Consider the following 72,089-nt stretch of genomic DNA (forward strand, 5'->3'; position numbering starts at 1 on the left):
CCACACCCTCTATAGCATTTGTTATTTGTAGCCTTTTTATTGATGGCCATTCTGACCAGTGTGAGCTGGTACCTCATGGTAGTTTTGACTTGCATTTCTCTAATAATCAGTGATGTTGAACATCTTCTCATGTGCCTATTGGTCATTTGCACGTCGTCTTTGGAGACATGCCTATTTAGATCCGCCTATCTTTTGATTGGGTTGTTTGTTTTTTTGTTACTGAGTTGTATGAACTGTTTGTGTATGTTGGATATTACACCCTTGTCAGTCACAAATATTTTCTCGCATTCTGTAGGTTGTATTTTCATTTTGTTTATGGTTTCCTTTGCTGTGCAAAAGCTTATTAGTTTGATTAGGTCCCATTTGTCTATTTTTGATTTTACTTCTATTGCCTTGGTAGACTGACCTTAGAAAACATTGGTAAGATTTATGTCAGAATGTTTTAGCTATGTTCTCGTCTAGGAGTTTTATGGTGTCTTGTCTTATGTTTAAGTCTTTAAGCCATTTTTGAGTTTATTTTTGTGTATGGTGTGAGGGGGTGTTCTAACTTTATTGATTTACACGTGGCTGTCCAGCTTTCCCAACACTGCTTGAAGAGACTGTCTTTTCCCCGTTGTATATTTTTGCCTCCTTTGCGAAGGTTAATTGACCATAGGTGTCCAGTATCACTCTTGATTTGTTGCTCTTTCTTCCCACACCCAAGTACTGTACATTCTACTTTTGGCTGGAGTTTGCCACGGTCATAATCTTGGCCAACAACCAATTCTCAGTGTTACTGCTGGAAAAGTCTAAACCTTAGTGCCCACGTCCAATTTGTCCTCCTGAAATAAGATCTTAATTCTAAGTAACATTTTCAATGCATTTCATGCAAATGGACTTGCCATTTCTTTTAGAACAAATGGATGAATCCATAACATTGTGTATAAAACTCAGCCACTGCGTCCCCTGCCTGCTTCTGCAGCCATGCTCTACGTCTATGATACATTTCTCTTTCTTACCCCGAGAAGGTAATGCTCTTCTTTCTGTAGTGTTTTCTCCCCATCACATCTCCCCATCTAATTCTGCTCATCACCTAACTCACTCCCACTCACCCTCAGAGCCAGCAGTGGACAGTCACGGTGAAACCGCGGGGGGGGGGGTCCACATATTTATTTCATGGTTTAAGTTAGTGGCACCTCTTGGAGTTGAGAACTAAACGGCAGTGGTGCAGTATCGACAACTCTGCTTCGCCCTTCAGGTTTCTGCCTCAGCGGCAGCGGCCGGGAAAGCTTTCTGTCCACCCCTCTCCCCTCTCTTGCACGTACATTTACACACACCTGCGAGGTCTTCCATTTCACTTCTCCACAGCAGCCTGGGCTTCTCCTCTACAGCCCTTGACATCTGCAATTATTTGTTTAATGCCTTTCTTCCCCGTTATTACTGAAAGCCCCATAAAGTCGGAATCCCAGCTGTCTTGTCTGCTGTGTTCCCAGAGCCTTCGAAGGTACCTGGAACTTGTGGGTGCTCAGTAAATAAATGCCTAAAGTTCACTCCCTACGTGTAAGCTCATGATTTAAAACGTAATCTCACGGGGTCTTTAACGTGCTCCCTTCTGAAAGACATGCCGCTTAGGACAGGAAGCGCATAGGGCCAGTCACACCAGCAGAAACAGACTCTGGGACACGTATGCATACATCTCTAGACATGTGTCACAGCACCAGGCTGAGCCAAAAACTGAGGGAGACGGAAGCTTCCTCTGGCTCCCGTGTCTTTTTGGAAGTACCTCCTGCACCTACCCTTTCTTTCCCTTCTCAGATGATCACTGTAAGTCTCTATTTTCCCCTTTCTTTTCTCTATAATTCAGACCACTTCTCTTCTATGGGTCAGTTCAATTAAAGTCACTCTGGTTCTGATTACTTTCTAATCTGCAAGGCAGTACATAACCACATGACATTTAAACATTTAATTGAAGGAAAAATTGATGGTTATTTTGAATGTAATAAAAATTGATGCTAATCGTCATTCACTACGGATAAAAAGGCATGATACACTCTAAAAGTCACTGGAATGGTATCAGAGTAAGACCTGAACAATTAGGGTTGACATTTAAAAAAAAAAAAAGGGAACTACTTCTAAAAATGACTTCTAATTTGTGAAACACAGAACTGGCATGGTGACTATAGGCCTTATGAGGAATTAGAACTTTTTAGACCAGTAACAGATTCACATACATGCACATGCATGTGGGCACACACGCAAATTCACTTCTCCAAAGCATATAACACGTGCAGAGGCAATATCTTTGTTGTTGAATCAACAGCCATTAAAGGTCAGTTTTGCTTTCATGGTTATGTCTGTTTTGAGGATTAAATTTTTCACAGAATTCGACAGAGAAGACGTATTGTTTTCCAGGTTGTGCATTAAGTGTCCCCTTTCAACTCGTGACCAGTTGCTTGAATTCACCAATTCTATGCTTGGTAGCAATGGAAAAAATAAGGCTTTTTATGTTCCGTCAGCAAGATCTACCTTAGGATCAGTTTGGCTTGTTAAAGTGGATATGGGTTACCTGTAAAATAGTCTTAAGAGAAATAGAATTCAGCTTTGCCACTTTATGCAGTACAGACTGGTCGCCTCTATTCACTGACAGCTACTAAGGAGAGATCGCTTCCTAAGATCATTACTGGAAATAAGTTCCCTTGTAAAAATTAATCTATTGGTGCCACAAAATGCAAAATTTCAATTATTCATTCATCTTATTTATTACCCTATACGTAGGACTTTTAAGCCTCTAGCTGCCCTGATTTCAGAATGCATGTTTTTATGATCACTGCGAAAGAAATAATAGCTTAATATGCCTTTTCTCTGACACTTAAAATGCTACTTTTAAAAGTATTTATTTTTGGCTGCGTTGTGTCATCTTTGCTGTGCGCGGGCTTTCTCTAGTTGCGGCGAGCGGGGGCTCCTCTTCGTTATGGCGCACGGGCTTCCCATTGCGGTGGCTTCTCTTGTTGCAGAGCACGGGCTCTAGGTGCACGGGCTTCAGGAGTTGTGGCTCGTGGGCTCAGTAGTTGCGACTCGTGTGCTTCAGTAGTTGTGGCTCGTGGGCTCTAGAGCGCAGGTTCAGTAGTTGTGGTGCACAGGCTTGGTTGCTCCGTGGCATGTGGGACCTTCTCGGACCAGCGCTCGAACCTGTGTCCCCTGCATTGGCAGACGGATTCTTAACCACTGCGCCACCGGGGAAGTACCAAAATGCTACTTTTTAAAGGGTACTTTTTCATTTGGAGAATAAAAATGTAATTGTACATAGTTATTATTCTAGTTTACTAAGACTGTAGTATTAAGAGAAGAACAAGCCTTTATGGTATTAACATGTGTGTGTGTGTGTGTGTGTGTGTGTGTGTGTGTGTGTGTGTGTGTGTCCCATTTATAATTATTATTTGTTCTTAGTTTCAAGACCAATTTGGAGTAACTTTGGTCTTAAGGCCGTGTAGGAACGTTGTATTTTGGAGAAAGAGAACTTCTGTGCATGGACAACCTCATCAAAGGGTTCAGTCCAATCCTACTTAATTCAGAAAATATTTTTCCAGCACCTACTATGTCCATGGCACTGTGCCCACTGAACTCTGTCCCAAGTACTGGGCTCACAAGTGTTTGCCCTTGGCCACAGGGGCGGTTAAATGGGCCAGGGAATGACTCAGTGTAAACGCAATGCTTGTGGCCTCATGTTATCTGGGCTGTAAGCAGTATCTTCATTTCCAAGTGAAGTATCATCATCACAGCACCTGTTTACCTGGTGTCATTAGAAATAATTTATGTTATATTGAGACTAATCACAATTATCCCACCACCAAATGTGATTATATGTATCTTAGGCTGTCATTTGTAAGTTCTCCTGTTTCTCGAAAGGATTTATGCCTTTAGTATTTACTTTCCCACTTCCATCTTCTCTCGGTTTTCAGTTTGAAGTTAATCCTTCTTACTGAAGAGAAGGGCAGCAAAAATTGAAGTGAGTGATTGTTCCTTCTTTGTTGTCTGTTCACACATTACGTTATCATCTTCGGGGAGCAGTTCTGCCATTCCCTTCTCTTTTCTAAAAATTTCTAGATCTAAACATATACAGAGGCAGATCCTTTTTCCTTTTCCTTACTAGTTCTCATTAGTTTCTACTCACGCCTTCAGATACTTCACAAGAGGTGCTATTGGTGACATATAAGGTGGGTAGAGGCAGCTCTGGACTGGTAGTCAAAACATCTGGGTTCTAATTCCCACTTCGCCTCTCCCAGCTGTAGGGCGCTGGGTAAGACATTTTAGCCTGAGACTGTCTTCTCACCTGTACAATGGGTTCAGTAATCTCTACCGTGCCTTCCCTATTGGGGGGAGAATGTAAGTTAAAGCTCCTCAAACATATCAAATAATTATAGATATAAAATATTTCTTACGTATTTATACTACTTATATATAGTCAAATGTATACATATATTTATATCATCTATATATGCACACATACATATATATGTGTGTGTGTATCTGTATGTGCATGTGTGTTTGGCTACAAGCCCTTGGTTATATCATAAAATACAAGACCTTTCAAAGTCACATCTTTGTGAAGGAGCAGTCCCCGATCACATGAACATTTGTTACACACACACACACACACACACACGCACTGGGGTGCAGCATTGTGTAGTGGTGAAAGCACAGGGGCTGTGAAGTTAGACTTCCTCCGGTCAAAAACCACTCCTCCAAACACTGCTGGGTATCTTTGAGAAAGTTACTTAACCTCCCTGAGCCCCACCTTCCTTATTGTAAAATGGGCTTAAAATTCAATCTACCTCATCGGACTGTTACGAGGATTCAATGATTTAATGCACTTAAGCACTTCAAACAGCGCCTGATGCTTGAAAGAATTCAGTAAGTACGAGCTATTATTAGTGTTGCTACGCGGTGAAAAGTCAGGTATTTAGAATTTCCTGTGCTTTGCGAGCCGCATTTATACAAGAAGGTCATGACTCTCATCTCTAAGTCTTTTGAATTTTGTTTGTTTAAAGTCTAGTACTCTGCTAGAGGTTACCTTTTCTAGTTATCAAGATAGAACTTATTTATTTCTAGTGAAGACAAGAATTATTTCTTTAGGCTTAAGAAGAATGATTTTATACCAATACTTATTATGATGAGTACGCTGTACAAATTAAATGGCTTTAGTTTTAATTACCACATTAGGCAAGACATACACCAAAAATGTTCAACATAAAAGTGCAGATATTAAATATCTATCTTGTGAAAACAGTAGATATGAAATCACAGGTTGTTTTCATTTGACAGAATAATTCCATTTTCAATTTTTTCCTAAAAAAAGTTAATTGGAAATGTGTATAAGGATTTATATACCGGGTCTTCAGTTTAAACCTGTGTACAAAAGTAATTTTTCAGTTACACAACAGAATATTGTTCAGACATTAAAATCGTATTTTTGAACATAACTCAGAATTATTTATGATATAAGGCTAAATAAAAAGAAAGTAACCTACAAACTGCTTTATAGATTAAAATACCAAGTGTATGTACATATATTACATTACAAAAGACTGCAGGCAGCTGTACCATAACACAAAATATAATTTTCTTGGGAGAATTATGAATGTTTTTAATATTTCCTTCTGAGTATGTATAAACATATATATATATATATATTCATGTTTTCCAAATTTTCAATGTTATAGTTTTAAAATTTTTTTAAAAATTGCTAGAAAATATTTCAACTTTTTAGCCCATTACATCTTGAGACAGATAAAACAAAATGCTTAACTGGGAATCCATTTTCAGGACATATATTAAGTTAACATTAAAAATGCATTCCAATATACATTAGGTAGGTGCAGACAAATACTGTTGATTCCCCTTACACGAGGTACCTAGAACAGTGAAACTCATAGAGTCAGAAAGTACACTGATTGGTAGATGCCGGCAGGTGGGGAGGGAGAATGGGGAGCTGGTGTTTAAGGGGGACAGAGTTCCAGTTCAGGAAGGTGAAAAATTCAGGAGATGGATGATGGTGAGAGCTGCACGACAATGTGATGTACTTAGTGCCACCGAACTGTACAGTTAAATAGGGTTAAAATAATATATTTCGTATTACGTGACTTTTACCACAGTGAAAAAAGAACATTAAAAAAAAAGTTGGTCACATACTTGTAAAATCACACAATACGAACATTCATGGAGACGGGGAAACATTTCGTAGATTGGAACTTGAAGCAGTTGTGGACCTAGAGAGCCAAGCTTTCTCTGCAGACACAAGAGTACTAGTTCCAGAAGAGGGTCAGAGAAGTGAGTTTCAGCAAGGGTGGTCTCAGGAACCCCTGGCGAAGTCACTGAGCAAAGGAGGACTAGGGTGGAGGGTCTCGGGACCAAGGAGGAGGCAATGCTTGGCCAGGGGCTTAATTTCAGCGCTTATTTCAGAACCAAACTATAGTTACGTTGACATGTGTTTACTGCTACTGGAAAGAGAGACAGATGAACGTATTAGCTCTGAATCTGACAGAGACAGAAGTGCAGGAGAGAAAGTCTGAAAGAGAGTTTCTAAAGAAGACAGGAGGAAAATTAACTACAGTTCCACAGCTCTCTCCACAATACTTGCACAGTTCCTCTCAACCAGTCCTTTGTCATTTATCATTGGGACTTTACAACTAAGCACCACACCATAACAACACAAAGAAACGCAGGACAGTTTTAGGATGAAGCCCTCATGCAAAGAGCGGAAGCAGCTGTGTGCTCCGCGTGCTGGTACCCAGAGAGATGGATAAGAAAAGCCTCTTAATAAATGGCGATGGGACAACACATCGCTGAGCTTTACTTCTGAATCACACTGTGAAACATCCTAATCTCTTCGGGCTACTGGCTGAGCACGTCTGGTGAAGTGGAATTTACACCTGAAGAAAAAAAAGCATGCTGCTTTACCTGTCGAATAAAAATTTGACAGGGTAAAAAATATAGAGCTGGTAGATCTTACACTGTGTGCCCTGTGGGGCCTTTATGACTGATTCACCAGTTTTCTGTTAGAAATCACTTAAAAAAGAAACCTTTCTTTTCCCTCTTGCTTTTAGGTTGTTTTAAAATTATAAAGTAAAAAGGATTAGATTGCACAGAGTTCATTTTCTCAGAAGGTTGAAAGAAAGATCCTGTACGTTCAAGACTATATGCCAACGGTAAATAACAGTGACTCTGTGCTGGGACCTTTGTTTTCTTGGGCTTATTAGAGTAATGCTGCCAGTGAGGATTTTGGTTTAGGACTGTCTGGGAAGGAGGCATTCAGAGGTCCTAGAAAACAGGCCGCTCTTAAGTGTCTTGGACTTGACGTTATTTGGGTAAGACCTATTGTGCTGTCCTCTCCTCCACTAGGAAAAAAAAAAAAAAATCAACCCAGGAGTAGGGCTGACATTTCCTCAGCAGGATGGAGCAGTCCACATTTAATTACCCACTGGGAGGAATGAGGAGTGGCCCTGCGCACAGACCAGTTCTGCCCGAGGGCACTAACCCAGATGCTCCCATCAGTATGTGGTTAAAAAAAAAAAAAAAGACCTGCCAGGCCCCAGCCTTTGCTGCTGCATTTGAGACAAGGGATCCGTATTCAGTAAGCTGGCCAAATGCAATTTGGTTCCAAAATGTCTGTAGAGTTGGGAACATTCAAGTCTTGGAAAAACCAAAAGACAGGGAAGGAGGTAAATAGGCAAAGGGATATTACAAAGAATCAAACTGTCAGAATTTCCTGGCATAAGAGAAAATGAGTGAGTGCTTGGGAAGAATGAGACACAACAGAAGTCGGCCAAGTAAACTTGGCTAGCAGCTCTCCAACCCCGGCAGAAGTCAGGGGCATGCATGTATATGTTTTGAAAGCTTTGTTCTTCGCCCTCTGTTTTTCTGCATTCTTAACTGGCAGTCAAACATGTCAAACTTTTGAATTAAAAACTGTTTAAAGATCTGCATTAAACAATGGGTTAGCATGTAAACCGTATACGTCACAGCCAAGCAACTTCTTCCAGTCATCTGATGTTGGAGAAACACGCATTCAGCCCCAAAGGGGAGTTCTACGCCCCAGGAATCCGTAAAGCTTGGCAAGTCAAAATGAGAACTTCTGAGCCCTCAAGGCTCGCCAGAGCTTCAGGGCTCGGGGTCCGAAGAGAAGGGCTGGCTGAAAGGAACAGTGCAAAATCCTGATGCACAGCCCTGTCTCCCCTCCGCCCCCTCACCCCCAACTACTCCATGTACCCCCTGCCTGGTAAACCAACCTCCGAGCACTGAAAACAAAACAGAACGAACTAATGGCCCCTGTTCTGTTTCATTATTTATGCCCTTCTCATGTACCAAACTAACCAAAGGATGCTCTTTGATGATTATATCTCCAAAGAACACTACTGTGATCGTGGTATGTGCCGGGGAACCATAGATAATTAATCAGTCAAACTGAGCGATATGGATAAGAATAACTTTTGGATTTTGTAAAAGTAAATTTAATGCATAAAACCTGCTAGGAACTGATTAATCAAATAGCCTTTTTTTACTCCTCGTTAAATCAGGGCATATACTGCAGCTGACTGCAGACCTACAGCCTCGTCCCAAAGAAGGGGAAAGCAATCGTGAGTTTATTTTTGCTCCTTTTAAATGTTTCCTCTCCATTCTAACAGCCTGTGTATTTGTTAAAGAGGTTTGCCTGATATGGAAGTTTTTCCTAATAAGCCCAATATGAAGTGAGTCACCAATTTATTTGACGTATTTTCTGCTTGTCTTGTGATAAACTGGTCACTCATTGGCCCATCCAGATTCATACTGGCAAAGTTAGGAGTAAAAAAATTCCATACTCTTGAAACCAGTAACACCTTAGAAATGCCTGTAAGTAAGTACTGTGCCCCTACATTTTCACGGGTGCATCTTGACAAAGGAAATTTTGCATGGTTTTAAGAAGGTTTGTGTTGTGAGTGACAAGGAACCTAGCGACCTTCGTCTTCTACGGCAGCAAACCATGTGGAATTCTGGGAGTATAAAATGGGGAGGAAAAAGAGAAAACTGAACAGCCTTTTGTTTCTTAAAAAAGAGGGGAACCAACAAAGACCTGTTTCCTTTCCCCTTTGGTCAAATGAAAGCTCTTCAGAGATGACTGAGCTCTTGCATGCTACCGTTTGAATCCTGTAGGATGCTATCCCACGTGGCTTTGCTCTAAGTACACCAAAGAACGCTGATGATACTTTTGAAGGTTAAAACTACTTTGTGGTGCCCAGGGGACGTCTGTGAAGATACCCGATCCGTGGGAGAAGAACACCATACTGTCCGCTCAGTTAGAGCTTGCTTTACTGAGACACATTTGGATGCCAATTTATCCATTTATCATAGACAGGGCAGGGCCAGGACATTTGGGAACGGGTAAACCAAGTTCCAGAATTAACTGAAGAGGAAGAATAGGCAGAGAATGTACAATCCCATCTCCTGAGGATGCAGACTTGTTTCTTGCTAGGAGAGCACTGACAACCAAATCAAAGATGGTTCTGATTTCTGGTCCTTTTTCGCTCCCTGTGCCTCCCTCCCTCTGTGCCTGGAAAATAGTTCTGGAAACTGCCCCGGCACTGTAGTCTGAGACCGCCGCAAACTGGACAGTAGAACGCTCCAAAGGTACCAGTTTTCTAACATCAGCTCTCGGTGTTCCAAGAAGATTGAGTCTCATCTCTGTCACTAATGCAAGGTAAACTGAAACCGTTCTTCTAATAATTACCATTGTTAAACGAAAGATGTTTAGCAAAAAGGTTGGAGGCTCTTTCTGGGAGATTAGCTCAACTAATCAGGGTGCAACAGAATAATTTTCCTCAGATTACCCTAATCACATCAGAACATTTAAAAAGCTTGAGAGTAGATAGTAAAAGCAACCTCGCTCTTGGGCTATGCGTGTAAGCACAGGGCATCTTCCAGCTTTCAGGAGTACTGTTAGGGTTTCTGGAAGACCCTCTCAGCCGTGTAAACTCATGTCCATTACGACACGCTGATACCTTAAGTAAGACGATCTATTCATTCCCCTTGGAAATAGCACCCAGCCAAGCAATATACTCTCTACCCACATTCGCTCCTTACGTTACTTTCAGCACATGTGGGATCGAATGGACCATTTCATACTTGCTTGGTGATGGCTTACATGTGGAAGAAGCAGAGGAAATCAGCAAGTGAAGCTGTCAGATGTTGAGGAAGGGACAGCGCAGCTTCTAACGGAGCCGGAGATTAGTTTCGCCCTGGGGACAGGCTGAGTCCAAGTGGTTCCAGTGTTTAAGGAGGCTACTGTGTACAGTAAAATCTTTTGCCATTGAGTTACAATTACGTAGGCCAAGCACCTATATCCTGCAGTAGAGGAAATAACACAAGGCAAAACAGGAAGCTTCTGCACCAAATCTACCTTTCATTACACGGCTCATCAAAACAGCTTCACGTTTTACCTTTCCCTGTGCAAGTAAATTATTTCATTTAACCTAACTGCAAGCAATTTTTATACACCAGACAGCACTTACACAGCTTATGTATTTCACAAGAACGGCAAGAAGCTAATGGCATTCTTAAGAGTTATTTTTTTCTCGGAACAGCTCATTACAAAGGGTAAGAGAAGCACATCTGGAATGAAGAAGCTCTTGTTCTCCTCCACCCAGGGAGCAGGGATGCAATCGGCACTGAGTCTTACAGGACAAGTTCAAGTGCTGCACAAGATGCCCCAGTGACGGAATGCCAGGGCCTCAGACATAAGGACCTGAATCCTGCTTTGGCCCCTGGCTGCTCAAATTGAGCGTTTTGATGTAATCTGAAGCATTCAGAGGAAAAGCCCTGGTGGCACTGGCTTCGCATTTCACAGCGCTATTTTCCTGACCGGCTGGGTGTTCTGGAGAGACAGACGCACGGCACGGAAACACATGTGGCATGCCCTCTGGGATTTTCCCTTTCCTCCACGTTAATGAAGATTAAAGTGTAAGAAAGGGCAGACATCAGTGGAACAGATAATTAACGATGATTGATGATTTACTTTTAATGTAAGCCCCACCATTAATTCAGGTAAAGCACACAGATGCTTGCAACTTCTGGGGTCGAGAAATTGTTTAGTGCTCAACATGGACCGACAGAAGTCTCCGCCTGCATTTGGAGTGGCCGATATTATCCATAAAAGAAGGTTCACTGGGTGGATATTGAAAGCGATAGCTCCATCTGTTAAAGAAAGAAAGACTTTTCTTTCTTTTCCTGGATTTTTTGGTTTTTTAATCTCTCTGCCACTCTTTGCTAAAAGTTTTTGCTGCTTTCTTAGACAAAGATACGTAAGCAATTATCCCTTTTTGTTTTCTTAGAAAAATATGGCTTTGTTCTGTGTTTATACATAGTTGCTTCTGTTACAAAATAATCTTTCTCATATCTCTTTCTCGTTAGATGAGTGTGTGTATCCACACACATAAGCAGGTACCCTTTGACGGTTGCCAAGGTGAAAATGTGACAGTATCGTGTGGGGAGAAGTATTCCAAAATTCAGGCCATAAATCCAGCAGCAGGAAGCACATTAGTACTTTCTCCCTTTTACCAGCACAGCCTGACACAACGTCTCTGGACGCTGGCCGGTGCCGGATTGTGCAGAAGTGGCGGGCTGGTGCCACAGCCAGTGACAAGGCTGTTTCCAAGTGGCACATTCATGGCACTTATGGTTCCTCAGAGTTTACCTCCGTAAAGATGGCAGAGCTCGAAGAGAGTAAGGGATTGGGGTGTTTACCAGCATATTGCAGAAAAGCTTAAAGCTTCACTTGCTGACCCAGACTTAGAAAGAACTTCAGTAACCAGGTGGCCTCCCGGGCCCGAGTTCCTGGTGGGCATTTATCACTACGTGTATTAGTGACGAAGACAGAAATTCTGACCTCAGCAATTCGAATGCTTCCACGTGCCGGATGCGGCAGGGGGGTGCTCTCTGGGTTGGAGTCCTGCAAGGTTTGCTCTCCAAGGGCCTCTGCCCCTTGTGGTATTTCTATTTTTTACACCATGATGGCATGGAGGTATGGGCCCAGGAAATTCAATGGCTAACAAACACACACTCCTTCCCTTTGCAGGAAAAAAAAAATACTCAAGTTATTCAAAAAGCTATTAATATATTACTTATTAATATTAATGACTATCTTCATTTCCATAAGTACAAAAACAATTGAGCGCTGAAGAAAAATGAGGTGACACGATCACCTATAGGCATGAAATCATGAAGAATCACCATCACTATCTCTGAACGGCTTGTCTAACCTAATACAAGAATTGCGTCTCTCTAAAACCTTTACATAATAATGATAGCAGTTTTATTTTTACGTTTGTACATGCGTTTTGTTTTGGAGCACGCAGTAAGGGGAAATAAATAAGACGTTTTTCTTTTGATAGAGGCAACGAGATGAACAAAAGGGACTAAAGGAGACTAATTTTGGTGTAAAACTGATGGGTACCAATTATAAGGAAAGCTACAACAGTGCCTCGATAAGTTGCATTTTCAGAGGAGAAAGAGTAAATATGCATTTAAAAACCCATTGATAATTAAGGTACAGGACGCAGCCTGCACCCCCCAGACACGGATTTTAAAACCCAGAGCACCACACGATCTCTGCCTCACTCAGTTTTCCTTTGACTTTGAGCTTTCACTGTTGTGTTCCCTTCCCGTATCCTGCTGGTACAATAAGTTTCCCAGTAAGGAGGTGGTTTACCACCGGATGTGCCTGCCCAGCTGCAGAGTTCCAGGCTAAATAGCACTGCAAATCTCCTTTGCCAGCGCTAGCAAATATCTGCCTTTCCTCCATGTTAAACATCTTTTTTTTCTTTTTTTTTTTTTTGCTCACCAGTCTTCAGGTTTAATGCAAAACAAACTCTCTTGATTCCCCCCACCACGCCCGCATTGTGTCTTCAAGGATGACTCCATGTGTTTAAGCAGATCGCCGTGGATGCTGTGCGACGGGCAGTTAGAAGCCCAGCACTTCCTTACTCAGCTGGCGCCCTGGATGGGAGGGAGTGAGGCGCACTGTGTAGTGGGCACCGCGGAGCTCTGTAATTCATGGACGTACGGGAATACATTTATCAGCGTGGATTATACGTGGCTAGGAAGGGATTTTCATAAACACGTCAACATTATAAAACCCGAGTCCTGTCTAAACCTGGAAATGGCATTCAGCAAAGAATATATAATGTTTTGTCAAATTCTAAGTCTAATTTTATTTTTAAAGGCTTCAAAAAACCCCACATGCTGACAGTTTCCATATTCGTTAGTAAGGAATACCTGGTCTAAATTTTTTTACCACAAAAGCTAACGACCCTATTAACTCTGATATGTTTACTCACCAGTGTGGAACAACTTTTTCCACAGGTGCCTCTTTGATGATCAAAATTAAGCTTCCTAGAGGCTTGAGAAATGAAATGTTAAAGGAGGTCAACGGTACAACAGTTGCCTAAAAGACAAGGATTGCCACTCCCATGTTGCTTTAAATTGACTGTTTTTTTTTTCCTTGATGAGCAGATGAACACAAATACAAGATTACTACTCAACACATGTTAAACTCTCCTCCTGATTCACTTGGATGTGCTGAATAGCTTTGAATGAGAGCACCTGAGCATGTTGGAAAGGGCTTAATTATAACCGGCAAAATAGTCAACACCTGTTTCTCAGGTAAAATCTGAAATCTACACCAAAGTAATACTCAAACTGGACAAAAAAATCAAAATGAAAAGGCATATTTGATAAAAGTAGAGAATTATTCTATTATCACTTGCAAAGCCCCATGAGGCAGAAAACTGAGTTCCCAGGATACTGTATGCAAACCATGCAGAATTTCCCCTATGGTTCAGACAGCAGCACTATTATGAAATAGTTGTGAAGTGGAAAAAAGCATTCTGGTTATTGGAAGACAAATGAACAAGCCGATTTTAAGACAACTGGAACACGCTAGGGGAATAAACCCTGCAATGGACGTGCGTGCAAAGAGCCTTCTTTGGTAATATCCTGGGTCCTGTAGCATTTCCGTAACAATGGGTAACTGAAGCATTTTGCAGAGATGCAGCCTTGCTCTAAGGGGCCGATGCTAACGTTTATGCTCTCTTTTTGTGCCTAACACAATCTCCGTGTGCCCCCACCCTCTACAGATATGTGTGGATGGGTACCTGTTCTCCGTACTCCGGGGGCATCTCCTTCCCTGATAGGAGTTTTATTTGACTTTAGAAAAGATTAATGATTCAGAAATACATAGTTAGTGTATAAATGATTTCAGGTGCTGAAAACTAAGTAAGATAATACAAATTCCTCATAAAATATGAGGGTCATGAGTTGAAATGGCCTAATCATCTGGTTTGAGAACCATCTTCCCCTCTATCTTTTACTGACCCAAAGGCTTTTTCTTTTTTCCCAATTCTCTCCAATTTCCTAGCTTCCATCCAGTTACATTTGTTAAGAATGTAATTGTAGCTCTCTGCCTGTGGAATACGTTAGCGTGTACAGAGCAGAGGGTGTGCCCCGGGTTTTAAGGAGGCTTCAAATGACTGCATGGGCGATCAGTACCAAACAGGCAGTAGCTGAGAGCAGGACCTCTGGAGTCAGGCTGTGGGGATTTGAATCCCTACACTGTCACTTATTAAGTGGGTCTGGGTCTTAGTTTCCTTACTGGTAAAACAGAGATAACAGTAATACCTACTTTAAGGTGTTAAATTAAATAATCCACATAAAGTGGTCCGTATAACAGCCTCACAAATATTAGTGAGCATTATTATTCAGGGGACCAGGACCAAGCAGTTACCGGTTCAGCCTACACCCCTGTTTCCGGGTGGGATGGGATTCCAGGTCTGCAACGATCGGAAGTAGCACGTGCTACTACTGGAGCCTTAGGGGAAAAACCCGTAATACTGATCCTGTGCTTATTTAAAATCTTTGAAGTTTATTATGCATTTTTGGTATTAATTTTGATTTGAAAACTTTGCTTTAATATGCAGTTTGATTACTGACTTTTTGGGGGTACCCCTTAAATTTTGGACCTGAAATGAATGCCTCACTCAGTTCGCCCTAGTCCTTAGAAGCATATGTGGAGGCTCCCAGCATATGCTTTTAAGAGCGCTTCACGAGTATGGAGAAACCTGGAAGGCTGCACACACGCAGAGACAGCTGGGGAGACGGCATAGCCAGTTTAGGGAGGGTTGGTTATACCTAGCATCCAGGAGCAAATAAGTTTTCTCTAGGCTACAAGCAGAGGGCCCAAGGTTCATGCTGCCTGGTGCCCAGCCTGCCTTGTTTGGCCTAATTAATTGCCCCGAAGATGCCCTAGAATTAATCAAATTTCAGATCTCCTTAAGATCTTCCAGCTCAAGACTGGCATTGGTCGTGGACAGTGGGGGCCTCCGACAACACAGAGGAGGAGCTGGAAGGGTTAACTACGCAATGGTTCCCTTAATCTTAACTCTTTCTTTATAGGGGTCAGAATAATTTCTTCCCACGGTTTATGCAAACAGACAGTGAGAAGGAAATGGAGACGTGTCAAACCACTGATTCACTGGACAGTTTATAGAAGGAGCACCATGCCATTGGTATTTCAAGACTAGTTGGAGACGCCTATCTTCAACCCGAACCCCAAACTGGGAGTGCACTTAAAAGCCCCCTTTTTGGGCACAGAAACTGAGTAGACATTTTTCCAGAGAAGACACACACAGGGCCAACAAGTACACAGAAAGGTGCCCAACATCACTCATCATCAGAGAAATGCAAATCGAAACCCCCAAGGAGATATCATCTCACACCTGTTAGAACGGCTATTATCAAAAAGACAAGACATGACAAGTGCTGCGAGGGTGTGGAGACCAGGGAGACCTCGTGCACTGCTGGCAGGAATGTAAACTGGGTGCACCCGCTAGAGAAAACCGAATGGAGGTTCCTCAAAATATTAAAAATAGAACGACCCTATGATCCAGTGTTTCCGCTTCTGGGTGTTTATCTGAAGGACATGAAATTACTCAAAGACCTGCACCCCCCCTTGTTTGCTGCAGCTCTGCTGACAACAGCACGGCATGGAAACAACCTAAGCTGTTTGTAAGTAGCTCCACAACGGAACATTACTCAGCCAGAAACAGAAGGAAATCCTGCCACCTGCACAACATGGATGGGCCTTGAATGCGATACTCTAAGCGAAAGAAATCAGAGAAAGACACACACAGTATGGTCTCACTCACATGTGGAATCTAAAGAAACTTAACACACACACAGGTTGGTGGCCACCAGAGGCAAAGGGATAACAAGGTGGGCAAGCTGGGTAAAGATGGTTAAAAGGTAATACAAACCTTCAGTTATAAAGCAAGGGTCAAGGGGATGTGATGTACAGCTTGGTGACTAAAGTTAATAATACTGTATCGAAGATCTTAAAAGTTCTCACCACAAGGACATAAAACTTTTTAATTAGGTGATGGATGTTAACTAACCTTCCGTGGTAGTCATTTTTCAATATAACCACATACCGAATCGTCATATTGTACACCTAAAACCAACACACTGTATATGTCAATTATATCTCAAGAAAACTGGGGCAATAGTCCCTTTTCACCATTTCTGCAGGGACTTTACTTTGATAATGGGACAGAACACACAGGTGGAAGTCAGCTGAAGACAGGTCATTCCTAGCTTATTAGTGGCAGATATCTCCAAAGCTTATTGGAGAAGAGCCCCAGAAATACACCTGCAAGGAACTTCCTGCTTCAAGCGTGGGCACTGAGCAAATAAGACAGTGGTGTGCAGTTATTGCTATAAACTTCAACGCAAGAAAGGACAATTCCAGTCCAGCCCAAATCAGTTGGCATGGCTAGGGCAAAAAGAAAACGATGGTGGAATGTGGGCCATGCAAGTAGAAAAATACAGGCCAGGAGAGAACAGGGGCAATTCCCTAATCGCTGTCAGATAACTACCATGTGATCCAGCAATCCCACTCCTGGGCATATATCTGCAGAAAACTCTAATTTGAAAAGACACATGTACCCCAAAGTTCATAGCAGCACTATTTACAATAGCCAGGACATGGAAGCAACCTAAATGTCCATTGACAGAGGAATGGATAAAGAAGATGTGGTATACACACACACACACACACACACACACACACACACACACAATGCAGTATTACTCAGCCATGAAAATCTCAGCAACATGGATGGACCTAGAGATTATCGTACTATGTGAAGTCAGAGAAAGATGAATACCGTATATCACTTATACGTGGAACCTAAAAAAATTGATACAAATGAACTTATTTACAAAACAGAAACAGACTCACAGACTTCAAAAACAAACTTATGGTTACCAAAGGGGAAAGCAGGGGAGAGATAAATTAGGAGTTTGGGATTAACATATACACTCTACTTACATATGTATAAAATAGATAAACAACAAGGACCTACTGTACAGCACAGGCAACTCAATATTCTGTAATAACCTATATGGGAAAAGAATCTGAAAAAGAATGGATACATGTATATGTATAACTGAATCAGTCTGCTGTACACCTGAAACAACATTCTAAATCAACCATACTCTAATAAAAAATTAAAAATTCTCATGCACTGGTATTCTATGAGTTCCACTGCATATTATATATAGTTGCTTGTTTACAGTCATGTTTATGAAAGTGTTGGGCAATTAAGTCTTGGTTTTAACGAAAAACTGACTACCAGGTATTAATGGTGCATGTCCTTGGGGAGTTCCTTGGGGAGTTCACTTAACTTCTTGGCCTCAGTTATCTGATCTGTAAAATGGGAGTAACCAAGACCTGTCTCAGGTCTGTTCCAAGTAGTGCCTTAGTATGTAGGAAATGCCTAGTGTGTTGCCTAGAACTTCCCTTCAGCATCCAATCCTCTTCCCCCTAGTGTCTAGCAGGCATCAGGCTTTGCACTAGTAAACATCAGAATGTATAGTTAATTACCTTAATTCACACTCTGAAGTGTGTTTTAGCCTTTCTAAGCCGATGGTCTTGTTGCTTTCTTAGATTCTGTTACAGTGATGGGACTGAGCCATCAATGGCAGTCATGCCCGACAACCCAGAGGAGACAGATCTGGCCAGAAGCCTACACCTCACCCCAGCACACCTACACATGCCACCTCAGCAAGGTTCATTGCTGTCTAGAAGCGTTACACTATGTGCAACTTCAAAAACATTGTCTTTTCACAAATTTCTGCAAAACCAAGTAATCTAATGCAAACCTACTCCATGGACAGAAAATTTCTTACATTTTGTTGAAATTCAGGGGAACAATATAACCATTTGCAACTAAATGTGTTTCACGTCTTGCTATAAGAAAATTTATAGCAAAAGTACAGATTAGACTGAGCTGAAGAAAGAAGTTAAATGCTTTGACTATATGACCTTCCCTCCAACCTGGAACTTTTAATATGATGCTAATAAGGTAGGCACAGAGTAAGTCAGTGAACCAGAGCTTTAAATTTTTTTTTTTAAACTGCTACAGTTTCAAAAATGGAATTACAAATCCTATATCCTCCCAGGAACATACATCACTGCTGCAGCAAGGGTCTGAGTTGAAACAGAGTCAAATCCTCATTGTCAAGACCCTTATCTGGGTCAGCTTTTTAAAGTAGTAAGAGTGTTTACCGTTTTCCAAAACCTGATTTCTTATTTCATGTTGCAAGTGAAGGGCATAGTATTTACTATGGGTTGACAGGATTACCGCTGGTGTACTTGTGGAGTTTCTTTATTCCTCTTGTTTTTAAATATTTATATAAATCTCCTAGCTGATGCTAAAAATTATTTTCTAGTGAATTGTTTTAAAACATCGTTTTTGCAGAATTCTCTAAAAGGAAAGGGGGGAAAAACAGCTTGTTTTTAATGTTGTGCTCTGCACTACGCTACCCTCTAATCAAGAACTATCCTCCTCATATGGCCAGTTTGCAGGTTATTGTACTTATGTCTAAAGAAGATGAACTTTAAGTAGCAGAGACAAGAAAGTAAGCAACGAGATAATACGCAGGGAGAATGTTCTACTAAAACCTTGTCTTTTTTATAATTATGTGAAGTTTTACTTTGTATGTAAGCGCTTTTTTTTTTTTTTTTTTTTGGTATTTCACTTTGTAGATAGTGTGGAAGCCAAGATTTCAGGTTATTTTTATATTTATTAGGCCAGAAGTTGGCCATGAAAAGCTCTCCTATGCTTACTAGATTTATGAGATTTACCTACCGAAAACTTCTTGGAACTATTTCTTTCGTTTTATTGACATTTTATTGTCACGACCAATCCAAAGGAATTACATTTACTTTGAGTTTTCTCGGTTGTGTTAGTAAAGAAACTGACAGACTCTGAGGGCTCTGGCTCATCTTTTTTTCTGTTTAAGATTTAGTTATAGTTACTCTGCTTCTCGCTGGTAAAGGCAGAATACACACTTTCTACAGAAAGTCTGGAGAACAGTATTATTATTATTTTTTGCGGTACGTGGGCCTCTCTCTGTTGCGGCCTCTCCCGTTGCAGAGCACAGGTTCCGGACGCGCAGGCTCAGTGGCCATGGCTCACGGGCCCAGCCGCTCCGCGGCATGTGGGATCTTCCTGGACCGGGGCACGAACCCGTGTCCCCTGCATTGGCGGGCAGACTCTCAACCACTGCGCCACCAGGGAAGCCCAACAGTAATATTTGTAAAGCCTATAGTATATGCTTATATTTTTCTTGCATGTAATATACTACTCAGTTAAAAAAATGACATGTGGTTGAGAACTTGGCCACAGGATCCCTGCAAACCAAGCTCAGCTCAGCAGGCTGAAGACACTCAGCAACGATTGGGAGAATAACTCCAAATGGTACAAATAACGGCACCGAGAGGTTTAGAGGAACGTCGGCTGTCCACAGCTGTTTGTAAACCCTGAGAATGTCCTCCTGAAACAGGTAAATTGCAGGAAAAATGTAAGGGGACAATTTTTTTTTATCTTTGCAATAGAGATTTAATGTATTCAAATCCCCTGGCCTACCTGTTTCCTTCCATTAGTGCCAGTTCCAAATACAATTATAGTCTCAAAAAAAAAGCACAGTCACTTAATTAGTATCATTCTACAGCTGCTCCTTTAATAAATCAACATGATATATATGTGTCTCATCCACATTCTGGGCAATTTCTAACCTAAATGAGCCTGGACTTGGGCACCTGATGCATTACATAGGACCTGGAGGGCAAATTAATACCATGATGGAGGAGTAAAGTGTACTTCACTATTTATTATTTATGTCTGGTTGTTTCTTATAAGAACACTTTTTTTTTTAAGAACACTTTTAAGTGCAGGAGATAAGCGGGTTCATAGACTCTGCAGGAGAAACGCGTCCTGGTTTCAGATGTCGGTGGAAGGCTATGCGCCTGCCTAACGCACGGGTCAGCCTAGAAGTCAAAGTTAGCTGTCTGTCCGCACTGAGCTCTTCCTATAAAGAAATGAAGTTTCGTGTTTCAAATGTAAGGAAACTGTGGCTGAACCACCAGACAGTACGAAGGTCTGAGTTATAATAATTCACAAATACACACTTTATGTTATAATGATACACCAATTCCACACCTTCCTTCACTCTTGCGTGCCATTTTCTTATTAAGAAAACGAAAAGGTGTCCGTTTCAAGTGCTGACACCTACCGGCTACGGCAGACGTTTCCTCTTGGGGATACCGAGGCAAATTACCGTCCTGAGCTTAAGGGAACGTGCTAGGTCCTTCTCCAAGAGAGACACTAGGCAAACAGATGGCAACAATACAGAATAAAGGCTGCAGTGCAAGTAGAGGGAAGAGAGGGGCGCGGGCGGGCTGACGGCCTGAAGGAGGAAACTGTGTGTAGGGGAGCGAAACCTGCCACCCTGAAGTGTCTCTCTGGCATGTGGATTCTTTCCAGCGGAAAACAATCAAGGCCCCAAGGACTCAGGACCTTTGACCCTTCCACTAACTGCCTGAAGAACAGAGATAGAGGACCTGCTCCAGGAAGGGAGCTGTCCCGTAGATCACTACAGTATGAGCGAGGTGTGCAGACACGGAGGAGCCCAGCAGAGGCTGTGAAAATTCTTCGCTGGGTCCCGCTGCCTCTGCCTGGCCCAGCAAACATTTGTTTACCAAACACACATGCTTTTCCATCTTCCTGTCAACTGCCTTCCTCGCCTTTGAAGTCCCAAACCCCTACCCTGAACATCCTCTGTCTTCAGCTGAAGATGGTGTTTAAGGTGAGAGTTTAGGCCATTTGGACGAGTTACTCAGTTTTCCCAGATCTCACCCATGTACACGTTATCAACTAACTGTTGCTTGATTTTTGCCTGTTAATCTGTCTCCTGTCAGTCAATTTAATCCTTAGACCGGACAGAAGAACCTAGAAGGGTACAGGAAAATGTTTTCCTCCCCAGCAGAACCCACCAGGGGCTGCCACGTACAAAAAGGACTTTTCACGGCTGGGCCCTCAGGGGATAAGCTGTGAGCGGGTTCACAGGACTGGGCAGGTTCACAGCGGCCAGCAGGGCTTCACAGGACTGGGCTGCACATGATGAGCTCTGTCCTGAAGCTGACGGACAGGCCACCGAGGGCTCTGAACCCAGGTGTGCCACTTGGTACCCAAAGCAGGCTCTCGGAGGCAGCGGGTCACTCCGTCGCCGGGTCTGGGCAGTCGTGGACTTTAGGCCAATTTTGTCTCTGCCACGTTCTGGTCTTTCTCTGCTCCTCTCCCCTGGCTGGTCACCACTGCCTGGTGTTTGGACCAACAGGCTGCCCAAAGTCACGCACTTCAGAGCGCCCTGGCTTCCCCCTGCCCGCAGCAGTCCCTGAAAACGCCCTGGACTCATCCATTACCTCTCAGCCCAGAATCAAAGAGAAAACAGCACCTCTGTGGAGCAAACAATCTCCCGGGGCATGGCAGTCCTTCGGCACCAACTCAGCTTCCATCATAAGAACAGCAACTATTTTGATCAGTGCAACTGCGAGATTTACACTGAAATAGCGGTTACTGTTTTCAAAGCATCACAACAGCTAAGCCACAGTGGGAGGCGTTCCGGAATCCCCACATCCTGGACAAGAACAGAAAGGCCCAGAGAACTGACCCAAAGGGGGCCAGAGGGAGCTGGTCTCTGAGGTCTTTGGGTCCCTCCCTGACCCTCACTGGCCCCGGGGAGGGCTGTGGTCAGGGCACACGGCCTGGGAGCCGCTCCGGACGCTGTCCCCCATTTCCGCCCTTTACCCTCTCATCAGCGATACTTTCTGGGGGGGCTAAAAAGCTCTTTAAAAACAGAAATGCTCTCTCCTCACTTCCAGGGTATTATACTGTATCTCACTCTGGGCGATTTTACTCAGACTCTTTTGAACTTTGAAGCTGTTTATACATTGATTTATTTACGTACTGGCTTCTTTACATGTTATTAACTTATCGCTCATTTGAATACTCAGTGAGTATTTAACAAATAACATTTATTGAGTCATTGTAGCTTACCCATCTTTAATAGGTTTTGCTTGTTTGTTTAGTAAAAGTTAAAAGTGCTTTTATATTTTGAAGCCGCCATTACAAAACACTTTCACTCCTCCGGAGAATCGGGGTGAATGAAGCCAAAAGTTACAGGAAGCTCTGGGGGTAGTAGGGGAATCTCTCAAAAGCTTTTTCCCTCCCTGCTGATGGACCTTGGATTATTTTTCCTACATGTTCAAAGGGTCAATGTCCTGTCTTTGGCTTTAAATGGCCTTAAATATCATACCAACTTTTTAAAAGGAGGGAAAAAGTAATTTAAAATATTTTCAGCTGTGAAAGTTAACTACCAATACACAAACGGGGTCTAACTTTGCGGCAATGCCTCCATGTCACTATTTCCACTTCGTGTAATAAGCACTGTACACACTCCCACGTAAGACGCTGATACCACCACTGGACTCCCATATGGAGAAGACGGTGCTGAGCTCCAGAGTGAAATCGACTGTTGACGCAGATAAAGCTTGAAAGGAGGAAAGTGAGCATTTAATTAGGGGGTTTGCTTGCATCTGTTCTCTGGCATTTGGTTTTAGTTTTCTTTTACCGTCTAACTCCGATGCTCTACTCCACCGAAGTCAAGTGTAGGGTTACCAAGGTCCCCAGCCTTCCCCGTCCTCCTGATTTCAAGAGGAGGACTTGGCCTGGGCACCCACCCGTGCTGCTGAGTGAACTACCTGATTGCATCTACTCTTCTCTAATTTACGTCAGCTTTCTCTAGAGATCACTCACTCACCCTTAGCACCTTGGGAAATTCCTTCCCCCTTCTGCACCGTTTTGACCAAAACTGACATCATTTCCGTATGGGCCGAGAGCAGGGCAGCTGTGCAGTTCGGTTTCAGACCTTCTGATTTCTTTTTATTGTGACCTTGATAAGGCTCTCCTGCTGGGTGCCAGCCAACTGCAAGAAGGTCAGTTCTGTGGGTGACACCTATAAACGGCAGTGACCCTGTCCTAAAATGAAACAGAGGAGACATAAAGCTTTCTCTACATGATAAGAACACTTAGCAGGGGACAAGGACGGAGCCGAGTGGGAGGGCGGTGCAAAGCGTTGTTAGCACATCTAAGAGTTACCAAAAGTGGTTTTTTTAAGAAACAGGAAAGGTGCTTCAGCCCTAAAGGCTAAATTCCATAAATTTCAAACTCCACTGGAGAAAGCACTCATTTCTTCAAATTTTCCATCCCACAGAACAAGTCAGACCCCGCCTCAGGAACCGTCGCAGCTAATCCGAGCGTATTCCACTCGCTGAACACCTTCACTGCCCACTCTTGACCTCTATCAAATAGAGAAGGCTGTCGAAAGCTAGTATTTCTTTAGATCGCAAAGCTTACCATTCAGTTTACCCCCTCACACAAGAGGACGTGAAAGTGCTGTGTTCCACGCACGATTTCTTTTCTCCTCTGTTTTTGGGTTGACAGCTTAATTAATTAATTATTTTACCTCTGAAGCAAATTTAACATTCTTCCACAACAGGAAATTCCTAACCAAAGAAGGGCAGGTGGCAGGGGGAGGTCAGAGCCCCTGTGCATGCTGTTCAATTTTGCTATCATTTCTCCCTTCCTAACTTCTTTTTTAATCCTGGCCAAAAAAAGTGAAATAGTCCCAATCATTGCTCTTGATGTCACAGTGCTTTTGGATTCACTGCAAAGAGTAGATTAGCGGCAGTAATGAGAGTGCAAAAAGAGTCTGACCTTCCTGGCATCAATGGGACAGACAACACGGAAACAGACCAAACCGCACGCAACATGGCAAAAGCAGGCGAAATAAGGGATTCAGCCATACTTGGTAGTTTTAGCTTTCTCGCACGCGACAATCAGCAGTTTCACAAAATAATTCACAATGTCCGCCTCCATCCCTGGGTGAACATATCAGCACTTTTCCAACAGTGGACATACAGATTAAGCCTTCTGCCCAAACAATTAGTCAAATCATCAACAGCGAAGTAAACCACGAAAAAGTTAAAGAATTCATTCCTTTCCCCAGCATCCTCTCCAGTCAACCTTAAAATACTGCTTGTAAGGCATAATACCCACTTCAATCACGTCAGCTGTTGACCATTAATTGCTTCAGAAAAAGACAATATTTTATCCATCCTCTTTGGAGTTCGAGTGTGAATGGAGAAGCAAAAGAGAGTGAAACTGAGTGAAACATGAAAAGCTTGATTTGTTAGGACCCCTGCTGTCTGAAAAGAGATCAAAGCTCAGAGGGAGGCTGTGAAACAGCCGAAAGCCCAGCACCGAAACATGGCCTGTGGCAGCTGCTCTGGGCATGGGCTCACAGCCCAGGTGTGCCTCCGACTCCACTCTGCCAGCTGAATCCTGGGAGCCGGCTACCTCTCTGCGCCTTCATTATTTCCGCGGCAGTCACGGAGGAGATGCCGACTCCATCCATCACAATGCACAAATTCGCAGCGCGCGGACTCAGCCCCGGCCTAATTAAAGCTTTTCCTTTCATTTGTGGAGATAATTAGACTTTCATCTCACCAGGAAGCTTCAGAAAGATCTATTTCTTTCTTCAATAAAAGCTACATCAAACAAAAGCAGATTTTAATCGCCTTTTCTTTGGGGCATGAGTCAATAATGAAAGATGTCAGGGGTAACAAAAACTTGTGTGCAGAAAAAAAGAGGCAAAAAAAACGCGTAAGCAATGTTCTTTAATTAACATCATGTTTGCAAACACCATTAATTTCTCTCATTAAAATGATTTTTATCTGCAACTGATTGTTGATAAAACAATCGATTTGCGCATCTCATCTGTTTCACGGCTATGCAAGAACCCCATCTGCTGTGCCGTAAAGCAGTAATCACGCAGCCTATAAAGCAACATGTGTGAACAATAAAAGATGCATGCGTGTGTGTCAGGGATCTGTGAGGTTGACTGCAGGGCAAGGACCACCGTTCCCAGGACGTGTATAAAAAATGACTTGGTGTCAGGCTAGAGGACAAAACGTCACAAAGATCGGAAGTGCATAAATAAAAACACAAATTAATACGTGCAGGCAGAAAAGACTCCATCTGTGTTTAGGAATCGTTTTGTAAACAGATTCTGAAAAGGAAGGCAGGGAATTTAGATGCATTTAATAGTGTGCCGTTGCCTGGCGTGATGTCATTGTAGATGACACACGTGCAGCTCCTTTACTCCTGAAGACTCTGAGTTTTGCAAAAGGAAAATTCTCGTCCTGACCACTTTTTGAGAAGTGTTGACTTCAGCTTTTTCTCTCCCCAGACTTTAGACGTGTGAAAAGAAATACTTCTGTGGGATGTAGATGAATCAGTGTGTGGAATCAGGGTTGGAGGAGTGGAGAGCAAGTGTACTCTGGAAAAGTGTGAGGCTGCACCAGAAGCCACCGGATCAGGAATGGGTACCGAAATGCCTTTGTACACAGAGATGAAGGATGTGCACAGATTCACCTAGAAGAACAGCCTTTTAGGAAGGAACTTCAAGGTGATCTGGTCCGAGCTCTCAGCCCCTCTACACCGATCCCATCACATAGTTCCTGTTGCTACTTCAGAAATTCCTGTAACAGTGACCAGGACTATGGAATGTGGGCGCACACTATTACAAATTACTATTTGTAATTGTCCTAAGAATTAGAAACTTCATTCCTTTACTGGGTTAAAGACTGCCTCTCTCTACATTCTAATCTTTGGTGATAATTCTGTCTTTCTAAGAGCCTTTCCTCCTGACTGGTGCTTCCATCCCTGAAAACCTATTTATTTATGTTGCCTTAACCCCTTGATTTCTCCATGCTAAACTCCTACTTCCCACAGGCATCCTTCAGATAATACTTCTTTCCCAGTTTTTTCGAGATCCCAGTCTATTCCTTTGATATATCCCAGGGTGTCGATTTCCCAACTGAGATGCAGAAATTGAGAAAGAAATGAGCATCGTACTTCACATGTGGGCAGAGCAGTGCTTCCCCATGCAAGTCATCAAGTAAAGATGCCAATGATTTAAAACAGGCTTTTCTAGGAAATAAGAATGGCTTTGTGATAAATCAAAACAGTGTTTTGCACCCAGAAGTCCCTAAATGTTTATGGCATGTTCAGAGCTCAGAGCTCTCAGGAGAAATATTACCCTCCATTGATCCTGCCAGTAATCTAAAACTCTTGCTGTTAGGTCATTATTTACATAACAAGTTTGCCTTTAAGACGCTAAAGTTTCTGCTGATGATAAAATCTTGTCTTCCTGTTATCAACCCAAGTCATTAAAAAGTAAAAATCTTTATCACCTCATCAAGAATTCTGTTCTCAAGATTGGAAATAATTGTTTGACCTATTAAATAAGTGCTTGACAACCAATAAAAGAATGTGGTTTTAGTATCTTATAAATCCAGACAGAGAAATGAGCTTCTTCTTTTGCTAGGTTTAGGACATAAGAGTGTAATTTTGCCTGATAATATCTGATTTTTTTTTTTCAGCAAAATATAGAAGTGTACTAAAATCAACTTGGGAAAGTTGGTAGAGTTTCCTAAGTAAATGCCTGTCTTTGCAAAATCCTTTGTCGTTTTGGATTATGAAACTTAGGAAGTTCAAGCCTCTGGGTCCCTCAATTTTCTGACTAAAAGAAAAACAGACACCTTTCTCATATAACCTATCCTATTAGAAGTCGCAGAAGGCTCACTAGAAATAAATGCAAAGGTCATTATTATTATTGTTCATGACCAGATCATGATAATGTGGCATATCTCTGCAACATTTTCATTAAGTTTTTTCAAGGTTTAACAGTGAAAAATAAGAAACAGCTTTTTTGAAAGAAGAGGAAGAAAGAAAGAAAAGAGAGGAAGGAAGGAAGGAAAAATGGGTATCAACAGTTCGAATAAAAATTAAACTCAATCCTTGTGCACTGTAGGAGCTCCAAATGGTACTATTTATTTGCTGTTGGGTGCCAAAGTTAACGACTAAAAGAAAAGTTCTCTTCAATTATCTATTCAGGACGCACTGCCACACCTGCTGCCTGCTAATGCTACCAGCATTTTAACACGTTCTTCCTGTTCGAAGAGCAAACAGTGCCGTTTCCAATGAGAGCGCTGTCCATCAGTGCACAGACGAGAAGCGCTGGAAAGCGGGGCCCGTGCTCCCCAGAGGCTGGGCCCCTCGCCGCACACCTGATAGCGAGTGGAGCAAATTGGTGTCTCGAGGTCATTTCAGAAAATCAGATTACGTGCGTGGCAACACAAGGCACCGCTGCTATGCCATCTGCCTGGCCCACACCTGGCACGTTTAACCCCAAACGCTTTCTCCACTGTCGAATCAGTGTGTTATCTCGAGCCAGTGTTTCTGGTTCTGTCAGACAAAGATCAATTACACATCATCGCTAGGGCTGGCCAGGCTAAATAAACAAATTTATGGTGTTATTAGGGATTAACAGGATTTTGCAAACTATACAACTGTTTGTGACTTCTAGACTTGGGGGATTATCTTGATGTCGTAACTCTAGAAGATGGTGGTCCAAAACACACACAGCGCCGTAAGGTGTCCCCGACTTAAGAGTGGGTTGAGCTCCTAACATGTTAAATGGGTTGTTTGGAATGTAGAGTGTATAAAAGGTGGCTTGTTTCCTAGTGTGGCCCGCCCGAAGCCAATTTAGCCCATTGGATTGTAGCTGAACTACACAACTACTAGAATTATCCTGAATTCTGTGTCTTGAGAATGGGAGGGGGGTCACACAGTAGGAGTGGAGGAAGAGGTGGAAGATACGGAAGAAGTGGAGGAGAGGAAAGGAGAAAGCTGAAGAGGGTGGGAGGAAATGCAGGAGAGAGAAGAAAGGGGGACAAGCCTGAGCGTGGCTGCATGGCAGGCCTCCTGTCATCCATAGCCGGGAGCTGACAGCGGCCGGTGCAGATCATCTGAAACTTGGGTGTTTCCAAGTCAAGGGGTTGCTTTTATCCAGAATGGCTGCCTGGGGACTTCCCTGGTCGTCCAGTGGTTAAGAATCTGTCTTGCAAGGCAGGGGACACCGGTTTGATCCCTGGTTGGGGAACTAAGATCCCACATTCCACGGGGCAACTGAGCCCACGTGCCACAACTAGAGAGCCCACGTGCCAAAACTAGAGAACTCACGTGCCACAACTAGAGAGCTCACGTGCCACAACTACAGAGCCCGTGTGCTCTGGAGCCTGTGCGCCAAAACTAGAGAGAAGCCCGCGCCCCGCCACGAAAGATCCCACATGCCGCAGCTAAGACCCGACACAGCCAAAAAAAAAAAAAAAAAGAATGGCTGCCTGGGTTTCACGGCACTTGGCAGTGAAGGCCACAAGGACAAAGGGTGAAAACGCCTAGTTAACAAGTTCCGACTTTGCTTAAGTGCAACTCAAGTGTGAATCAGGTAACCTAAAGCATGACGGAGGCGCAGTGCCTGTCTTGTCACTAAAACCATAACTTAAACCGCAGGAAAAGCGGGAAAGCTGCTGGCTCTCAGGGAAGAAGAGGATACACAGTGTACTCCACGACTTGAGAACATTTTCAGCCAAGGAAGGGCTGGTTTCTAAGGAGCCCGACAGCTTCCTTCCAGGCAGGGGCTGTGAAGCAAATGCAGCTGCTACCCTCAGAAAGGAAGGGGCGGAAAGGATTCGCATGCTGAAATCTCAGCTGAGAACTCCTGGTAGGGGAGAAGCTTCTGTCCCCACCGGGACAGACATCATTTGAGTGGAGAAAGTTTTCTGGATGAAACAAGATAAGAGGGGAACCTCAACATCAGATGCCCTTTGTCCTCTGCTGGAGGAACCCCACTCTCCCTTTGGTCCAGAAGAATTTCTTGAAAAAGGAAAACACCTTGATAATCTGCCTCACATGAAATCAACTTTAAAGATAGCACCCGATCCCTTTCATCTTGGCAGATAATTCTTTCTGAGGGTAATCTGAGTCACTTCCTTTTGCAGTCTACAGATAAAAATGGAGAAAACATAAAGAAATTTTATACCTATCAAATATATTTTACTATACAGATGATCACGTTTTATCTTGGTGGTAGAGTTTCCAAAGTGCCCTCACACCTTAAAGAAGTACCTGAAGGTCAGAGAAGGGAAGCTCCAAGTGCTCACAGCCTGCAAGTGGTCCAGACCCGAAGGTGGCCTCGATCTCATCCCCCACATGCGATGTACGTTCGCTACTAATTATAGCCGATGCCAAGAAAACACTCTTCGTGCTACTTTGTGGTCAGTGGCACTAGTGCCCTGTTTCCTCACGACATCCCCTCCATCAGGGCGGCACATCTGTGAGATGCTTCCCTGACTCCACCTGGAGGAGTCTCTGAATGAGCTGAGCCTTCTTGGGCGTGAATTCCAACCCATCCTCAAGCTCGAGCCAGACTTACAGCAATCAGTGAAACCCGGTCTCTGCCACCAAAGAGGTGAAAACCAAGCTGTGCTCATCCTGGCCGACGGTCCACAAACCGAGGATACAGCTGTGGAGAATTCTCACAACCTCTGGTCCGATGTTCCCAGAGGCCTTTGGGAACCTAAACATCTACTCCCTTTAATGCCTAACCCTCTTGACTTTCTTCTTTTACTCCAGACCTCACCCATTAGGAAAGGAGCCCGGCTTGACTGTGGTCCATACAGCTTTCTGTCCTGCCACCTGTCCCTGGGGGCTAGATGGCTAAATTAGGTTTTTAAAATTATTATACTTTACTGTTTAGACCACTTTAGGACCGTATCTGAACTGAGCAGAAAGCATGGAAGGTTCTCGTATACTCTTTTCCACACAGAGCCTCTCCCCCCATCAACATCCTGCACCACTGCAGTCTGTTACAATCGATGAACCAACATTGACGTATTGTTGTCAACCAGAGTCCGTAGGGTTCACTCCATGTTATACATTCAATGGGTTTTGACGAATGTATCACGACACGCATCCACCATTCTAGTATCATGCACAGTAGTTTTACTCCCTAAAAATCCCCTGTGCTCCACCTACTAAATGAGGTTTTGCATCAAACTGAGTCCCCCGGGGTATCAGTGCTGTCACCCCCAGACTCTGAGCCTCAGTCATGCCCTGACATCCTGCCTGACAGGTCCCACTCTCTTGGACTCCACTAGGTGTCGTGAGCATGGAACAGGGGCAGGCCTGTTACTCTACATGGTTGAAATTACTTGGGACTAGTCCTGCGGCTGGACCTGCAGCTCATCCTGGTTTCCTTCTCTTCCTACTTATATCCCACTTATAACCCCTGCAGCTGAGTACGGCATCCATGTCTTCAGACCCCCTAGCACTGACCTGCCATAACTGAGCTCATCATCACAGCCTCAATTTATTTTAATGTTGAGTTGACTGGATTGTCTGATCAGTTCATTAAACTGCTGTTTTTCCCTTTGGATTCATAATTTTTAGGGAAACAGCTTGTGGTGCTTACGGTCATGAGCGGTCCCATGCACAGGCAGGATGATTAATTCCCGTACTATCATTGAGAGAAAGTTTTAGGGCTTGGAGCCGGAGCAAGAAAACTGACTTTCAAAGGGTTGGGACATCTCTCCCAAATCTTTGCTGCCTCTGTGTCCCAAAGCCATCGCGAATGGAGGTCTGAAACAGCGGCCTTCTCTTCCCACATGCCACCACCAGCAAGGCCCACACACAGTGCCAAATCTCTAAGTCACCACTTGCCGCCAAGTCCCTAAGTCATCCTCTGCTGTTCTCATTTTCTTTCTTTGATTGGCTCAGAGAGGGCAGCTGGTGATTCTATGAGGTGGGCCAGGAGCCAGGGTGGGCAGGTAGGCAGGTCAGTAGCTGTGAAGCCCCCCAGGGAAGAAATGCCAACAAGAGACGAGGGGATACTGAAAGGTGGGGTAGGGATCCCCGTGTCTGGACTGTCAGCCAGCCCTGCATAAACTTAAGTTTGTCCATGAAAATAAATCTCCCAATGACTAAGGAAGGGTCAGGCCCTGCCAGGGTTGTACGAGCATCTAATAGAACAAACCAGCAGTCTCTGGAAGATACCCAAAGCAAGTCAGTTCTAACCTTTTCTGAGAGAATAAAAAAAAAACAACAAAAACCCTGCACTTCTGAGTGGTGCAGCTGTCCACTGTTATACATAAAGGCAAATACGTATGGGGACAAACTGAGGGTACATACACGTGGGTACGATCTCTGTGCGTGCACATTTGATTATGCTAAGTAGACCAGCAAGGATGACTATCTTACATTTCCTTTGTACATACATTTCTCAGTAATATACAATAAGCATTCGATTTACAAAACAGAGGCAACTGAAATTTATGGGGTGTAAACAGCTCAAGTGTATGAACATTTGATTGACGATACAGGGAGGCCAACCTGTCCTCATCTGCAGTCTTTTCAACCACGGCCACCAACCACTTGGGAGTCTGGAAGTGTGGCTTGGGAGTGTGTGTGTGTTTTTAAGACCTGTCTGCCTCAGAGAATCTGCATAATTTTCTCCTATAAGGAGTGGATTTTCTTTCTTTAAAAGTTTCAGTGAAACATGATCTCTTAAAAGAAACATAGCTCAAAATCACCAACCCCAAATACGGACAGTGTTTGGAAAGATGTGTTTAAGATGAGTCTGATGTTTTTATACCTCATCACTTCTAGGAATTCTCTTCTTTTTCCTCTCTCCTGAAGAAGCTCCCATCTGATAAATGACTTATTCTATATCCCAAGGGAAAAAAACTGAGGCCCTTAAAGGCTCCAGCCAAGCCACTGCTTTTTTTTTTTTTAATGTTCTGAATGGTACAGTAATTAAACCAAGTTCTGGGCAAGTCCCTCTACTTCACCAAGACTTCTTTTCATTTTCTCAGATATTCCTTGGAGGACTGTTATATTTGAATAATATACTCACGGATGCCTGTTCGTAGCTAGTAGAGGTCACAGGTAGACTTTCAAACCTTACCTTCTAGTTCTCTGTCTCTCCCATTCTAGTAATAAGACGTTTATAGTCACTAATCATCTTCCACCTGTGCCCCTTCACGTCCCCCAGCTACATCCTCTCACTACACCACATTTTCCTTGCCAGTGATAAGAACAGGTATATGGAATTATCCAGAAATAGGTAAGAAGCTCTGTTACATCCCTCTCTTAGGGGCTAGACTCTATTGCTGAACATTATCATGAAATCGAAATAGGTTCTACATGTGTACCCTAATAAAGGGCTCAGAATTATTCTGTTTATTATATTGTTAAACTTAAATGGAAGTCAGAATTATGAGAGAAGTCCCAAGAGATTCATGATAATGTTGTCCATTCGCTTATGACTGTCAGTTACAGAGAGAACATCTACTTCTGACCACTGGGATGGCTAGCCTTCTCTATCACCTCTAGCAGAATGAGAGAATCTTGGAGTTGGAAGTGGTCATCTACTTCGGTGTTTTTCAAATTTTGGAACACGGTCCATTATTGAGATGTGAAGTCAATCTAGCAATTGTATTAAATTGTATTTAACCTAGCAGTTGTATTAAAGGAATGAAAGTGGTCCAGCCAGACTAGATAGAATATATGAGTAGACTGTGTATAAGAAGGGTATTATTTTGAGAACATTTTTTTAAAGTTATATGTACTTATGTGCATGAATACTCATAATGTAAAATGTCTTTCTTACTGTGGTTCACAGTTTAAAGAAAAACAAAAAACTGAAAGTCCCTGCCTAGACCACCCCTCTAGGTGATGCCTTTTTACTGCACTATGTAATGGTCCTCTGCTTCCCTCCCCCGATAGGGCGCTATTTAAATATCGACTTGAACCTCACCAGCGGCGATGAACTTATCTACTCACGTAATAGGCAATTTTACTTTCAGTTCGAATTGTTACAGGTCTTTCTTGTAGTGAGCCAAAAATCTGTACCTGTATCCTATTAGGTGAGGTTTTCATCTTCAGAGCACCACAGACTCATTTTTTACCCCTTCCACATGACTGTCCTTCCGGTATTTGATGATGGCTACCATTTTCCCATTGATTTTTATCAGTTCTATTTTCTTCAGCAACTTCTCCTGCGGCATCTTCTGTAATCCTCTTGAGCATATCATACCTCTTGTCTTGAAGTAACAAGTATGTCAGTGCCTTTGTGAGACAGGATGCTTAGAATTGAGTACAGTTCTCCATGTCTGACTTAACAAACCAGAGCACCAAGGGAATATCATCTTCTTGATTTTGATACCATACTTCTTTTAATCTGGCCCAAAAGAATACTAATATTTTTAGCCATATCATACAGTTGACTATTACCAACTTTATAGTCAACTAAAGTGTAATTTTCATAGCTATTTCTGCTAAGTCTCACTGACTACTCCCTGAAATTTACTTAAATATTGTTTTGAGGGGAGAAGGAGTGTAGGTTGAGGATTACATCTATTCTTGTTAAAATGTATACCTATTGTTTAAGCTTGTGCAGATCTTTTTTTTTTTTTCTTGTCTGTACGCGGGCCTCTCACTGTTGTGGCCTCTCTTGTTGCGGAGCACAGGCTCCGGACGCGCAGGCTCAGCGGACACGGCTCACGGGCCCAGCCGCTCCACGGCATGTGGGATCTTCCCAGACCAGGGCACAAACCCGTGTCCCCTGCATCAGCAGGCGGACTCTCAACCACTGTGCCACCAGGGAAGCCCGACTGGACTTAATTTTGGTTAGCAACAAGAAATATGAAAGAGTAATCAGTAGAAAGCAAAAAACAGGGAGGGAGCTTGCAGATTTACTAAGTTTGACCATTAAAATCTGCAAGCAAATACGTCTGCTATTTATTGAAGCATAAAAGACATTAGGTACTGATGCTTCAAGGCAAAACAACAAGATAATACTCCAGTTTCCTGGTTTCTATCTCATAGGATTTGAAGACCCTGCCTTCATTTTTCTCTTCTTTGATATCTGAAGGTCTGGACCTCATGATGACTTTAAGAATTAAAATAAGATTTATCCATTACTTAGTGCTGTAGCTGCAACAACCTTTAATTTCAACCCTTTCCTCTTCATCCATCCCAATACCTTCGCACCTGCAAGTCCAACCAGTCATCACAAGAATGAAAAATGCAAAGCTGCGTTTTGACCTATGGTCAATTAATCTTCGACAAAGGAGGCAAGAACGTACAATGAGGAAAAGACAGTCTCCTCAGCCACCATACCCAAAAGTAAACACAAAATGGCTAAAAGACTTAAACATAAGACATGACACCATAAAACTGTTAGAAGAGAGCATAGGCAAAACATTCTCTGATATAAATTGTACCAATGTTTTCTTAGGTCAGTCTCCCAAGGCAATAGAAATAAAAACAAAAATTAACAAATGAGACCTAATGAAACTTACAAGCTTTTGCACAGTAAAGGAAACCATAAACAAAACAAAAAGACAACCTAGAGACTGGGAGAAAATATTTGCCAGTGATGCAACCAACAAGGCTTAATTTCCAAAATATACAAACAGCTCATACAACTTAACAATAACAACAAAAACAAACAACCCAATCAAAAAATGGGCAGAAGACCTAAAGAGACATTTCTCCAAAGAAGAAACACAGATGGCCAATCGGCACATGAAAAGATACTCAAAATTGCTAATTATTAGAGAAATGCAAATCAAAACTACAATGAGGTACCACTTCACGTCAATGAGAATGGCCAGCATTAAAAAATCTACAAATAAGAAATGCTGGAGAGGGAGTGGAGAAAAGGGAACCCTCCTACACTGTCAGTGGGAACGTAAGTTGGTGCCGCCACTGTGGAAAACAGTATGGAGGTTCCTCAGAAAACTAAAAATAGAATTACCATATGATCCAGAAATCCCACTCCTGGGCACATATCCAGACAAAATTATAATTCAGAAAGATACATGCATCCCTATGTTCATAGCAGCACTATTCACAATAGCCAACACACGGAAACAACCTAAATGCCCACCGACAGATGAACAAAGAAGACATGGTACATATATACAATGGAATACTACTCAGCCATAAAAAAGAATGAAATAATGACATTTGTAGCAACATGGATGCAACTAGAGATTATCATACTAAGTGAAGTAAGTCAGAAAAAGAAAGACAAATACCGTATGATATCACTTATATGTGGAATCTAAAATATGACACAAATGAACCTATCTATGAAACAGAAACAGAACCACAGACATAGAGAACAGACTAGTGGTTGCCAAGGGAGAGGGGGGTGGGAGAAGGTAGGAGCAGGAGTTTGGGATTAGCAGATGCAAACTGGTGTATATAGAATGGATAAACAACAAGGTCCTACTGCATATACTGCATAGCACAGGGAACTGTGTTCAATATCCTGTAGTAAACGGTAATGGAAAAGAATGTGTGTGTGTGTATATATATATATATATATATATATCTGTATAACTGAGTCACTTTGCTGTGCAGCAGTAATTAACACAACATTGTAAATCAACTATACCTCAACAACAAGAAAGCTGGGTTAGGAACCGGAGGGAAAAGGGATATTCTGCACCTCCATACACTAGTGGTCATATGTTACAAAGCTCACAAAAAAATTATATGACAGGTAGTTTCATTATAATTTTGCTGATGAGGGAGCCACCGTCAAGGATAAAATTATTCCAAGATCACGTATGTGCCGGAATGACTGTATCTACGTGTGTGCCTCTGTACGTGTTTGTTAAGTGAAGATTCCCTGTGTATATATGTGCATAGGTATAATGAGCAGCTGATTTTCAAGTGAAGAAAAATACAAACTCCTAGAAAAAGTTCAGAGCAATTTAAATTCTTCATTTTAAATATTAGTCATGGAAAACATACGTCTAAAGGCTGTGACATTTCAGTGAATGTGAGAGGCCTAATATAAATGCCATTTATAACTGGAATCTAAAATATTAAATTACTCTTCAATGAAACATATGAGTAATAGTAATTTCTCCACATATAGGGGGTAGACATTTTTGCTGCCCATGAGATTGCTAGACCAACCTCTGATTATCAAGATACAATTAATATACAAGGGTAACACATGTGTGTCATGTATCCTCAGGGCTCATAAGTATAAAAACAGTAACACACTGTGAAAGTAATGGTAACACTTAGAGGTCCCATTATTATTAATTCACTTGACGTCCACTGCAGTCACACTGGTCTTAACGAATGCATTCGGCACGTGCCTACTATCTGTACTTTCAAACACACACACTCCACTGTAAACCAGTCTAATGAATTCAGAAAAACTATGCCTTTATGTATTAAAAAAAAAAAGGAGCCCTTGAAATCATACATTGAAAAGTTACAGATTGATATTTTATTTTTATGGCAAGAATTACTGTAGGTAAAGAGCAAATGACTTTGTTTCATCATCAAAATATATTTTACTCAATCTTTAACGGCATTTGGCTTCTGAAGACGCACACTTAAACAGATGCGTGTATAACAGAGCTTTCAGGGAAAAAACATTAATACGTGGATGAATAGTGAGGAATTTTAATCCTAAGTAGACAAGCACAGTCAACACTGAAGGGAAGGATAAATACTGACTAGCTTTCAAATAGTGCACCGTCAAGGACTGAGTGTTGTCTACAAAACACAGATACGGCATCTGCCAACACCAGGCTCTTCTTCTGTCCCCCAGGTGTACAGTCTTCTACTCTGTTATTTTTTTCCCTTGGACCTGCTCAGATTTCTTTGAGGCTCGGTGTTCATTTTTGTGGTAGCTCTAAGTGATCACAAAATATATTCAATTCCTGCTTGCTAGTGACTAGGACGTACTATCTACTGTTGGTCATTTTCTGGTCATTCGCCCTGGCAGCTGGCTGATACTTCACTGGTAGGCCCTGAATTTATTTGGGGGGGTATCTTGTCTCCAAAAGTAAACAGCAAGCACCTCAAGTAAACCAGATGAGCAGTGTTTCACGGGTGTTTTCTTTATCTGTCTTGTCCTACCCTTCCAAAGTGCTTGGTGTATTGCTGGACATTCCTAGCTTCATGCTAGCTCCAAATTCCTTGTGTGATAACCACTTGGATTTAACTTTAAAAAATCTCCAACCCCCCCCATTTTCCTGTGAGAATTTCTGTCTTGGTTGCCGATCTCGTTTCTTTAACAGGTTACGCTCCTTCTGCATTTTCCACACACACACAAACACACAAAACCTACTGCACCTCCTCAAACCTCCTTAGATCTAGAGAGTTTCATTTTTTGTTCTACATCAGCTTTACACACAAAGCCTCGTCATCGTACAACAGTGCTGAGATCTCAGTATCTTTTAAAATCAATCCATCTGTCTCTGCGGTACATGCTAAATGTCTGCAAAGGGCCTGCCATAAGGTAACTTTGGGTCTAGTGTGCAAATAAGCAATGGCTTCAACTAGCGATCCTCTGTCATGATGGAGTAAAACAGGGATGGGTGCTTTGGGATCTCACTGGAGCAGGGTAAAGGGGAGTGCGAGGAAGTTTCCTAGAGAAATATCACTTTTCAAGACATTTTTTCCTCTGAGATCGTGAAAGCCTCCAGAACATTGTAGGCATTGTCACTGATGTCAGAGTGGCTGTACTCTCAAGTCTGTGACGAATTTCTTTTACTCCCTTAGTGTGCAGCCTAGATGTAACGTATTCCTGGAACTCTTCAATTTGTCCTCGCAAAGCCATGTTTAGAGAACATGGTTCCTCTACCTTGTAGTTCTTATTCTCTAAAGACTTGTTTGTCTTGATAGTTAACTAAACCGTGAACTCAGGGAAGAAACAAGCTATACCCATGCTGATTTTCCTTGGGTTCCTAATATTGAGCTCAGTGCCTGAAACTTAACAGATCCTCAATAAGTCACTTTCAGTGGATGAATGACATAGTGACAGCATTTGAGTTGAATATCCAAGAGAAAACAGAAGAAAATTGGTTAGAACAAGAGGGTATGTGAGGCTGAGGTAGAGACAGGGGATGGGAGTTGGGGAATAATCTGAAAAGATGGCCCTTGAATGACATGTGGGAGTTTCTGACCCTTTCCTCTAAGATCAGGAACAAGACAAGGACGTCCACTCTCACCACTATTGTTCAACATAGTTTTGGAAGTCCTAGCCACGGCAGTCAGAGAAGAAAAAGAAATAACAGGAATCCAAACTGGAAAAGAAGAAGTCAAACTATCATTGTTTGCAGATGACATGATACTATACACAGAAAATCCTAAAGATGCTACCAGAAAACTACTAGAGCTCATCAACGAATTCGGTAAAGTTGCAAGAAGTTTCAACCATGTCTTGAAGATTAAAGGGAACCATTAGAACATTTTAATTGGGGAAATGACATAAGCACATGGTATTTTTAAAAGATGCCTCTAGGGCTTCCCTGGCGGCGCAGCGGTTGAGAGTCCGCCTGCCGATGCAGGGGGCGCAGGTTCGTGCCCCGGTCCGGGAGGATCCCACGTGCGGCGGAGCAGCTGGGCCCATGGGCCATGGCCGCTGGGCCTGTGCGTCCGGAGCCCGTGCTCCGCAACGGGAGAGGCCACAACAGTAAGAGGCCCACGTACAGCAAAAAAAAAAAAAAAAAAAAAAATGCCTCTAAGCATGGGCATGGAAGGTAGATTGGAAGGAAATGAGTGGCTCTCTGGTGACAAATCAAAGTCTATTTTACCTGTTCAGGTGAGAAATTATGAAGCCCTCAATGGAGAGGCGAGCCAAAAAAAAAAAAGACGAGACAGATAAAGGGATTTTGGCAGAGGGAAACTCCTCAGTGTCTGATTAGATGCTGAAGAGAAGGAAAACAGAGGAAAATACACTTATGTCCAAGACCACGAATAGAACATGATTGCAAGGACCATGAGAAAAGAGGAAGCAGACTGTGGCAGGTTTAGATTTTCAGCTGTTGAACTTCTAGGTGGGGATTATGGCCGTTAAGCAGAAAAGGGCCGTGGACGGCTGAGAAGGAATATATCACAGTCATTAACAGCAAAGATTCTGGAGCCAGACTGTTGGGTTCAAATCTTCACCCCACCACCGACGATGGTGTAAGCTTGGGCGAGTTGCTTAACTGCTCTGGGTCTCAGCTTTCTCATTTATAAAATGCGAAAAATAATAGTGTCCACCTTACAGGGCTGCTATGAGGATTAAATGCTTTCGCTTGTATAAAGTAAAAGCCCTTGAATACTGCCCGGCACAAAGTAAGCTTTATATAAATATCCGACGTTGTTGTTATTGTTGTTCCATGGAGGTACTGAGCTCTGTAGAAAAATCTGGAATGAATATATAAATTTTGGAGTACTGACACATGGGTGAATGTCAAAGTTTAGGGATGAAATAGATCAAAATATACAAAAAATAACCTTTCTCTGTAACTTTAAACCACCCTTCTCTCCAGGGACTGCAAAGCTTCACGTGTCAAGAAACTAGTAACACCATCTTCTCTTGGTTCCCTTACTCTTCTGGCATGCTTGCATTTGCAGATCTCATCCAGGATGTTTTGATGTGTGAGTTCTGACTTAGAATTTTTACACATTTAGACCAAAATCTCCCGGGTGCCTATTCTTCATTAAGCCTCATCTTCACTGCTCTGAGTTCGAGCATTCAAGTGCACAATGCACTAAACACATTCTTACCTTTGCTTATATTTGAATTTTTTGGGGGCGGGGGGGACTTAGAAGTAACCAAACGGATGTATATAAGCCATTTCTTTCTGGTTACTGTAGCCAATATATTGAATGTCTCTCACTCCCTCTCTCTTACACACACACACACACACACACACACACACACAGTTTAAAAGAAGTAAAGGTGTTATCTCCATAACTGACTAGAGAAAGCAGCATTAAATAGATATGTGAAATGTATAGTTTCACGAACATGTACAGTTTTAAGAGAACTAAAGATTGTCTAATCTAGCTCTTACATTACAGATGTGAATTGTGGAGCCAGAAGGATGACGTGACGTGCCTATGATCACACGAGAATTTGTCTGCATGCTGCATTTTACAATACAACTCAGCTGGAATACAAAATCTGCAGTCCAGAGAGAGACTCTGTGCCCAATTGTGTATCTAAAAATATTCACTATGAAATCATGATTTTTATCACAGCTAAAGATGTTCACAATATTTTACTGAAAGCACTTTTATGCTAATACAAGACAAACACACTTGCCAGAACTACATTCCACCAGACTTATTATCTGTACTTATAAAAGCTTTATCAATAAGACAACTGTTATGTTTGTTTCTATACTGTCAGTACACCTACATTTACTATTTCATTTCATTCTTACAGTGTCTCTGTTATTCAAAAAGGGACAAACTGAATTTCTATAAAATGTTCTTTTGGGACCTGCTAAAACACATGGTATTTTGTGAAAAAGAGAAGCAGTACTTAGATTTTTATCAAAGTTGTGTACAAGCTTAATTTTATTACATCTTTAAAAACTTCTCAAATTAAAGAGGTCTTTTTCAAGAACTGTGGGATAGACTTTCTCATACACACACACATGCCTGTATGTCAGGATTCAAGCACTAAAAAAAATATTATTAATGACTGTCCAGACAGTATAGAAGCAACTCTATGTTTGTGGAACAGTAAGTGGGAAATAATAAAACAACCAGGAAGTTTCTCTAGCACCACGAAGAAGAAAGACTAATAACCATCACCTAGGTTTGTTCAGCCATATATACTTTTGCTTCCAAAATGACATTCACTACATAGATTAGGAGAAGTGATGAAAGAAACATTAACATATGATTTTCAATTTTTAAAAATTCATACAGTATGTTAAGGAAGTGGTATTCACTTTTTCTTTGTTAAGACCAAAGTGTCAGAATATTTTAAATGAATTGATTTACATAAGTAGATAAATTATTAATGTAGAAAACTACAAATTAATGTCCACTTTTCTGGCTTAAAAGCAAAGTCATACCTAAAATAATATATTTTAACAGCACTCATCTGTGCAGACTTCCAACAATGACTTTCAAGAGAATCATTACTTAGTACCATTCAACAGCCTTCAAAAATGATTAACTGGCAGTACTATCTCTGCATCTATTTTTTTTTTAAAAAGTCCTAAAATACATATCTCACATAATGGGAAATTCTACCTGTTCCTTACTTTGTCAAGGAATAATTTTAAAATGCATATTTTTATATAATATAGTTCAGGAATGTAAGAACCCATCTTTCATTATCTTTTCCTAGGGTTTTTAAAATTTTTATTATTTTTTTCTGAGAATTGGGATAAGAGAAGCAGACAGAATATGTGGAAATACATATGAGAAAATATATATAAAATCAATTTCTATTTTATTTGGAATAATCCACATAGGTATCAATATTTACTTTAGAGTGACTCTATATTTATATTTCATAACGTGAACATGAATTCTCTCTTCATTTTAAAATAGTGAATTCAACTTTTATTTCTATTTTATAAAAAAAGAAGCCTAAAATCAATAACCCAGTAAAATTGTAAGCTTGAATCTTAATATAACCTTTCCTGTTCAACAGGACATTTACCATCCCATGCCATCTTGATGAAGCGAATAGGTGTCAGATTTACCAGAATACTCAAAAATCCAATTTTTTTTTTCCAGAGAGACCATAAATGGCATTCCTAAACCATCAAGTCTTGGAAGGCATTTTAAAGAACAATCTTACAGATAGAATCAAAATTAATTTGCAAGACACTGACAAATAATTTTAATTTTAAAATATGTTCAATGGCAGGTTTGTTTTATATGCAAAATGTAAAATTACATTTTTGGGGAAGGATGGGAGATGGAATGCCTTGACAATTTCAAGTCATCAGAGAGCATACTTGAAAAATCTGAAGACAGATGGAAAATTATTTGCTCCATAGCACAAGACTCTGGAGACACATCAAAGGGTACAAGTTCTGCACAGCCTACATCACATGATGGATCCCTATTTTTAAAAATAACACGACTGGTAATAATGACAGAGGTTATCATTGCTAACAATAGCTACCACTGTTGTCATTATAATTCTTACCAACATGCAAGGTGTTCCTACCAAAATGATTTGCTGTACTCATGCTAAGAATCAGCACAAAAAAGGAAGAATTTCTGTAGTCCTATTTGAAAACTCCATAAAAATGACTACAATGAATTCTGTCCTCTTGCCCAGATCAGGGCAATTGACACAGTGCATTCTTTCCAAACGGAATGCCATGACTTACTGTACTGACCAATTTTACTGGAGTAGGACAAACTGAGGCCGTTTAGACTCATAAAGATGTTTGCAGCATTTAAGCTGTCCCAGATACATTACTGACTGGATGGAGGCCTCGGCACGTCCTTGTGGGCTGCCACAAATAAGCAAAGTGCAACCTGTGGATGGCAAACTATCATCTGGTGGTACTGAGTCATCCCCAGGTACACATGAAAAGTATTCCCTCATTAAACCGCAAACAAAAAATAGGTTATCTGAATATAAATTATAATCTTAACTTGGTGCAAGCATACTAAAATACAAATAGCTAAATTAAGATGAAAATTTTACTGAACCTGATCTCAGATCAACTCCTTTGGAAATATTACAAATGGCATTACTGAACCAGAAATGTACCCTGATGGATAATTTACAAGTGGACAAAATAATTACAAATGTGTACTATGGTTAGCTGAAAATAAGGTTTTCCATGAACTTTGCTTAAAATCAGGATTGAAAAAAGGTAAAATTAGCTATTTGGAGAATCTTAACAAATGACACCTTCCTATAACTGGAATTTCTAATTATATACACACCCCGAAGCACACATATATATGTTGTTAGACTGTGTTGCCTACTATACTATTCCATTTGTGCAGTCAAATAGTTTATATAACTTTTAAAAATAAGCAATCAGCCTTCCAGGTGATTTAAACAGAGCCCAGATCAAATGTTGAAATTCCTGAACTAGGACTGTAAATAAATTATTGAAAGTAAAAACAAAACAAAACAAACCCCACATGATTGTAATTTAAACTTCTTAGATTTGCACGGGGATTCCGGGAAGATGGCGGAAGAGTAAGACGCGGAGATCACCCTCCTCCCCACAGATACACCAGAAATACATCTACACATGGAACAACTCCTACAGAGCACCTACTGAACACTGGCATAAGACCTCAGACCTCCCAAAAGGCAAGAAACCCCCACGTACCTGGGTAGGGCAAAAGAAAACAGAATAAACAGAGGCAAAATAATAGGGACGGTACCTGCACCAGTGGGAGGGAGGCGTGAGGAGGAAAGGTGTCCACACACTTGGAGCCCCTTCGCGGGCGGAGACTGCGGGTGGCGGCGGTGCGAGCTTCGGGGCCGCGGAGGAGAGCGCAGCCACAGGGGTGCGGAGGGCAAAGCGGAGAGGTTCCCGTACAGAGGATCGGTGCCGACCGCCACTCACCAGCCCGAGAGGCTTGTCTGCTCCCCCGCCGGGGCGGGCGGGGCTGGGAGCCGAGGCTCGGGCTTCGGTCTGAGCGCAGGGAGAGGACTGGGGTTGGCGGCGTGAGCACAGCCTGCAGGGGGTTAGTGCGCCACGGCTGGCCGGGAGGGAGTCCGGGAAAAAGTCTGGAGCTGCCGAAGAGGCAAGAGACTTCTTCTTCCCTCTTTGTTTCCTGGTGCGCGAGGAGAGGGGATTCAGGGCGCCGCTTAAAGGAGCTCCAGAGACGGGCGCGAGCCGCGGCTAACAGCGCGGACCCCAGAGACGGGCATGGGACGCTAAGGCTGCTGCTGCCGCCCCCAAGAAGCCTGTGTGCGAGCACAGGTCACTCTCCACACCCCCTTCCGGGGAGCCTGTGCAGCCCGCCACTGCCAGGGTCCCGGGATCCAGGGACAACTTCCGCGGGAGAACGCTCGGCGCGCCTCAGGCTGGTGCAACGTCACGCCGGCCTCTGACGCCGCAGGCCCGCCCCGCCCTCCGTGCCCCTCCCTCCCCCCCCCCCCCCCCCCCCCGCCGCCTGAGTGAGCCAGAGCCCCCGAATCAGCGGCTCCTTTAACTCCATTCTGTCTGAGCAAAGAACAGACGCCCTCCAGCGACCTACACGCAGAGGCGGGGCCAAATCCAAAGCTGAGCCCCCGGAGCTGTGAGAACAAAGAAGAGAAAGGGAAATCTCTCCCAGCAGCCTCAGGAGCAGCGGATTAAAGCTCCACAATCAACTTGATATACCCTGCATCTGTGGAATACCTGAATAGACAACGGATCATCCCAAATTGAGGAGGCGGACTTTGAGAGCAAGGTTTATGATTTTTCCCCCTTTTCCTTTTTTTGTGTGTATGTGTATGCTTCTGTGTGAGATTTTGTCTGTATAGCTTTGCTTCCACCATTTGTTCTAGGGCTCTATCCGCCCGTTTTTTTTTTTTCCAATAATTATTTTTTTATTTTAATAACTATATTATATTTTATCTTACTTTATTTTATTTTACTTTATCTGCTTTTTTTTTCCTTCCCTCCTTCCCTCCCTCCTTTCTTTCTTTCGTTCTTTCTTTCTACTTCTACTAATTCTTTCTTTCTACTTTTTCTCCCTTTCTCTCCCTGAGCCGTGTGGATGAGGCACAGTCAGTGCTGTGCCTCTGAGGTGGGAGAGCCAACTTCAGGACAGTGGTCCACAAGAGACCCCCCAGCTCCACATAATATCAAACGGCAAAAATCTCCCAGAGATCTCCATCTCAACACTATCACCCAGCTTCACTCAACGACCAGCAAGCTACAATGCTGAACATCCTATGCCAAACAACTAGCAAGACAGGAACACAACCCCACCCATTAGCAGAGAGGCTGCCTAAAATCATAGTAAGTCCACAGACACTCCAAAACACACCACCAGACGTGGACCTGCCCACCAGAAAGACAAGATACAGCCTCATCCACGAGAACACAAGCACTAGTCCCCTCCACCAGGAAGCCTACACAACCCACTGAACCAACCTTAGCCACTGGGGACAGACACCAAAAACAACGGGAACTACGAACCTGCAGCCTATGAAAAGGAGACCCCAAACACAGTAAGATAAGCAAAAAGAGAAGACAGAAAAACACACAGCACATGAAGGAGCAAGATAAAAACCCACCAGACTTAACAAATGAAGAGGAAATAGGCAGTCTACCTGAAAAAGAATTCAGAATAATGATAGTAAAGATGATCCAAAATCTTGGAAATAGAATAGACAAAATGCAAGAAACATTTAACAAGGACCTAGAAGAACTAAAGATGAAACAAACAATGATGAACAACACAATAAATGAAATGAAAAATACTCTAGAAGGGCTCAATAGCAGAATAACTGAGGCAGAAGAACCGATAAGTGACCTGAAAGATAAAATAGTGGAAATAACTACAGCAGAGCAGAATAAAGAAAAAAGAATGAAAAGAACTGAGGACAGTCTCAGAGACCTCTGGGACAACATTAAACGCACCAACTTTCGAATTATAGGGGTTCCAGAAGAAGAAGAGAAAAAGAAAGGGACTGAGAAAATATTTGAAGAGATTATAGTTGAAAACTTCCCTAATATGGGAAAGGAAATAGTCAATCACGTCCAGGAAGCACAGAGAGTCCCATACAGGATAAATCCAAGGAGAAATATGCCAAGACACATATTAATCAAACTGTCAAAAATTAAATACAAAGAAAACATATTAAAAGCAGCAAGGGAAAAACAACAAATAACACACAAGGGAATCCCCATAAGGTTAACAGCTGATCTTTCAGCAGAAACTCTGCAAGCCAGAAGGGACTGACAGGACATATTTAAAGTGATGAAGGAGAAAAACCTGCAACCAAGATTACTCTACCCAGCAAGGATCTCATTCAGATTTGATGGAGAAATTAAAACCTTTACTGACAAGCAAAAGCTGAGAGAGTTCAGCACCACAAAACCAGCTCTACAACAACTACTAAAGGAACTTCTCTAGGCAAGAAACACAAGAGAAGGAAAAGACCTACAATAACGAACCCAAAACAATTAAGAAAATGGGAATAGGAGCATACATATTGATAATTAGCTTAAATGTAAATGGACTAAATGCTCCCACCAAAAGACACAGATTGGTTGAATGGATACGAAAACAAGACCCATATATTTGCTGTCTACAAGAGACCCAGTTCAGACCTAGAGACACATACAGACTGAAAGTAAGGGGATGGAGAAAGATATTTCATGCAAATGGACATCAAAAGAAAGCTGGAATAGCAATTCTCATATCAGACAAAAGGGACTTTAAGATAAAGAGTATTACAACAGACAAAGAAGGACACTACATAGTGATCAAGGGATCAATCCAAGAAAAAGATATAACAATTGTAACTATTTATGCACCCAACAAAGGAATACCTCAATACATAAGGCAAGTACTAACAGCCATAAAAGGGGAAATCAACAGTAACACATTCATAGTAGGGGACTTTAACACCCTACTTTCACCAATGGACAAATCATCCCAAATGAAAATAAATAAGGAAACACAAGCTTTAGATGATACATTAAACAAGATGGACTTAATTGATATTTATAGGACATTCCATCCAAAAACAACAGAATACACATTTTTCTCTAGTGCTCATGGAACATTCTCCAGGATAGATCATATCTTGGGTCACAAATCAAGCCTTGGTAAATTTAAGAAAATCGAAGTTGTATCAAGTATCTTTTCCGACCACAACACTATGAGACTAGATATCAATTACAGGAAAAGATCTGTAAAAAAATACAAACACATGGAGGCTAAACAATACACTACTTAATATCGAAGTGATCACTGAAGAAATCAAAGAGGAAATTAAAAAATACCTAGAAACAAATGACAATGGAGACATGACGACCCAAAACCTATGGGATGCAGAAAAAGCAGTTCTAAGAGGGAAGTTTATAGCAATACAAGCCTACCTTAAGAAACAGGAAACATCTCGAATAAACAACCTAGCCTTGCACCTAAAGCAATTAGAGGAAGAAGAACAAAAAAAACCCAAAGTTAGCAGAAGGAAAGAAATCATAAAAATCAGATCAGAAATAAATGAAAAAGAAATGAAGGAAACGATAGCAAAGATCAATAAAACTAAAAGCTGGTTCTTTGAGAAGATAAACAAAATTGATAAATCATTAGCCAGACTCATCAAGAAAAAAAGGGAGAAGACTCAAATCAATAGAATTAGAAATGAAAAAGAAGTAACAAGTGACACTGCAGAAATACAAACGATCATGAGTGATTACTACAAGCAACTCTATGCCAATAAAATGGACAACCTGGAAGAAATGGACAAATTCTTAGAAATGCACAACGTGCCAAGAGTGAATCAGGAAGAAATAGAAAATATGAACAGACCAATCACAAGCACTGAAATTGAAACGGTGATTAAAAATCTTCCAACAAAGAAAAGCCCAGGACCAGATGGCTTCACAGGCGAATTCTATCAAACATTTAGAGAAGAGCTAACACCTATCCTTCTCAAACTCTTCCAAAATATAGCAGAGGGAGGAACACTCCCAAACTCATTCTACGAGGCCACCATCACCCTGATACCAAAACCAGACAAGAATGTCACAAAGAAAGAAAACTATAGGCCAATATCACTGATGAACATAGATGCAAAAATCCTCAACAAAATACTAGCAAACAGAATCCAACAGCACATTAAACGGATCATACACCATGATCAAGTGGGGTTAATTCCAGGAATGCAAGGATTCTTCAATATACACAAATCAATCAACGTGATACACCATATTAACAAACTGAAGGAGAAAAACCATATGATCATCTCAATAGATGCAGAGAAAGCTTTTGACAAAATTCAACACCCATTTATGATAAAAACCCTGCAGAAAGTAGGCATAGAGGGAACTTTCCTCAACATAATAAAGGCCATATATGACAAGCCCACAGCCAACATCGTCCTCAATGGTGAAAAACTGAAAGCATTTCCACTAAGATCAGGAACAAGACAAGGTTGCCCACTCTCACCACTCTTATTCAACATAGTTTTGGAAGTTGTAGCCACGGCAATCAGAGAAGAAAAGGAAATAAAAGGAATCCAAATCGGAAAAGAAGAAGTAAAGCTGTCCCTGTCTGCAGATGACATGATACTATACATAGAGAATCCTAAAGATGCTACCAGAAAACTGCTAGAGTTAATCAATGAATTTGGTAAAGTTGCAGGATACAAAATTAATGCACAGAAATCTCTGGCATTTCTATACACAAATGATGAAAAATCTGAAAGTGAAATCAAGAAAACACTCCCATTTACCACTGCAACAAAAAGAATAAAATATCTAGGAATAAACCTACCTAAGGAGACAACAAAAGACCTGTATGCAGAAAATTATGAGACACTGATGAAAGAAATTAAAGACGATACAAATAGATGGAGAGATATACCATGTTCTTGGGTTGGAAGAATCAACATTGTGAAAATGACTCTAGTACCCAAAGCAATCTACAGATTCAATGCAATCCCTATCAAACTACCACTGGCATTTTACACAGAACTAGAACAAAAAATTTCACAATTTGTATGGAAACACAAAAGACCCCGAATAGCCAAAGCAATCTTGAGAACGAAAAACGGAGCTGGAGGAATCAGGCTCCCCGACTTCAGACTATACTACAAAGCGACAGTCATCAAGACAGTATGGTACTGGCACAAAAACAGAAAGATAGATCAATGGAACAGGATAGAAAGCCCAGAGATAAACCCACGCACACATGGTCACCTTATCTTTGATAAAGGAGGCAGGAATGTACAGTGGAGAAAGGACAGCCTCTTCAATAAATGGTGCTGGGAAAACTGGACAGGTACATGTAAAAGTATGAAATTAGATCACTCCCTAACACCGTACACAAAAATAAGCTCAAAATGGATTAAAGACCTAAATGTAAGGCCAGAAACTATCAAACTCTTAGAGGAAAACATAGGCAGGACACTCTATGACATAAATCACAGCAAGATCCTTTCTGACCCACCTCCTAGAGAAATGGAAATAAAAACAAAAATAAATAGGACCTAATGAAACTTCAAAGCTTTTGCACAGCAAAGGAAACCATAAACAAGACCAAAAGACAACCCTCAGAATGGGAGAAAATATTTGCAAATGAAGCAACTGACAAAGGATTAATCTCCAAAATTTATAAGCAGCTCATGCAGTGTAGTAACAAAAGAACAAACAACCCAGTCCAAAAATGGGCAGAAGACCTAAGTAGACGTTTCTCTAAAGAAGATATACGGACTGCCAACAAACACATGAAAGAATGCTCAACATCACTAATCATTAGAGAAATGCAAATTAAAACTACAATGAGATATCATCTCACACCAGTCAGAATGGCCATCATCAAAAAATGTACAAACAATAAATGCTGGAGAGGGTGTGGAGAAAAGGGAACCCTCCTGCACTGTTGGTGGGAATGTAAATTGATACAGGCACTGTGGAGAACAGTATGGAGGTTCCTTAAAAAACTACAAATAGAACTACCATATGACCCAGCAATCCCACTACTGGGCATATACCCTGAGAAAACCATAATTCAAAACGAGTCATGTACCAAAATGTTCATTGCAGCTCTATTTACAATAGCCCAGAGATGGAAACAACCTAAGTGTCCATCATCGGATGAATGGATAAAGAAGATGTGGCACATATATACAATGGAATATTACTCAGCCATAAAAAGAAATGAAATTGAACTATTTGTAATGAGGTGGAAAGACCTAGAGTCTGTCATACAGAGTGAAGTAAGTCAGAAAGAGAGAGACAAATACCGTATGCTAACACATATATATGGAACTTAAGAAAAAAAAAAAAATGTCATGAAGAGCCTAGGGGTAAGACAGGAATAAAGACACAGACCTACTAGAGAATGGACTTGAGGATATGGGGAGGGGGAAGGGTAAGCTGTGACAAACACAGAGAGAGGCATGGACATATATATACTAACAAACGTAAGGTAGATAGCTAGTGGGAAGCAGCCGCATAGCACAGGGAGATCAGCTCAGTGCTTTGTGATCGCCTGGAGGGGTGGGATAGGGAGGGTGGGAGGGAGGGAGACGCAAGAGGGAAGACATATGGGAACATATGTATATGTATATTCACTTTGATTCACTTTGTTATAAAGCAGAAACCAACACACCACTGTAAAGCAATTATACTCCAATAAAGATGTTAAAAAAAAAAAAAAAAACTGCTTAGTCTCAGCCTCATCTGAATTTCTCCCTCTCTCTCTCTCACACACACACACACACACACACACATGCACAGAGGCACACACATACGGTGGTCCTTTCTCAGCCCGTTCTGACTTCTCCGGCTATTTTCTAAGTTGCTTCAGCAGCTTATTCTGGAGCTTTCTGATAGCCGTTGCCAAGGAAAGGTTTGTCTAAAGAGCGAAAACACGAAGTGGACAATTGTGATTCTTACAGACAGAGTGAAGTCCTAAAACTCAGTATTGCCCATGGAGTAAAAGAGACGTTTGCAGGCCAGAAGCTGCCTTGGGAAGGCGCATGGGGCCTTTTCGGAACTGCAGTGCTATTGCCTGCAGATGAACGAGTGGGTTTCTCAGCACCCAGGCGATTTGCAGTGAGCGTCCCCTCTGGTCACTTGCCACTGGGTTCTTTAGAGGATATTATTGCAAGGCTTTTGAGGACCCTGATCTAAGTAACAGAAGCTACAGAAAGAAGGCATAGCGGCTGGCTGATCTTCACCTTGTAAGGGATGCTGGAGAGGAAACTCAGCCAGGTTTCTATTTAGCGATGAGGCAAGAATCGCTGCCTTTGGGAATGTGGCAAATAGTGCCTCATGACAAATTTACCATTCAGTGAGATGTGGTGGCTCAAACACTATGTACTGTGTGCACTCAACCTGAGGAATACGAACACTGACTCTGGCAATTTGTGTAAATTTATTATAATATGTAGCTGTATAAAACCATACATAAGCAAGACAGTGGTCAAGCCAACGAATTCTGCCAATTTACTGTAAACGTATGTCAAATCCATTTTAATCTGTTATATATTCAAGAAGGCCAAAAACCACAATTATTTTTAAATGATCACTTAGATGGTTAAATGTCAACACAGCTTTTAAAAAAGTTGTGGAACTCAGTCTAAAGCATGGTAAACTTGACAAACATTTCTTACAGTTTTTTTTTTTTTTTTTTCCAATTTAAAATCAAATTTCTGCCACTGCTGTTGGCTGAATCAATAAATGAAACACTCAGAGAGAATGAGGTGATGTTCACCGGCTGGCTTGCCTTGATTTTGCTGCCTAGTAATCTTGAAAATCCCACGCAGTGAGCACTCAGGGGGGTCAGGGATAGGGAAGCTTGGAGACAACCCGAGGGAAACATAAATGCTTACTGCCCAACACTCACCAATCGTACTGATGGCGAGTATAATAATAATCACCACCATTTCTATCTATACAGTACTTAGTATGCAGTGTGTATAGAAAACCCCATTCAGTCCCCCAAATCACCATGCAAGGTAAATATCCTTTTCCCATTTAGAGGAAACAGACTTCAGAAAGGTAAGGAGAAACTCAATGGCAACGCCAAAACTCCCACCGTCTGCCTGACTGCAGAGCTCAGGCTTGTTCCACAGCCTACCCTCTAAACGGTCTACTGAGATGATCTTCCATGATCATCTTAAAGTAGCCCAGCCCAGGATGCAATTCACTTCCCTTTGACTGAAGCCAGAAATTTATATGACTTGTTTCAGGAGCCAACCATCAGAGTGGGAAATCTTTTCCTGTCCATATAGTTCCCCAGAGGCGGTCTTGCCAGCAAGAGGTGTTCATCGAAGCCCAGACACCATACTTCCCTTTTCCCTAGCATCCTTCAGGGACATACAGGGGTCTGGATATAATGGGGCCAGGACTAACTTGGGTAGACAGATGTTGAGAGAGGTCTCCCAGATTTGATCTTCTAGATTCTATGCCTTTCACCTGATGGGTTCTAGACTGCTGGGAGGTCAGATATCTCCAGGTGTTTTGTTTCAGGTAATTGTTGTCAGATGTGCTCATAACAGTGTCAATGTTAAGAATTAAAAGACAGATCAATCAATCAATGAATCACACTGCCAATCTATCACCTATCCATCCGAGCGTGTATGCTGGGATCCCATCACAGCTCTGGAATGGCTCACTATCTTCTGATTGAAAATGTTTTGCCTTCTCTAACTGACAAGAAGAATTATTCTTCTAGAACAAAGACATTATATTGCACATTTTTATACTCCTAATAATGTTTTTATGGTAAATACATAATCCATGAACTGCAGGTAACATAATTATGATTTTCAACAACTGCAGACAGTTCATTATTTTCTCTATTTGGCTATATCCCACCAATAATGAGTCACATTTAAATTTCGCTCAAACAAACACGTCTCTAGAGTATATATTTTGGATAAATTACATTTAATTTTCTATTAGAAGATTACATGTTTAATCTATAAGAACACACAGCAGGTGCCAATGTAATTGTGAGCTATCTTGGGATCCTGAGACTCTGAAAATTGTATAGATACTGTCTTTAGGTTTATTTTCTGGTTGTAATCTACTACACCCCTTTTCTTTTTAACCCAGAACTCATTTTTATGTTAAGGCTCGGCACCTCAGAAAACAGAGGTTGGTCATGAAAACTGCAGCACAACATTAACAGTGTGTTGTTAACAGCAATGCTATAAACTTTCTTTATCGAGATGCACCTAATGTAAGTACATAAGAAAGGGCTCAAAAGCTTAAGAAGACTTAACTTATCCTAGTTGATTTTTATCTGGGATTCATGTAGCTGAAGATTAGACAAGTGCAGGCTAATGACCTCCTTTTTTATATCACTAATTTTCAGTTATGCTTCACAGTGTTATCACATATGCTTCTAAATGAGCCATATTCTTCATAGCTAATTGGTGGGACCAGTGAACTGGATCAACAGGCCATGCTACTTTGTCTTATTCCCAGTTTGAGTCCTTACTGGGTATTTAATCTGGCAATGTGAATGAGGCAAGCTTCCAGATTTCAGCTGTGCTGCCAGGAAGGCCACGCAGAGATACGGGCAAGATGGCTTGTGTGTGTGCCATTCATCAGAGCACACATTAACAGGAAAGGAAGAGTATGCGGTTTTCATCCTTCTGGACCTGGTGTGTTTTGCTTTCATGCTGAGGTGTGTTGGGGGAGTGAGGGCTTAAAGCTGGTGTATTGTCAAGATGGTGAAGTCTGGACCTGGTGTACTGTCAAGAAAAGGAAGATATTTTTGCAAAGTGTTTACACAAAATCGTCTTAGACACACTCAAACACACATTACAGGGTTCCCCCCCGCCAAGTTTTTGAGTGTCATTCTCATTCCTCTATGCATTTTAGGAGTTTTAAATGTTATAGTAAAATTCTTCACCCATAGCTTTATATAAAAATTGAAGTGTTTAAAATGAGATATCTTTGAAATAAACATTTTTAATTTCAGTAAGAATTGGTTCGCTTAAAACAGGTGTTCCAAGCAGCTTCAGGCATCCACTAGTTTTATTTTGTGTTACTTATTTAGCGGGTGTAGCTTACGTGTTTTCAAACTAATTCACCGTTGATCAAAACCGAAATGCTTGGTTCACGCACCATGATACTGAGGTAAGCATCAATGGAGCGCTAAAGAATTAACTGTATCAGTACTAACCCTTCCGATTTCATATATTAATGATGTTATTCATGTTTTCTACTTGGTGTGTTTTTAATAGTTGCTTTATTGTTTGAAAAACTATTTAAAAATATTTAAAGCGTTCACTTAAAAAATATCTTGGTTTCTTTGCCACCTAATAATGGTCTGTGTTTTTCACATGAAATGGAAAAATCAAAGAGATACTGGTTGTTGTTTTTTTTTTAAGTCTCCTTTCACTGTACCTTTAGTACATCTAATATAAATTAGACAAGTAATGAATAATGGGCCAGCAGGAATCTTCTTTCCTTTGGCATTAATCTCTTAGTTTTATATAGAAACATTACTATTTCTAGCTTCGAGAACACAAATGTGTACTACGAGGAATGAATTATAGACCTGACAGATTATAGACAGGTTAAAACTCAGTTTAAAAGTGTCCTTCTTTCAATACTTCATTGTACTGAATTCTTAAAATAAATTAGGAAAAAATATTGACTACAATTAAGATAGGTTGTGTTCCTTTAGGTTTATTTCAAAAGAGATCATCAGTGACTACAAGTTAAAATCACTACAGTTCATCTCAATTTATGGTTTAAATTCTCATCTTGAAAATAATTAACATGAATGCTAAAAAGGAAGCTTGGGGCTGCCGATTAATATTATCTAAAGAAAAACACCTTCAGTTTTATTTTGGGTAATCTTTTATTTTTCTTTCTGTATCAAGAGTCTTTCTGCTCTCAGTAGGTATGCATATTGTTTCAGTTTTCTATTTACAAAATAATCCTAGAAGAAATCTCATTGACTTTTAATTTTCATAACTCTTTATATCAATATTTAACAGAAGTAGGTAATCATTTCCAGGATAGTTAGCCCGGCCTTACATAAAATTAGGCAAGGTAGGAAATTACTTTCATTACTGCCTCTTTCCCCTCTCCTTTCAAAGAGGAAGAAATTAATTCATCTGCTAGGCTACATGTTAAAAAAAAAAAAAAAATTAGTTCTGATCTTTATATAGTTGTGTAATCTAAATTAGTACCTGATTCTCTAAAGTCCACAATTTAGGACAGAACAGAATCTACTGCAGCAACTAATTAAACACTTACTGTAAGGTTAAGTTTTTCATTAAATCAATAGGCCCCTCGTGTCAGTTACAAAGCCCTAATTACTATGCAGTAAATTTAGATTGAATTTGAATTAAGGACTGATTTCAATCTAACTGCAGCATGTAAATATTGTAAATTACTAGAATTACAGTTCAATAAAATTGAATGGATTTCACTTTAGATAAACCAAATGCAAATGAGAAGAAAAAAAGACCTGATGAAATTTCTTCCAAACATCTTGCCAAGAAGCATTATGCATCGCATATAGGACGTTGTTTTGGCAACAAGCATGTCACAGCTCAATAGTTCTACTTCCCTTTAACATGTTTTAATATTTGACTATCTATAGTAAAAATGAATAAATTTAATCTCTCCCAAGTGATCAAGCAAAATGATGGTTAATGTGACCGCTTACTGTGCTGCTTTAGTTTGATGACTGCATTGTTGTGCTACAGCACAGTATGAAATCAGGTTATCAGGTTATAACTAGCTGGGATAAAATACACACACATAGGCACACATGCGAGAGCTGGGAAATAACAAAACAAGCCATGTTCTAAGCATAAGTCAGATCCTTTAAAGTCAAAAAAGAAAAAAAAAAACACAAAAACTAAAAATGTGCAGACACTAAGCTCTAATTGAAAAAATATATAAAATTGAAAACAGTTGAAAGTTTCTGAACCTTTCATTTTGCCTTAAATAAGTATTCTATGCACAGGAAATAAACTAAAAAAATCAAGGCGCCGAAGACAAGCTTTGACAACACAGAAAGGAGAGCTCAGTACTGATTAGCAGTAGGAAGGGGTAGGTTGGCTGATAAAGAACTGCTCGTAACACCTAACAATTTCTGTACAGCCTTCTGAAAGAAAAGTTGGGAAGATTTTTATAATCAGATGAGTAACGCAGCCCAGACTTGTGCTCATAACTTCCACCACCTTTCTTTTGACTTGGGCAGAAGAACCCAATCAAAATATAAAATATCAACATGATATATGTAGTACAACCATGTTTAAGAAAATTCAAGGAAAAACAATCTTTAACTAGAAAAGCAATTAGCTCGCAATGAAACTGTAAGTCAAAATCTTCTTAAAAAGTACCTGTGGTGGAGATGAGCCAAGGATATTCCACATCGTTTGTTTTTAATTCTTAACATATATTCTGGTAAGACTTTCTCCCAGAATTATTTCTAAGACCTGCAGGTGAGTTTGAAAGAGTTCCACCTTATTACAGCTAAGGATTAAATCCCCAGAATGATTATGATTGTTTCTGCTTTCCTTTCCGATGAGGTTCACTCAATTAGTATCCTAGTGTGAATGAAGTCCTATTTGTGACAACAAATGGTAAAATTATACCTCTCACTGCAGATAAGTGTCACAGCAGTCTCAAGCTGCAAAAATAGTAATTAAAAAAAAAACAAAACAACCTTTCCAAAAGCAATATTAACTGGCACGACAGATACAGGCTCTGGACCAGTCACTCTGAAACCACTGGGGAATATCTGTCCAGTCTCAACCTGACGGTTCTCATTAAGTCTTTCCAGTATAAGCCCCAAATTCTCTTTACATTGTTTCGAAGAAGAAATTCAGATGTAGCCACTTACAGTTGTATTCTTATATTTCTGTAAAATTCTTCTGCTTTTGCCTGAAAAGGGCAATAATATACACGCAAGATAGTGACAATTATTTTTAGCATCCGGAATACTCTGTCTTGTGGTACAAAAGGTGGATTGCTTATACTCTAGGTATTTGAACATCATGTGTCAGGGAGAATCACTGCTTGGGAATGGCCTTGGCCTTTCTTCCATTTTATTTATGTCTGCTTCTTTGAGATTTTAGTCAATAGATGGGAATATAATTAAAGAATGGTAAATTGTACAGACATATAAAATAAAAGGCTGGCAAAATAGACACAAAACATCCAATAGATCTTACAGAGGCTGCTTGGCAAAAGCGAAAGTAACGAAAAACAAGATGAGGCTATCTTTCATGTTAGTAAGAGAGGAGAGCCCTTTTTGGAGGGTGAAAGAAGAATTTTCTGCAGTCATCAACAAAGTATCTATCTGCTGCTTCATCTTCAGTGAATACATGAAAAGAGAAAATAAACCAATGCCCTTCGCTTAGGAATGCACAGTCGGAAACAAACACACTCTCTCCCCAGCAAATCTACTGCCAATACCTATGCATCTGGAACCTTCAACCAGAGTTCCTCACTCCCTTATGGGTGTAATGGTGAGGGTGAACCAAATAAGCACTTGGACTACAGTGAAACAACACTGGAAACAATGTTTTGCATAACTAACAAAGTACTTACAGGATATGGAAATAATAAAGCAAACAGTGCTTAATGCTGGTGAGTTAAGTGACAGGAGGAAGGATAAATTTCTAGAACAATTTTCAGCCTAGATACAGAAAGGAGAAACTTGCTTGCTTTCTAAAAGGGATCCATTACAACTTTTCCCTCTAATGAGAAGGCAGTCAACTTGACTTTCTTGAGACTGATTATCAATCAATACTTCCCAGTTGCTTTGATGTTCATCTCTATTGGAGCGAGCTGGATACCTTTTCATCGCTAACTAACGTCATGATGAAGAACCAAATCTGAAACACTGTGACCCAGCAGCACTGCTTCTAGGGATCTGTTTTTTAGACATTTCAGTAAGAAGGTATGAACATAAAGATAAAATTCATTATAAGATTAATGATAGCTAACATTTACTGAGCACTTCCACTGTGCTACACGCATAGAACGATGATCTCTCTTTTCCCACGTGAAGACACTGAGGCTTAGAGAGAAGAAACGTGCCCAACACCTCACCGAGAGTCGGCAGTACAGCTGGGGTTCTGCGTAGGCTGCTGGAATGATCAGTCACTGAGAGCACGGATTCCAGAGCCCGATGGCCCGGATCTGCTACTTTCTGGTTATGTTGCTTTATTCAAGTTAACGAACCTCTCTGTGCCTTAGTCTCACGTCTGTAAAAATTGAGATAATAATAAATACTCCATAGCTTGTTGAACATAAGAATGAGTTACAGAGAACAGTCACACCTGTTCCTTCCCTCGATACAGAGAATACATTTATCTAAGCATGTCCATGAAGGTGAACCATTAAACAACTTAAATACCCTCCAGCGTGGATAACCATACACATGGGAAGTAGGAAAACGTAAGAAGAGAGACCTATGTGGATTACCACACTAAGCCACAGATTCCTAGAAAACACAGGCATCACCCTTGACGAGGGGAGAGGGCGGTGGGGCGCACGTTTACTTTTTATCTGGTACCTTTCCGAATCGTGTGAATGGGTTACACGTAGATTGTGCTACTTCTGATATTCATGTTAAAACAATAAAGATGATTTTTAAAAGCCTAGGAAAAGAAAAATACATATTTTTAGATTGATTTTTTTTTCTCATAAAACTCTTAATTACAAAATTCTTCAAGCCTTATCCTAAACTAGGCATGCTTCCATTGAACTATTTAATATTGATTTTTCTCATGGAGAATTCTTAACATGGTTTTATTCCACTAGTTCCATGACAAACAGCTATTATTGTATGAAAAATCTCCAACTTTAAACATTTCTTTTCAGTTTTGAATCCTTATTTCTCTCACCTTTTACCTTTGAGATAAGGCTGCAGACACTTGTCAACCTTGGTCATTCACATATACGTAAAATTCTCATTTAATTTTCAAAATTGCACCCAAACGTTTGGGGACTTGTTAATTTTGGTAAAAAGAAATAAACATAGGGGCCAGCTAAGTAAGACAACCAATTCACCAATAGTGGACATCTATTCTAGAATAATATCACCAATTCACTCACAAAGAAAATGTCCTCCTTATGTATATTATAATGATATGGCCTGCACGGAAATGTCCCTATACACCTAAATTAAGTAAATTTTATGTGTGGTTAACATCCAATACTGATAGTAAATGCTATAAAAGATGAATCTACCTCTCAATTTAATGGTTGATTTTAATCTTGCCCAACTTAAATCAAGCTTGTTCAACACACACTTTTCCCGTTATTTATAAACAGAGACACATATATAAGCTTTGTGCTCCTAACCTCACACTCTTTGTGACCTGCTACGTGAGCAGCTATTTCCAGGTCGCGATCTGAATGAATAAAACATGTTATGTGCTTTTATTTTGTATGGATAGTAGAGAGGGGAAGAGGAAACAAACATTTTAAAGAAATTGTGGTAGGTTTCTTAGCAATTCAGTTACTAGGAACTGATCTGGGTTTCTGTGTCGTATACTTGTGGATAAACATTGAGTTGGCCCCATAAGAATACTGGAATTAGCTGTAGCTTAATTTTATTTTTATGATCACAAAGTGATGTTAATGAAAGTTAAATAGATATTATTGTCACTGTGATCTCTAGGTAACAGCTGAAATTGTACAGTGGCACAGAGCTTAACATTTTATGCAGCACTTTCAAAATATCCTCTCTCCCCTTCAACCTCACACCTGCTCTGTGAGGTGAGTTACAGCAGTTTTATTATTCTCACGTTAGAGCTGAAGGAACTGAACTTATATCCTGAAATGTCCATTTTTTGTACCATTTTAAATCTGTTCAGAAAAAGAAAAAAAAATATACATATACGCACAGAGGACAGGTCAAAAATATTTATCTTTTCAGTGTCAACAAAGTAGGACAAATCATGATTTTATGTTAAATGAATCCTATTAAATTTTTCCACACAGCGCTACAATGCCTCCCTGTTTTTTAACTGAGAGAGGTCACATTTCTGAGAGTGGCACAGAGGGCCATGTTCTTAAGAGAAAGGAAGACAGGGGTGCTGGACTGACAGACAGCTCGGGTATTAAAATCGCTTTATTGAAAGAGAGGTGGTTTCTGTTTGTTTGTTTGTTTTTAATTCCTTCTGGCAAAGACGACAGGGTTTTGCTCCAGAATCCTGCCCAAAATGTGTAGGTAACTTGTTATTTGCTTTGTGATGTGTAGTCAATTGAAGCATCGGGTTCCACGAGAGGATGCTTAGTTGTAAGTCTAAGCCTGTTGTGACGTTTCTAGCAAGAAGGGTATCATCTACCATTTCAATTAGCATTTTCCAAGGTGTTCATAATGGTTATCTAACATGATATTTGAAAATGTCACTGTTAAAATAAAATAACCACATGAAATTAAAAGTTAATATTAGGAATAGCTTTTAAAAACCATTTTAAAATTGGCTACAGCAACGTACATTAATCAGATGGCAGACAACACAGTGCTCATTTATTTAGAGTGGCCTCTGCCATGGGGTCAAATTCTGAATCTCTGCCATTTGCCATTTCCCTCTCCTACATGCAAACTCCGGAAAAGAAAAAACTTGCATAAGAATGTGCAGGACATTGCTTATTTATATGTAAAGCCTTTATTCTGTTTGTTATTTTAGATGAAATCCCATTTCAATTCTATTCTCTCAGGGAAGCATTAACAGTTTGAGCTCAGCGTGAAAACCATCAAACACTTGAGCTAAAATTTAGATGGGGCAATTTTGTCTGGTGAAGTAGAAAAGGACATGTGGAATGGCAAGGAACAGAATGGCTTATGGAAAGGCAGGTGTTTTAATAACGTGTCGTCAAGTTGGAGCTTCAGATGTCTAAATTTAAATCTCTTGATATATTTAAAGAAAGTACGCTGAAGAGAAAGAATGCTCTTTTACTGAGAGAAGGGATACACACGTATCTGTCTTCTGGAAGTGGCCAATGCATGTTTAAAAGCAATGATTAAAATTAAAAACCAACAACAACAACAACAAAACGATTATAACCTGAAGTTTGCATAGGGAATGGACAGTGTGGAAGTCTGGAGACTGGCATTGTGATCCTTGCTGTTGCCCAAACAGCATGTGACGGTAGATCTATCAGGCAGCAGAGAGAGGCAGTACAATTACAAAAGAAATTCTCAGTCCACTTAAAGATGACATTTTAATGAAAAACCATGCTAATACATGTCTTTAAATTTTTGTTTCTATAGGAACTAGTAAGGTTATTATCATACCTTATGATAATGTTACATTAAAATAAACTCCAAGCTTGCTAGCACATTTACATTTTATGGACCGATTTTCATGAGCAAAACTATAATTGTTGGGCTTCCCTGGTGGCACAGTGGTTGAGAGTCCGCCTGCCGATGCAGGAGACGTGGGTTCGTGCCCCAGTCTGGGAAGATCCCACATGCCGCGGAGCGGCTGCGCCCATGAGCCGTGGCTGCTGAGCCTGCGCGTCCGGAGCCTGTGCTCCGCAACGCGAGAGGCCACAGCAGTGAGAGGCCCGCGTACCGCAAAAAAAAAAAAAAAAAAACAACAACAAAACTATAATTGTTGTTTTTTGAAGAGAATGGCTGCACATGAAGTCCCAGTGGTCTCCAAATAGGCTCGTTTATATAGTCTGTTCCATTAAGGATAATTGAAATGTTTGCCACTAACACTTAATTGATATGTTTGTAATTTTTATGGAATGTTTAAGACAACTTTTAATATAATCCAGTCCATTTCTCATGTACAAGAGCAAGCTGCAAATATTTTTCCGTCATTAATGATTTAGACCCTGTCCTTCTGCAAAGGCAGAGGGATGATCAGGCTGGTAAAAAAAAAAAAATCACTTAATCCATACCCAAAACATGTAAAACCAAACTGGTGGCCTCCTGTTTTCCTCCTTCTAAGTCCTCACATGATTCAGAATGAACAACTACGTATGAGCAATCGGAGACACCACTGCCACAATGAATCACACCCAGATGCTCATGTCCGGCGCCTTCCCGTTAGCTGGCTCCAAATGTGCTGTTGTCGCTGCTGGCGGCAACGTGGGGACTGAAGGTTTCAAGTCCCAATAAAAACATCTTTCAGACAGAAGACAATTCTTTAACAAAGGCTCTAGCTGGGAGCAATAGTCTGGTCACATTTTGGGTGGCCTTGGATATTTGGCAATGAAAATGTTTTAGACAGATGGCTATAATATATATGGGTCTGTGTGTGTGTGTATTCCAAATATTTTCTCAGAAAACACACACACACACAAAACAATCACCGAATTTATTTTGAATGTTTCCTGAACTTTCAGGTGTAAAATAAACAAGTAAGAGTGAAACAGATCTTGTAAGTGTCTGTTAGAAAGTCAACAAGAAGGAAATATAAAAAAAAATTAATGTAAGTATAAATATTGCAGCAAGAAGGCATCTCAAAAGATCACTTATTCAGGGCTTCCCTGGTGGCGCAGTGGATAAGAATCCACCTGCCAATGCAGAGGACATGGGTTCGAGCCCTGGTCCGGGAAGATCTCACATGCCATGGAGCAACTAAGCCCGTGTGCCACAACTACTGAGCCTGTGCTCTAGGGCCCAAGAGCCACAGCTACTGAGCAGACGAGCCACAACCACTGAAGCCCACACGCCTAGAACCCACGTTCCACAACAAGAGAAGCCACCGCAGTGAGAAGCCCGCGCATCGCAACGAAGAGTAGCCCCGCTCACCTCAACTAGAGAAAGCTCGTGCACAGCAACGAAGACCCAACACAGCCAAAAATAAATAAATAAAATAAATTTATTTTTAAAAATCACTTATTCAAATCCCAGATTTTCAGGCCTTTTTCTCCTCTCAAGTTCTTATTTAAGGTAACTAGATCACTGAAGAATTTGGGGGTTTGCTGAGGGCCCAGAACTAGCTGGTGGTGGAAGGAAAAATGTAATGACATATAAAAGGGAATTTAAGAAATATTCTTTGATTAAGTAATTAAATAGAGGAATGAATGAATGACCAAATTCGTTAGGTTTTCCTGTTTTCTCTTGGGAAAATTACCTCAGCCTCTGCAAACCAGTTTCCTGGTTGGTAAACTGAGGCAGATTATACCAAAGGCTCTGCAGCTCTTCAGATCAATGTGACAAGGCAGGAATCCTATGAATTGGGTTGGCCAAAGAAGTGCGTTCGGGTTTTTCCGAAATGTCTGCTGGGAAAACCCGAACGAACTTTCTGGCCAGCCCAACATTTGCATTTTCAGAAGATGCTGCACCCACATGAGCTCTGAGGATTACTGTGCTTCTTTTTGGAAATGAGTGTCAACGTCCCAGCCAGAGAACTGTCCTTCAGCACATACGTCTAAGGCAGAGAGGGCTTCCGTATCGGTTTTTTCCTCTACTTAACCACGTGAAGAGAAGAGGTGGTTCTGAAACAGGAGAAACCTTTACTGTGGCCATCACCAGCACATTCAAAACATTTACGGGCACATTCTTTGAGAAGTGTAACAAACAGTTCTCCAAAATGCGCTGTACAGAGCGTTCTTTAAAGTTTAGCAGGTAATTCTCTCTTACCTCTGTGGAATGGGATGTATAATTTAAGATCATATGCTGTACGGGGGAAAAGTTACACAGTTCCCCTGCCACGCATACACGGCCCCCCCCCAGGGCTGCAGAACACTGAACAGAGAACTTCCCAAGGCTGTGGCTACTCCCTTTCCAGATGTTACTTTCAGGGTCAAAGCCACTCACTGAATATATTCATCGCACCCTAAAACATACCAGTCATAATTTGATCCCATTGCTTGTCTATAGCTCCTCCGGAAGAAGAAATATACAGGAAATTCCCAATAATCCTACGTGGAAATCGTCCTAGGAAAACAGGCTCAAGAAAGGGTTGTGACAGCACTCCGAGCCAACCTGAGTAACATGCAGCCCACTTATCTAGCATTTCAATTTCATATTCGTTGTGCTAGGGCTGCCTGTATTACCAATGTCAAAACACTAAAAAGTCTTATCTTTAACTTTCATGCCAGGGCTTCAAAAGAACTTTGAATTTGCATCTTACTCTAGGGAAGATGTAGCTTAAAAACATTTTTGCCCAGCTTACTCCATTAATTTCTGAGGAAAACGCACCTACTGCTGTGAATATGACAGTTCTCAACCTTGGTGTTTTTACAGGATGTCCCTCCCCAGGGAACAGGCAGCAGCATTCTGACTTCCCCGCTGGAACCACATGCCTGCTGGGTAATCAGCTTCGCAGGCTGCGGGGGGGGGGGACCTCAGTGGGATGAACCCTGTGCCCCTTGCCAGAGCCCAAGAAAAGGAGAACATCAAGCTTTGGGCGGGGGGAATACATTTTAGGTGATCACCTGCATTCAGTGTGAAGGAGAATTTGCCGATGCCTCCGCTGGTTCAATTATTAGCGGCACTTAGTCTTTTTTAGGTACTAGAAAGCTTTAACTTAAGATAATTGTCCTTATCCCCATCAAATATTTTCCCCAGATTACTTCCATTGAGTCAGGAACAAAATTCATTTTGTAATGATTATCTGACTCAGGTGGAGCTGATTTTCTATAACTCTAGGCTGAAGCCAGTGACAAGGGCACAAAAAGGATTATTTTTCAGCAGTTTTCAGCCCAGCTATATCAGCAGATAATGGCATCTCTGATGCAGAGTGATTCTGACCTAAAACCCCTCTCATGGTTAATGTGTCTCACATCTCAAATATGCCACAGAGGCAAAAAGATTCTACAGACATCGCCAGTGTTTCCAGAGAGCAAAAGAACAGGTTGAGGAATTTCTGATTTTCACGCTTTCAGTCAATTAAAAGCAATTGCTCAATAAAAACCCCAGAACTTGGTTCCTTTCTTCACACATTTTCCTGTGGAAGAGCATCAGCTAATAAACACAGACACAGAGAATTCATTTGCACGCCTATGTTACCTTGCTAGATCCTAGACATCTCCAGGGGCCCAAATAAAGGTGCCAATCGAAACTTCTAAGTGCTCTAACAAAGGGAAGAAGAGAGGCAGCGATTCACTGGTGTTGGAGGTTATTCAGAGATGAGCAGGTGCCTGTTTCACTGCAAAACTCCTAGAGAGTGGATTAGGCTTTGGTACCTAGACAAATTACGTTTAAACAAATCATTATATTCGCATCTAAAAACAGATCTGACATAGGCATATTCTTTTCTGTCTTTTGTTGACTACATTGTTATTCATTTTAGGAAATTCATTGCATGATCATTTGTTTAAAACAGTGTTTTACAAACTCTTGGAGTCTAGAGCCTCATCAATGGCAAGGCTGTAAGTGGAGAATTACATAGTAAGGCGTAATTCTCCACTTACAGCCTTGCCCGTTCCAACCAGAGCAACTACAGATTCATCTGCTTTGCACCCTAGAGTTCCACCTAAGGAAGAAAAGTTGAAAAACACTAGACAGAAAGATTGAAAATTTCAGAGTCTGGCATGGAGTAGCCACTCAATATATATGCACCAGATAGATGAATAAAAGTATGTGGTGTGTGTACATGATCTGTGTCTTAGAATCATTTTCTAGTCTTTCATGGTATATCAGTATTAAGTGGCAAAATATATTTGTGTGCTGTATTTTAAAAATTGTACCTATCAATATCTTGCTGTTATATGTATGTATGCATATATATGTTTCTATAGGTACACATAATTATGTAATTACAGTTGTGACAATGCCTAAATGGTAAGAAAGTTAAGTTGAAAATGAACAACCAGTAGGCATGTCTTGTCCCATTAGTAAATCTCAGCCAGGATGGTCCAAACATATTCAAGAACAATCTTTTTGTTACTCAACGATTACCCCAGCCTGATCTGTGGTGTAACGAACATCTATGCAAATAAGCTGATGGATCCTTGCCTTTATGTGAAGTTTTGATACTCGCACATTATAGGCTTTTTTGCATCAATTTTTTTCTTTCTTTCTCTCTTTTTAAAAATTTATTTATTTATTTTTGGCCGTGTTGGGTCTTCGTTGCTGCACATGGGCTTTCTCCAGTTGCGGAGAGCTGGGGCTAGTCTTCGTTGCGGTGCGTGGGCTTCTCATCGGGGTGGCTTCTCTTGTTGCGGAGCATGGGCTCAAGGCGCGCGGGCTTCAGTAGTTGTGGAACGTGGGCTCAGTAGTTGTGGCTCGCGGGCTCTAGAGCACAGGATGAGTAGTTGTGGTGCACGGGCTCAGTTGCTCTGTGGCGTGTGGGATCTTCCCGGACCAGGGCTCGAACCCGTGTCCCCTGCATTGGCAGGTGGATTCTTAACCACTGCGCCACCAGGGAAATCTTTTCTCATCAATTTTGATTTTAAAAGTGACTTCATTAAAACACTGTTTTTCTCGATTATGGGTTTTTAGCACCTGCCTCTTATGTTTCGTGCCTGATTCGAGCGCTTCAGTTATAAGCAGGATTACGCAAAATGAGTCTAGATCAGCCAAATCCAACGACCAGGGTCTGTGTGGGCACTATTCTAAAATGCGTTAACTCATCTAATTCTCATAGTAAGTCTACGAAATAGGTAGTATTGTCTCTGTTTTCTGCAAGGAAACTGAGGCACAGAGAGTACAGATAACTTCCCAAGATGTATACAACGAACAGGCGTGAGAGCCCAGATTCAACCCCGGCAGGCTGGCTCCAGGGCCCATGGTCTTAGCCATTTGCTGCACTGCTACCCAAAACTTAATGAAACAAACAAACCAAAGATCGCCCCAAGCCACAAACCTCCCAGAAGAAGCACATACCTACATCTGCCACTTCTGTATGCGGTATCTGGAGAATTCCCTGCCCCTCCACACAGCCTCCAGAGGCCACCTCTCCTCTGTGCTCAGGAGCTATGCCCTCATCAGTAGCTACGCTGGCCTCGTCAGCCATGGGGGGGCCTGGCAATAGGTTCTGTTGCACGAGGGGACCCTCTGGTGTTTCTCTATTCCTGTCCTCTATTTTCTGTTAAGCTGACCCTGTGTTCTGTGTTGAACAAAGGAGAAAACCCCTTCTGCCACGAGTGTCGTATTTTGCCCCCAGGTCCCCAAGTTTTCCAGTCACTTGACTTTGTTAGATGGGCCCTTCCACCTTCTGCCATAATAATATTACCCTATCAGGTCTCCAGTTCCCATCTCCACCTTCGACTCTCTAAAGTACTTGTACAACAGTCTTCTGCTTCCTCTTATAATTCAAGGACTATGCAAGTACTGATAAATAAGCCAACCTAGAGCCTATCACATGTTTGGACAGGTTCTTGGGCAGGTGGCCAAGGGCCTCGCACACATTCATGGAGCTTAAAAAACAACGCTAGCATCTAAGACTTGAACCCAGGTTTTCACAAACCCAGTTTTCTAAACTTTGAACCCGAATTCAAAGTTTTGTGGGTTTGTTTGTTTCTTCCTTTGTCTGTCTTAACTTCACCACAGCTGCGTTTCAATAGCAGCTCAGCAGCCTGTGCGACCATCAGTCCTGTGGCTCAGGGGAAGGGTGCATTCCTTCAGTTCCTCACTCTGCCTACAGACTGCAGCAAAATGATGCTCTAACGGCAACACCAAAAGAATCATAATGCCAATAATATAAACAAATTAAGTGAGCAAAAAACGTGATCATCTCTGACAAAGTAGACAGAGCATTTGAGATTTTAACGGAATTACCCATTTATCTATATTGGCATCCGGTATTGCCTGAATTTATGTACTTCAACTATGGTTGAGAAACCCAGACCGTAGTTTTTCTTTTCTGTCTTCTTTCTGAGATACTATTTTTATTAATTATTTAAAAAAAGATACATTGCTTCACATACTTTAAAATTAACCAACAGAAGCTAATAAGACAATTTCTCATGTCAAGGAGCCACCATGTTGAAAAATCAACGTGCAAAGCCTCTGCTTCGGTTCTCAGTAGCCAGCGCTAATGACCGTTGTAAGATTATATCCAGTGTCTTTCTTTTTTTTTCAAATTAAGCAAATTATCAACCAGATGAAAAAAATCAATTATGTCAAAAGATATGATCATAACTGGGGAAATAAATTAGTTATCTCATGTCACAAGGTAAAAATTACTGGGATTTAATAGAACTTTTCACCGTATAGCCTATAGTGTTGCTACTTGGTAATCACACTTTGCATGTATGTTGCTGCGGCAATCTGGTTTTCTAAGCCAATTATTGTAAGGAATTAAAGAAGAATAAAAAGTAATAGCAAATACTCTTAGCAAATCGTATTACTCTGGGCTGATTAATTTTGATACATTTCTAAAGAGAGCAAGGTTAAAGAAGTTTACATCTGAGATCTCTGACAGAGAAAATACTTGGTATTTAACCTTAAAATGCAAATTGGGAAGCAGAAGAGCCTCAGCAGCTCCCATCACCGTGGGCTCGTGTGTATGTGTCCACTGCTCTAGGAGTGAAAGGATTTAAGGAACACATTTTGGGGGGGGAGGGGGAGCATAACTCCCCCCCAAAATTTTTGAAAATACTATATTTATGAATTTTACATTTCTCATATTAGTTTATTTTCATTCATAAGGTTTTCTAAAAAACAAAGGAAACCATAAACAAGATGAAAAGACAACGCTCAGAATGGGAGAAAATATTTGCAAACAAAGAAACGGACAAAGAATTAACCTCCAAAAAGGACAAGCAGCTCATGCAGCTCAATATTAAAAAAATAAACAGCCCAACCAAAAAATGGGCAGAAGACCTAAATAGACATTTCTCCAAAGAAGACATACAGATGGCCAACATGCACATGAAAAGCTGTTTAACATCACTAATTATTAGAGAAATGCAAATCAAAACTACAATGAGGTATCACCTCACACCAGTTAGAATGGGCATCATCAGAAAATCTACAAACAACAAATGTTGGAGAGGGTGTGGAGAAAAGGGAACCCTCTTGCACTGTTGGTGGGAATGTAAATTGATACAGCCACTATGGAGAACAGTATGGAGGTTCACTTAAAAACTAAAAATAGAATTGCTTGGAAGCATGTCACTGAGCAACCTTATAAGGTCAATTTCAACACCCAGGCTCCCTTCCCATAGTGACCAAAAAAACATTGCGCTTCACGATTTAAAACAGCTTATTATCAGGTTTCTGATATGAAACAAATGTACCAGTTATATATTTTACCGTGTTATAAAGGCTGGAAATTTTTTTAAAGAGAGTTTTAGGGGGGGAAAAAAAGCCTATATATACCTTTTCCTCAAAATTCATTCTCTGGAAAAATTCTGCAAACTGAAAAGGACCAATCATACTTTAAAATACTTTCCTTCTATACACTTTACTCTGTGGTTGAAATTTTCTGACTTAATCTTGAAATAATTTATTTAAAACATTGGTAAATAGGACAATTTCTCTTGAATAATTTGTAGTCTTTTACAGTTGAAGTTACTTTCCATTTTTCTCAGTTAGTAAATCTCACACTGTGAATTGGCAGGAAGAAGACACAGTCACACGTTGGGAAGGGAAACATTTCATGACCCCGTGTGCTATGTCCTGAGATGAGTTAGACGTACTTGAGTAATACAGTGTGCTGTGCACAATAATTGGACTTAGTGACAAAACATCATGGAGGTTCTGCTGGGTTTTTCTACTGTATATGTGACTCTGGGGCTGTCATTAAGTGTTATTTTAAAGGTGTAAGTGTAAAGATAGCAGGTCCCGGGTATAACATTTTAAAAAGGAGAATTTCATGAACTCATTCATTTTGGGAGGAGAACTAATACAATTAATGGAAAATATGTAAAATACTGTTATTTTAAATAACAGGAAAAGAACCAGACATATTAACTTTTCACTTAATTATTCCTAACAATTTTCTGGAATTGCTATTTAGGTATATTAATGCAAGAGAACAGACATTTAGAAATGGCTTACAATTTTTCTGTCAGCTTTACTGTTCTGGCCATGAACTGTGACTTACTACCCTTAACTCTAATGCTATTTAAAACCGTGTCTGGATCCAATTTCTCAGAACAAAAATATACAGGTAGTTTTTAAAACAAAGTTTCGGTGAACAAATATCTTTAAAATTGATTGATTATAAATAAGCTACATTTCTGCCCAAATAGCAACGTTACAAGATATTTGAGCCAAAGTTAGAATACCGTTCCCTAATTGCCATAATAATTTATAAAAGAAGTGGTCGAAAGTCATATTTTATATATGGAGAGAAAGAAAAGAGGACTGAGTGATTCCGAGTATGAGGCTATAACGTACTCTATTTCAGTTCAAGTAGAAGCAAGAATACATAGTACTATTACGCAAGTCAGCATAACAAAGCATCTACTCGAAGCCAAAATTTATGATACGCCCAGAGCAAAGCAACGAAAAAAGTTCGCATGACAGTTAACAGTCACAATAGAACCATTTGACTCAAAAAGTAACTTTTTTGCTCTTTGAATCAATCATTTATTAATTTTACAAAAAACAGTGACTCATTTATGTATGGACTGAAGAAAATTCTGACATCCAACTTGACATCTGAGATTTACAAACTGATATACTGAAAAGAAGCAAAAGGCACATTTACATAGAGGAGGCAAATGTCCACTGGAAGAAATCAAAACAAGTTAGTAAAATGAAGCAAGGTTTCCAAAAGCTGTGTTTGTACGGAAAGCTGAGGGTACCCTGTGAAAAGCACGTTAAATCAGACAGTGAAAGGCAAAATGCTGGCCAAACTAAAATGCTTATAAAAAGCTGAAATTTAGGTTGGAATGATAGAGATAGGCATTCAAATCAGGGACTTGGCAGTGATACAGAGTGAGAACAGATCTAAGACTTCGCTTGTCTTCTATAGATCCTAGGCATTCTAGTGGGGGGGAAATTCTAGTTTCCAGCACTAATGTGTCCAACTCCACAAGTGTAGTTGCTAAAGGAGGCAAGAGAACTGAAAATGGGGAGGTTGAAGAGAGCCCCACACAGATGGTGGCCAAACACGCAAGATCAGTTGTGGTTTACGTTGACTGGAATTCCCATCTGGGGATGATTCATACAGAAACAGAAACTGCTCCGTTTGTCCTTGATCGCGTAGAACAAAAGGCAGAAAATGCGCTACCTTTGCAATAAGTACAGACAAGATGTAGGAGAGAAATCAAGGAAGGGAATAAACCTTGTGGGCTGACAAAGGAAGTACCTTGTCTTTTTTTTTCTTCTTAATTTCACATTAAATTTGGTTCATTAAGTGTGATGAAATAGAACCAAATAATGTCACTGTTGGTGAAGTGTAAGTTATTCACCCTGGCAAATCTTTAAAATAAATAATGTAGGATCAATCCTGTTTCTTGAACATGATAAAGGTACCAAAAATCAGTGTATTATCCAATGACACAGATATCACTAACTTTTTTTTCTGCTCTAAAAAAAATCGCACTTGTATCACAAATATTTGAAAAAATATATACCAATGCCAGTGAGTTTTCAGCTTCTTATTTATTTCTTGCTATACCGCCCTGTTCCTTTGATTCAGGTCTTGGATTTACAGTCTCTCTCTAAGTGTCACTTGAAGTTTATTTCCATTATTCCTCATTCATCCACTCTTAAATATATTTTTTTTAAGAGGAAGGTACTTTGCAACTTGGAGTGTTTTTTAACCCAATTTAATTATATTTCATACCCCATTAATTTTTTGGTCCACTGAAAGGAGACAATCAGTGTAATAATTAGGCATCTATCACACTACATTTGTGATTTAAGAAACTTATACCTTGAATAAGATGGTAATATAAACCTATACTACTAAAACTATTACCTAGTTCCCAGTAATTAAAATAGAATAAAGTAAGTTCTAAATTTTTATGTAAAACAGATTGGAGGAAAACTATGAAAATATCTAGCTTAAATAAAGGGAAATTATTATTTTTTTCCTAAAAATAGCACCAATGAAATATTTTGAGAGACGCAGTAAGGAGGACCTACCACATGAGTCAGGATATCACAAATGAATTACAAAGAATAAAGGTATTGTGCTAACATGTTCAACATTTTCCTAAGTAAAAACTAGATAGAAATTTGAGAGGAATATTTTACTTGAAGCTGTAAAGGTTTGGGGGCTGTATTTCACAACAAGCAGTTGTTTCCCTAAACATCAATATTAAAATGTGTAATAACATGTTCTGTCTCAAGCATGAAATCAGAAAGCCAGATCAAATGCATGAACTACATAATAGTAGAGGGTTTGTTTTTCTAATATAAAAAAAGCCTAGTGACTTTAAATAGTTTAAATAATTATTACAATCTGACTGTGATGTGTTCTTC

Source organism: Globicephala melas, chromosome 21, assembly GCF_963455315.2.
Source record: "Globicephala melas chromosome 21, mGloMel1.2, whole genome shotgun sequence".
NCBI classification, from domain to species: Eukaryota; Metazoa; Chordata; class Mammalia; order Artiodactyla; family Delphinidae; genus Globicephala; species Globicephala melas.